General features: G+C 45.8%; 1 protein-coding gene and 3 pseudogenes across 2 annotated transcripts; 1 reads left to right on the forward strand and 3 right to left on the reverse strand.

Annotated features, from left to right (window-relative positions):
- Positions 1–474: 474 nt before the first annotated feature.
- On the forward strand, positions 475–24,455 carry LOC147963138 (uncharacterized; annotated as a pseudogene).
- An 840-nt stretch (positions 24,456–25,295) lies between these two features.
- LOC147963139 (uncharacterized) lies at positions 25,296–28,881 on the reverse strand (annotated as a pseudogene). Its single transcript, XR_015607853.1, has 4 exons — positions 28,728–28,881; positions 28,582–28,619; positions 27,182–28,394; positions 25,296–26,336 (listed from the first exon to the last, which is right to left on the reverse strand). The product of XR_015607853.1 is annotated as an uncharacterized LOC147963139 (transcript).
- A 6,560-nt stretch (positions 28,882–35,441) lies between these two features.
- Positions 35,442–51,127, reverse strand: LOC125540692 (uncharacterized; annotated as a pseudogene).
- A 63-nt stretch (positions 51,128–51,190) lies between these two features.
- LOC147963140 (uncharacterized) lies at positions 51,191–52,118 on the reverse strand. Its single transcript, XM_087527505.1, has 3 exons — positions 51,956–52,118; positions 51,689–51,862; positions 51,191–51,571 (listed from the first exon to the last, which is right to left on the reverse strand). The coding sequence occupies exons 1-3, from the start codon at positions 52,076–52,078 to the stop codon at positions 51,191–51,193; spliced, it is 678 nt and encodes a 225-aa protein (XP_087383631.1). The 5' UTR covers positions 52,079–52,118.
- Positions 52,119–72,089: the final 19,971 nt, after the last annotated feature.

Below are 72,089 nucleotides of genomic sequence, written 5' to 3' on the forward strand. Positions count from 1 at the left end.
CCGACCTACGACAATCCGAGAATCGTACAAGGGATTACTTCGACAACAAGCTCGACGAACACAAGCTCGAGAATGACGCAAGAATGGACGAGATTCGAGCTTTGTTGCGTCGTTCTTCTCCTTCGACTTCGTCAAGAAGGAGCTGCTCAAGTCGACACTCCGACGACACCATCTCCGGGTCAAGTACACCGACATCGAATACTCTTCATCGTGCCACGTGTCAAGATCATCAAGCTAACCGCAATCCTCTACACGACACCGACTCTCAAGAGCATCGACATCGCCAAAACCAAGCCGCTTTCGCACAAGCACAAGAACGACAACGTCAACGACAACAAGAACAAGAGCAGCGAGCGTGACAACATCAAGATGCACAAGACGCCGAGGCGGAACGCCAAGAACCACAACAACTCCGTGAAGCTCAAGCACTTGAGGTGCAATGTGCCCTTCGTGACTCAAGTCGTGCCGTAGCCAATGGTGGCCGACAAGCTCGACTACATCAAGAAGCACTTCGCGATGAAGCTCAAGAAAGGCTTTACCAAGCACGTGTGCATCGACAAGCTCCTCGTCAAGATAGACAAGCTTCCCCTCAAGCGAGACAAGAATGTCAAGTCCATCAAGAGCAAGAAGATAATGGACCCAATCCTCGCCAAGAGCAACATGAGGTCGACAATCCTCCTCGCCAAGAGCAACATGATATTGTCAATCCTCAACGACATGGGCGTCATCATCCACGACCCCAACACAATGAAGAGCAACGCTATGGCAAGCTAAAGTTCACCATGCCCAAGTTCAATGGAAGCAATGACCCCGAAGAATACATCTCATGGGCATTGAAGTTTGATAAAATTTTCCGCTTGCACAACTACGAAGAAGAGAAGAAGATCGCAATGGCATCCCTCGAATTCCAAGACTACGTCCTCATTTGGTGGGAACAAGTCATTGAGCGCCGAGCGGCAAGAGGTGAACCATCCATCACCACTTGGAGACAAATGAAAGATGTCATGAGAGCACGATTCGTGCCAAACTACTACAACCGAGACCTCTTGAAGAAACTTCAACAACTCAAACAAGGAACCAAGAGCGTTGAAGAGTACTACAAGGAAATGGATATTGCCATGATACGAGCCAACATCAAGGAAGATGATGAGCAAACTATGGCACGGTTCTTGAATGGACTAAATCATCCTATCAAGAAGATCGCCAACTTCCAACCATACTCGAACCTCATCGAGCTAGTGCATCAAGCTACCAAAGCGGTACGGCAAGTACAAGACGACTTCAAGTATGCCAAGTTCTCATCCAAGTCCTATGGCCTCTCCAACAATCAAGCTTCGACAACTCCAACGCCTTCTACCTCATCCAAGCCATCTACAAGCAACGGCGACAAGTCAAGTTACAAGAAAGCTTCGACAAGCTCAAGTCGTCCTCATCCTACAAGCACCTTCAAGAAAGCTTCATCATCATCTACTCCAACCGATGAGACCGTCAAAACATGTTCTATCAAATGTTTCACATGTGGAGGCCGAGGCCACAAATCCTTCGAGTGCACAAACAAGCGCACCATGATCCTCAACGACGATGGAACCTATGACTCCATGAGTGAAGGAGAAATGGGAGCTCTTGAGCAAGTGGCCATGCACCGACAAGTGAACAATGAAGATGAAGATGACCAAGTCTTTTGCGATGAAGATTCAAGTCCCGCTCTTGTTGTCTCCAAGGTCTTGACTCTTCAACATCAACAAGACGAAGATCAAAGATGCCATATCTTCCACACAAAGGCCGGCATCAATGGACGTTCCGTCAAGGTCATCATCGATGGAGGTAGTTGCCACAACTTAGCAAGTGAAGAACTTTGCTCTAAGCTCCAATTGGTCAAGATGAAGCACCCGCACCCCTACAAGGTTCAATGGCTAAGCGACACCGGCACCATACAAGTCGAGCATAGAGTACAAGTCTGTTTCAAGATCGGCGCCTATGAAGACACTTTGGAGTGTGATGTCCTTCCGATGACCGTTTGCCACCTCCTCCTTGGACGACCATGGCAATTTGACCGAGGTGTCATTCACAATGGGCGTACAAATCACTATAGCTTCAAGATGAAAGGGAAAGAGTTTGTGCTACGTCCTATGTCTCCAAGCCAAGTGCTCGCCGACAAGCAAGCCACCCATCGTGGAGAAAATAGTGAGAGAGCGAACCACCAAAAAGAAAGTGAGCGCCACAAGCCCAAATTGAGTGCCTCCACGATGTGCGACAAGCAAAACTTAGTTCTCTTTGCCACCAAACGTGAGATGAGAGAAGTGTGTGAGAACCCATCACGTGTCCTACACTATGTCCTATTGTGCAAGGACGAGGTCACAAAAGCTAACAACTCTCACGATCTACCTTTGGTGTTATCCTCTCTATTGCAGGAATTCCAAGATGTTTTCCCCGATGAGCTACCTCCGGGTTACCACCACTACGAGGCATTGAACACCGAATTGATCTCATCCCCGGAGCGCCGCTTCCCAACAAAGCACCATACCGCGTCAACCCCGAAGAAACCAAAGAAATACAAAGGCAAGTAAATCATCTCATAGACCATGGACATGTGCGTGAAAGTTTAAGTCCTTGTGCCGTACCGGTCATTCTTGTACCAAAACGTGACGGTACCTTTCGCATGTGCTCCGATTGTAGACCTATCAATGCTATTACCGTTAGATATAGGTACCCCATTCCACGCCTTGATGATATGCTTGATGAACTTAGCGGTGCCACTATCTTTTCTAAAATTGATCTTAAAAGTGGTTACTATCAAATCTGCATACAAGAGGGTGATGAATGGAAAACCGCTTTCAAAACAAAGTTTGGTCTATATGAGTGGTTAGTCATGCCTATGGGTTTATCGGAAGCACCCGGTACTTTCATGCGTCTCATGCATTACGTTGTTTCGCCCTTACATTGGTGAATTTGTTGTTGTCTACTTTGATGATATCCTTGTGTTTAGCAAATCTCTCAAAGAGCATGTCACCCACCTTCGCACCGTGCTGCAAACTCTTCGAAAAGAACAACTTTATGCTAATATGGAAAAAAGCCTATTTGGTGTTGACAAGCTTGTTTTCTTGGGTTTCGTAGTTTCTTCTAAGGGTGTTCATGTTGATGAATATAAGATCAATGCTATTAAAACTTGGCCCCAACCAACCAATTTGCAACAAGTGCGTAGTTTTCTTGGTTTAGCCGGTTTCTATCGTAGATTTGTGAAGGATTTTAGCACCATTGCTTCACCTTTGCATACTTTGAGTAAGAAAAATGCACCGTTTGTTTGGGGACCATCGCAAGATATTGCTTTCAATGAGCTTAAGAATTTGCTTACTCATGCTCCCGTGCTTGCATTACCCAACTTTGACAAACCTTTCGAAATTCATTGCGATGCTAGTGGTAATGGTATAGGAGGCGTGTTAACGCAAGAGAAGCGCCCCGTTGCATATTTTAGTGAGAAACTCTCCGGAGCGCAACTCAATTACCCCATCTATGACAAAGAGCTATATGCTTTAGTGCGATTTTTGCATGAATGGGAACATTACCTTCGACCTCATGAGTTCATCATCCATACCGACCATGAAACACTTAAATACCTTAAGGGTCAAACTAAGTTGAACAAGCGTCATGCTAAATGGAGTGAATTTATTGAGTCATTTCCTTATGTCATCAAGTACATTAAGGGTAAAGAAAATGTTGTGGCGGATGCGCTTTCCCGTATATGCATGCTTGTCACTACACTTGAGTTGAATGTCATTGGTTTTGAGCATATCAAAGAATTGTATGAACATGATCCTACATTTGCAATACCTTATACCAAGTGTTTGATGCATACTTCTTAGGATCTATACTATATCAAAGATGGATATCTTATGAGAGCTAACAAACTTTGCATCCCCGAGTCCTCTTTGCGTTTGTTGCTTTTGCAGGAATCTCATGGCGGTGGACTCATGGGACACTTTGGACGCGAAAAGACATTTGCTACGCTCTCCGAGAACTACTTTTGGCCCAAGATGCATCGCGACGTCAATCGCTTCACCAACCGGTGTTCTACATGTCGCAAAGCTAAGTCCAAAGCCCAATCTCATGGCCTCTATATGCCACTTCCAATTCCATATCAACCATGGGAAGATATTAGCATGGATTTTGTGCTTGGTTTGCCTAGAACTCGAAATGGCAAGGATTCCGTTTTTGTTGTTGTGGACTGTTTCTCTAAAATGGCTCATTTCATTCCTTGCAACAAGATAGACGATGCTTCACATATTGCAAATTTGTTCTGTAGGGAAATCTTGCGCCTTCATGGAGTGCCAAAGACGATTGTCTCGGACCGGGACATCAAGTTCTTGAGTTACTTTTGGAAGACCTTGTGCGCCAAGCTTGGAATCAAGCTCTTGTTCTCTTCGGCATACCATCCACAAACCGACGGCCAAACGGAGGTAACCAACCGTACGCTCTCCACCCTCCTACACGTGTTGATCAAGAAGAACATCAAGGAGTGCGAGAGTGCCTACCCATCGCCGAGTACGCCTACAACCGAGCAAGACATTCGACTACCGGCAAGTCCCCCTTCGAGGTCGTCTATGGCTTCAACCCATTGTCCCCATTGGACATTCTACCTCTACCGCTTCAAGAGCGCACTAACTTGGACGCAAGTGCACGAGCCAACTTCCTCAAGAAAATGCATGAAGATACAAGGAACACCATCGAGCGCCAATTACAACGACTCGCGACCAAGCTCAACGTCAACAAGCAACCCATGATGTTCCATGTTGGAGATCTTGTGTGGCTACACCTTCGCAAGGATCGCTTCCCCAATGAACGCAAGTCCAAGCTACTACCCCGAGCGGATGGACCCTTCAAGGTACTTGCACGCTACAACAACAATGCATACAAGATCGACATCCCACGCGACAAGTACTCCTTGAGCGACATCTTCAACATCAAAGATCTCTCCCCGTACCATGGTGATGAGGATTTCGATCCGAGGTCGGATCTTTCCCAAGGGAGGGGAGATGATGCGGAGCATCCCACGATCATCCCCATGGACCTACAACCGTCTCATCAAGAGCCAAGAGGACCCATGACACGAGCACGAGCTAGAGCCCTCGAGAACGAGGTGACTTCTTTCCTTAGTGATATCACATATGATCCACTCGAGACATGGCTACTACCTAAATCCGATATGCTATGCATGATTAGGTGTCAAGAGGAGCCCCCCGAAGATGCACGTGAAGACGGACAAGCCGCCAAGTCCACAAATGAAGAGAACCATCGGAAGGAGGCAAAGGAAGCTCCAGGGCCCGGACATCCGGCCCCAAGCCCCGGACATCCGGCTCCTCCGGAACCCCCGGACATCTGGCCCCCCAAGCCCGGATATCCGGCACCAGCGACAGAAGACACCCGTAGGTTGGCCACTTCGGCCCGGACATCCGGCCCGAGCCCCGGACATCTGGCCTCCCACGAAGCCCCGGACATCCGGGCCCCCAGCCCGGACATCCGGACCCCGCTATCCAGAGAGCTCCGAGACCGGCCACGCCGACCCGGACATTCGGCCCGTGCCCCGGACATCCGGCCTCCCGCGAACGCCCGGACATCCGGGCCCCAGCCCGGACATCCGGCGCCTGTCTGCGCACAGTGAATGGGCCAAGGGCCCATGTACCCCTCCAACTCGTCCCAACTTGTACTAGCACTATATATAGACCCCCACCTCCTCCTAGTTAGGGTTAGCGTTGGTTTAGCTCATATGTGAGATAGAGCTTCGCTCATCCATACCAATCTCCTCCTCGAGAGAGACTGCGGCCCCTCTTCGGAGAAGATCCTTGGATTCAAGACCCCCTCTTGGGTGGCACCATCAAGACCTCCTTCTAGGAGAAGAACCGGTTACTTTGTATCGTCCTTTGTTGACCTTGGATCATCATGTATCTTTTTGTGTTATTGGATCTAGCGCATGTGTGATCTATTTCTTGTTGGTTGAGTGATTTCTCTCGTGTTCCCCTCGTGTTTCCCCTCGTGTTCATCGCGTTCTTCGTAGGGATCCGCTCCTTTCGTGAAAGATCGGCCATCTAGGGTTCCACCCCACATCACATACTAGTGACACTCTGTTTGTCTATTTATTCACACATGTACCATGTTTCCGGTTAATACAATTCTAGCATGAATAATAAACATTTATCATGAAATAAGGAAATAAATAATAACTTTATTATTGCCTCTAGGGCATATTTCCTCCAGTCTCCCACTTGCACTAGAGTCAATAATCTAGATCACGTCGTCATGTGATTTAACATCAATAGTTCACATCTTTATGTGATTAGTTCACATCTCCATGTGACTAACACCCAAAGGGTTTACTAGAGTCAATAATATAGTTCAAATCGCTATGTGATTAACACCCAAAGAGTGATCATGTTTTGCTTGTGAGAGAAATTTAGTCAACGGATCTGCCAAATTCAGATCCGTATGTATTTTGCAAAATTCTATGTCTACAATTCTCTGCACGGAGCTACTCTAGCTAATAGCTCCCAGTTTCAATATGTATCTAGATCGAGACTTAGAGTCATCCAGATCGGTGTCAAATCTTGTGTCGACGTAACTCTTTACGACGAACCTTTTGTCACCTCCATAATCGAGAAACATATCCTTATTCCGCTAAGGATAATTTTGACCACTGTCCAGTGATCTACTCCTAGATCATTATTGTACTCCCTTGCCAAACACAGTGTAGGGTATACAATAGATCTGGTACACAACAACTTTATAGAACCTATGGCTGAGGCATAGGGAATGACTTTCATTCTCTTTCTATCTTCTGCCGTGGTCGGGCTTTGAGTCTTACTCAATTTCACACCTTGTAACTCAGTCAAGAACTCTTTCTTTGACTGTTCCATTTTGAACTACTTCAAAATCTTGTCAAGGTATGTACTCATTGAAAAAACTTATCAAGCGTCTTGATCTATCTCTATAGATCTTGATGCTCAATATGTAAGCAGCTTCACCGACGTCTTTCTTTGAAAAAACTCCTTTCAAACACTCCTTTATGCTTTGGAGAATAATTCTACATTATTTCCGATCAACAATATGTCATTCACATATATTTATCAGAAATGTTGTAGTGCTCCCACTCACTTTCTTGTAAATACAGACTTTACCGCAAGTCTGTATAAAACTATATGCTTTGATCAACTCAACAAGGCTTATATTCCAACTCCGAGATGCTTGCACCAGTCCATAGATGGATCGCTGTAGCTTGCATATTTAGTTAACACCTTTAGGATCGACAAAACCTTCTAGTTGCATCATATACAACTCTTCTTTAATAAATCCATTAAGGAATGCAGTTTTGTTTATCCATTTGCCAGATTTCATAAAATGCGACAATTGCTAACATGATTCGGACAGACTTAAGCATAGATACGAGTGAGAAACTCTCATCGTAGTCAACACCTTGAACTTGTCGAAAACCTTTTGCGACAATTCTAGCTTTGTAGATAGTAACACTACTATCAGCGTCTGTCTTCCTCTTGAAGATCCATTTATTTTCTATGGCTTGGCGATCATCGGGCAAATCCATCAAAGTCCATACTATGTTCTCATACGTGGATCATATCTCAGATTTCATGGCCTCAAACCATTTCGCGGAATCTGGGCTCATCATCGCTTCCTCATAGTTCGCAAGTTCGTCATGGTCTAGTAACATGACTTCCAGAACAGGATTACTGTACCACTCTGGTGCGGATCTCACTCTTTTACCTACGAGATTCGGTAGTAACTTGATATGAAGTTACATGATCATCATCATTAGCTTCCTCACTAATTGGTGTAGTAGTCACAAGAACAGATTTCTGTGATGAACTACTTTCCAATAAGGGAGAAGGTACAATTACCTTATCAAGTTTTCTACTTTCCTCCCACTCACTTCTTTCGAGAGAAACTCCTTCTCTGGAAAGGATCCATTCTTAGCAACGAATATCTTGCCTTCAGATCTGTGATAGAAGGTGTACCCAACTGTCTTCTTTGGGTATCCTATGAAGACACATTTCTCCGATTTGGGTTTGAGCTTATCAGGATGAAACTTTTTCTTATAAGCATTGCAACCCCAAACTTTAAGAAACGACAACTTTGGTTTCTTGCCAAACCACAGTTCATATTGTGTCGTCTCAACGGACTTAGATGGTGCCCCTTTTTAACGTGAATGCAGATGTCTCTAATACATAACCCCAAAACTATAGTGGTAAATCGGTAAGAAACATCATAGATTGCACTATATCCAATAAAGTACGGTTATGACGTTTGGACTGTTGGGGAACGTTGCAGAAAACAAAAATTTTCCTACTCGTTTCACCAAGATCCATCTAGGAGTTCATCTAGCAACGAGTCATCGGATGCATCTACATACCTTTGTAGATCGCGCACGGAAGCGTTCAAAGAACGGTGATGATGTAGTCGAACACGACGTGATCCAAATCACCGATGACCAAGCGCCGAACGGACGGCACCTCCGCGTTCAACACACGTACGGGACGGGATACGTCTCCTCCTTCTTGATCCAGCAAGGGGGAAGGAGAGGTTGACGAAGATCTAGCAGCACGACGGCGTGGTGGTGGATGCTGGGCGTCACAGTAGCAGGGCTTCGCCTATACTATGAGGGAGAGACGTAACGGGGAGAGAGGGAGGCGCCAGGGGCTGGGGTATGAAGTCCCTCCTCTCCCCCACTATATATAGGGGTGCTAGGGGGGCGCCGGCCCTAGTAGATGGAATCTACTAGGGGGGCGGCGGCCTAGGGTGGGGGGCTTGCCCCCCAAGCAAGGGGGCGCCCCCCTTTAGGGTTTCCCCTCAACCCTAGCCGCATGGGCCCTAGGGGGGTGGCGCCCCAGCCCACTATGGGCTGGGTTCCCTCCCACTTCAGCCCATGGGGCCCTCCGGGATAGGTGGCCCCACCGGGTGGACCCCCGGGACCCTTCCGGTGGTCCCGGTACAATACCGGTGACCCCGAAACTTGTCCCGATGGCCGAAACAGCACTTCCTATATATAATTCTTTACCTCCGGACCATTCCGGAACTCCTCGTGACGTCCGGGATCTCATCCGGGACTCCGAACAACATTCGGGTTACTGCATATACATATCTTCACAACCCTAGCGTCACCGAACCTTAAGTGTGTAGACCCTACGGGTTCGGGAGACAAGCAGACATGACCGAGACGACTCTCCGGTCAATAACCAAAAGCGGGGTCTGGATACCCATGTTGGCTCCCACATGCTCCACGATGATCTCATCGGATGAACCACGATGTCGAGGATTCAATCAACCCCGTATGCAATTCCCTTTGTCAATCGATATGCTACTTGCCCGAGATTCGATCGTCGATATCCCAATACCTCGTTCAATCTCGTTACCGGCAAGTCACTTTACTCGTACCGTAATGCATGATCCCGTGACCAGACACTTGGTCACTTTGAGATCATTATGATGATGCATTACCGAGTGGGCCCAATGATACCTCTCCGTCATACGGAGTGACAAATCCCAGTCTTGATCCATGTCAACCCAACAGACACTTTCGGAGATACCCGTAGTCTACCTTTATAGTCACCCAGTTACGTTGTGACGTTTGGTATACCCAAAGCACTCCTACGGTATCCGGGAGTTACACGATCTCATGGTCTAAGGAAAAGATACTCGACATTGGAAAACTCTAGCAAACGAACTATACGATCTTGTGCTATGTTTAGGATTGGGTCTTGTCCGTCACATCATTCTCCTAATGATGTGATCTCGTTATCAATGACATCCAATGTCCATAGTCAGGAAACCATGACTATCTGTTGATCAACGAGCTAGTCAACTAGAGGCTTACTAGGGACATGTTGGTGTCTGTTATTCACACATGTATTACGATTTCCGGATAACACAATTATAGCACGAATAAAGACAATTATCATGAATAAGGAAATATAATAATAATGCTTTTATTATTGCCTCTAGGGCATATTTCCAACAGTCTCCCACTTGCACTAGAGTCAATAATCTAGTTACATTGTGATGAATCGAACACCCATGGAATTCTGGTGTTGATCATGTTTTTCTCTAGGGAGAGGTTTAGTCAACGGATCTGCTACATTCAGGTCCGTATGTACTTTACAAATCTCTATGTCTCCATCTTGAACATTTTCACGAATGGAGTTGAAGCGACGCTTGATGTGCCTTGTCTTCTTGTGAAACCTAGGCTCCTTGGCAAGAGCAATAGCTCCAGTGTTGTCACAGAAGAGCTTGATCGGCCCCGACGCATTGGGTATGACTCCTAGGTCGGTGATGAACTCCTTCACCCATATTGCTTCATGTGCTGCCTCCGAGGCTGCCATGTACTCCGCTTCACATGTAGATCCCGCCACAACGCTCTGCTTGCAACTGCACCAGCTTACTGCCCCACCATTCAAAATATACACGTATCCGGTTTGTGAATTAGAGTCATCCAGATCTGTGTCGAAGCTAGCGTCGACGTAACCCTTTACGACGAGCTCTTCGTCACCTCCATAAACGAGAAACATTTCCTTAGTCCTTTTCAGGTACTTCAGGATATTCTTGACCGCTGTCCAGTGCTCCTTGCCGGGATTACTTTGGTACCTTCCTACCAAACTTACGGCAAGGTTTACATCAGGTCTGGTACACAGCATGGCATACATAATAGAACCTATGGCTGATGCATAGGGGATGACGCTCATCTCTTCTATATCTTCTGCCGTGGTCGGACATTGAGCTGAGCTCAATTTCATACCTTGTAACACAGGCAAGAACCCCTTCTTAGATTGATCCATATTGAACTTCTTCAATATCTTATCAAGGTATGTGCTTTGTGAAAGACCTATGAGGCATCTCGATCTATCCCTATAGATCTTGATGCCTAATATATAAGCAGCTTCTCCAAGGTCCTTCATTGAAAAACTCTTATTCAAGTAGGCCTTGATGCTGTCCAAGAGTTCTATATCATTTCCCATAAATAGTATGTCATCTACATATAATATGAGAAATGCTACAGAGCTCCCACTCACTTTCTTGTAAACGCAGGCTTCTCCATAAGTCTGCGTAAACCCAAACGCTTTGATCATCTCATCAAAGCGAATGTTCCAACTCCGAGATGCTTGCACCAGCCCATAAATCGAGCGTTGGAGCTTGCACACCTTGTCAGCATTCTTAGGATCGACAAAACCTTCCGGCTGCATCATATACAATTCTTCCTTAAGGAAACCATTAAGGAATGCCGTTTTGACGTCCATTTGCCATATTTCATAATTGTAGAATGCGGCAATTGCTAACATGATTCGGACGGACTTTAGCTTCGCTACCGGTGAGAAAGTCTCATCGTAGTCAACCCCTTGAACTTGTTGATAACCCTTAGCGACAAGTCGAGCTTTATAGATGGTCACATTACCATCCGCGTCTGTCTTCTTCTTAAAGATCCATTTATTTTCTATGGCTCGCCGTTCAACGGGCAAGTCAGTCAAAGTCCATACTTCGTTTTCATACATGGATCCTATCTCGGATTTCATGGCTTCTAGCCATTTTTCGGAATCCGGGCCTGCCATCGCTTCTTCATAGTTTGAAGGTTCACCGTTGTCTAACAACATGATTTCCAAGACAGGGTTGCCGTACCACTCTGGTGCGGAACGTGTCCTTGTGGACCTTCGAATTTCAGTAGGAGCTTGATCAGAAGTATCTTGATCATTATCATTAACTTCCTCTCTAGTCGGTGCAGGCACCTCAGGAACATTTTCTTGAGTTGCGCCATTTTCCGGTTCAAGAGGTAATACTTCATCAAGTTCTACTTTCCTTCCACTTACTTCTTTCGAGAGAAACTCTTTTTCCAGAAAGATTCCGTTCTTGGCAACAAAGATCTTGCCTTCGGATCTTAGGTAGAAGGTATACCCAATAGTTTCTTTAGGGTATCCTATGAAGACGCATTTTTCCGACTTGGGTTCGAGCTTCTCAGGTTGAAGTTTCTTGACATAAGCATCGCATCCCCAAACTTTTAGAAACGACAGCTTAGGTTTCTTCCCAAACCATAATTCATACGGTGTCGTCTCAACGGATTTCGACGGAGCCCTATTTAAAGTGAATGCGGCAGTCTCTAAAGCATAGCCCCAAAAAGATAGCGGTAAATCAGTAAGAGACATCATAGACCGCACCATATCCAATAGAGTGCGATTACGACGTTCGGACACACCGTTACGCTGAGGTGTTCCAGGCGGCGTGAGTTGTGAAACTATTCCACATTTTCTTAAGTGTGTACCAAATTCGTGACTCAAGTATTCTCCTCCACGATCTGATCGTAGAAACTTGATTTTCCTGTCACGTTGATTCTCAACCTCACTCTGAAATTCCTTGAACTTTTCAAAGGTTTCAGACTTGTGTTTCATTAAGTAGACATACCCATATCTACTCAAGTCATCAGTGAGGGTGAGAACATAACGATAGCCACCGCGAGCCTCAACACTCATTGGACCGCACACATCAGTATGTATGATTTCCAATAAGTTGGTTGCTCGCTCCATTGTTCCTGAGAACGGAGTCTTGGTCATTTTACCCATGAGGCATGGTTCGCACGTGTCAAATGATTCATAATCAAGAGACTCTAAAAGTTCATCTGCATGGAGCTTCTTCATGCGTTTGACACCTATGTGACCAAGGCGGCAGTGCCACAAGTATGTGGGACTATCATTATCAACCTTACATCTTTTGGTACTCACACTATGAATATGTGTAGCAATACGCTCGAGATTCATTAAGAATAAACCATTTACCATAGGAGCATGACCATAAAATATATCTCTCATATAAATGGAACAACCATTATTCTCAGATTTAAATGAGTAGCCATCTCGAATTAAACGAGATCCCCATACAATGTTCATGCTCAAAGCTGGCACTAAATAACAATTATTGAGGTTTAAAACTAATCCCGTAGGTAAATGTAGAGGCAGCGTGCCGACGGCGATCACATCGACCTTGGAACCATTCCCGACGCGCATTGTCACCTCGTCCTTCGCCAGTCTCCGCTTATTCCGCAGCTCCTGCTTTGAGTTACAAATGTGAGCAACTGCACCAGTATCAAATACCCAGGAGCTACTACGAGTGCTGGTCAGGTACACATCAATTACATGTATATCACATATACCTTTTGTTTTGCCGGCCTTCTTGTCTGCTAAGTATTTAGGGCAGTTCCGCTTCCAGTGACCGCTTCCCTTGCAATAAAAGCACTCAGTCTCGGGCTTGGGTCCATTCTTTGGCTTCTTCCCGGCAGCTTGCTTGCCGGGCACGGCAACCTCCTTGCCGTCCTTCTTGAAGTTCTTTTTACCCTTGCCTTTCTTGAACTTAGTGGTTTTATTGACCATCAACACTTGATGTTCCTTCTTGACTTCTACTTCCGCTGATTTCAGCATTGAGAACAACTCAGGAATGGTCTTTTGCATCCCCTGCATGTTGAAGTTCATCACAAAGCTCTTGTAGCTTGGTGGAAGCGACTGGAGGATTCTGTCAATGACCGCATCATCCGGGAGATTAACTCCCAGCTGAGACAAGCGGTTATGTAACCCAGACATAGTGACTATGTGCTCACTGACAGAACTATTTTCCTCCATCTTACAGCTGAAGAACTTATCGGAGACTTCATATCTCTCGATCCGGGCATGAGCTTGAAAAACCATTTTCAGCTCTTCGAACATCTCATATGCTCCATGTCTCTCAAAACGCTTTTGGAGCCCCGGTGCTAAGCTGTAAAGCATGCCGCACTGAACGAGGGAGTAGTCGTCAACACGTGTCTGCCAAGCGTTCATAACATCTTGGTTCTGTGGGACGGGAGCTTCACCTAGCGGTGGTTGTAGGACATAATCTTTCTTGGCAGCTATGAGGATGATCCTCAGGTTCCGGACCCAGTCCGTATAGTTGCTGCCATCGTCTTTCAGCTCGGTTTTCTCTAGGAACGCGTTGAAGTTGAGGACTACGTTGGCCATTTGATCTACAAGACATATTGCAAAGATTTTAGACTAAGTTCATGATAATTAAGTTCATCTAATCAAATTATTAATGAACTCCCACTTAGATTAGACATCCCTCTAGTCATCTAAGTATTACATGATCCGAGTTAACTAGACCGTGTCCGATCATCACGTGAGACGGACTAGTCAACGTCGGTGAACATCTTCATGTTGATCGTATCTTCTATACGACTCATGCTCGACCTTTCGGTCTTCTGTGTTCCGAGGCCATGTCTGTACATGCTAGGCTCGTCAAGTTAACCCTAAGTGTTTTGCATGTGTAAAACTGTCTTACACCCGTTGTATGTGAACGTAAGGATCTATCACACCCGATCATCACGGCGTGCTTCGAAATGACGAACTTTAGCAACGGTGCACAGTTAGGGGAGAACACTTCTTGAAATTGTTATGAGGGATCATCTTATTTACTACCGTCATTCTAAGTAAACAATATGCAAAACATGATAAACATCACATGTAATCAAATAATTAATGTGACATGATATGGCCAATATCACATAGCTCCTTTGATCTCCATCTTGGGGCTCCATGATCATCTTGTCACCGGCTTGACACCATGATCTCCATCATCATGATCTCCATCATCGTGTCTCCATGAAGTTTCTCGCCAACTATTACTTCTACTACTATGGCTAACGCGTTTAGCAATAAAGTAAAGTAATTTACATGGCGTTTCTCAATGACACGCAGGTCATATAAAAGAATAAAGACAACTCCTATGGCTCCTGCCGGTTGTCATACTCATCGACATGCAAGTCGTGATTTCTATTACAATAGCATGAACATCTCATACATCACATATAGATCATTCATCATTCATCACAACTTTGGCCATATCATATCACAAACCACTTGCTGCAAAAACAAGTTAGACGTCCTCTAATTGTTGTTGCAAGTTTTACGTGGCTGAATTAGGGTTCTAGCAAGAACGTCTTCTTACCTACGTTAAAGCCACAAGTGATTTGTCAACTTCTATTTACCCTTCATAAGGACCCTGTTCATCGAATCCGCTCCAACTAAAGTGGGAGAGATAGACACCCGCCAGCCACCTTATGCAACTAGTGCATGTTAGTCGGTGGAACCGGTCTCACGTAAGCGTACGTGTAAGGTTGGTCCGGGCCGCTTCATCCCACAATGCCGCTGAAGCAAGAAAAGACTAGTAGCGGCAAGAAAGTTGACAAATCTACGCCCACAACAAATTGTGTTCTACTCGCGCAAGAAGAACTACGCATAGACCTAGCTCATGATGCCACTATTGGGGAACGTTGCAGAAAACAAAAATTTTCCTACTCGTTTCACCAAGATCCATCTAGGAGTTCATCTAGCAACGAGTCATCGGATGCATCTACATACCTTTGTAGATCGCGCACGGAAGCGTTCAAAGAACGGTGATGATGTAGTCGAACACGACGTCATCCAAATCACTGATGACCAAGCGCCGAACGGACGGCACCTCCGCGTTCAACACACGTACGGGACGGGAGACGTCTCCTCCTTCTTGATCCAGCAAGGGGGAAGGAGAGGTTGACGAAGATCCAGCAGCACGACGGCGTGGTGGTGGATGCAGGGCGTCACAGTAGCAGGGCTTCGCCTATACTACGAGGGAGAGATGTAACGGGGAGAGAGGGAGGCGCCAGGGGCTGGGGTATGAAGTCCCTCCTCTCCCCCACTATATATAGGGGTTCTAGGGGGGCGCCGGCCCTAGTAGATGGAATCTACTAGGGGGGGCGGCGGCCTAGGGTGGGGGGCTTGCCCCCCAAGCAAGGGGGCGCCCGCCTTTAGGGTTTCCCCTCAACCCTAGCCGCATGGGCCCTAGGGGGGGTGGCGCCCCAGCCCACTATGGGCTGGGTTCCCTCCCACTTCAGCCCATGGGGCCCTCCGGGATAGGTGGCCCCACCCGGTGGACCCCCGGGACCCTTTCGGTGGTCCCGGTACAATACCGGTGACCCCGAAACTTGTCCCGATGGCCGAAACAACACTTCCTATATATAATTCTTTACCCCCGGACCATTCCGGCACTCCTCGTGACGTCCGGGCTCTCATCCGGGACTCTGAACAACATTCGGGTTACTGCATATACATATCTTCACAACCCTAGCGTCACCGAACCTTAAGTGTGTAGACCCTATGGGTTCGGGAGACAAGCAGACATGACCGAGACGACTCTCCGGTCAATAACCAACAGCGGGATCTGGATACCCATGTTGGCTCCCACATGCTCCACGATGATCTCATCGGATGAACCACGATGTCGAGGATTCAATCAACCCCGTATGCAATTCCCTTTGTCAATCGATATGCTACTTGCCCGAGATTCGATCGTCGATATCCCAATACCTCGTTCAATCTCGTTACCGGCAAGTCACTTTACTCGTACCGTAATGCATGATCCCGTGACCAGACACTTGGTCACTTTGAGCTCATTATGATGATGCATTACCGAGTGGGCCCAGTGATACCTCTCCGTCATACGGAGTGACAAATCCCAGTCTTGATCCATGTCAACCCAACAGACACTTTCGGAGATACCCGTAGTCTACCTTTATAGTCACCCAGTTACGTTGTGACGTTTGGTATACCCAAAGCACTCCTACGGTATCCGAGAGTTACACGATCTCATGGTCTAAGGAAAAGATACTCGACATTGGAAAACTCTAGCAAACGAACTATACGATCTTGTGCTATGTTTAGGATTGGGTCTTGTCCATCACATCATTCTCCTAATGATGTGATCTCGTTATCAATGACATCCAATGTCCATAGTCAGGAAACCATGACTATCTATTGATCAACGAGCTAGTCAACTAGAGGCTTACTAGGGACATGTTGGTGTCTGTTATTCACACATGTATTACGATTTCCGGATAACACAATTATAGCATGAATAAAGACAATTATCATAAATAAGGAAATATAATAATAATGCTTTTATTATTGCCTCTAGGGCATATTTCCAACACGGACACACCATTATACTGTGGTGTTCCAGGTGGCACGAATTTGTGAAACTATTCCACATTGGTTTAATTGAAGACCAAACTCGTAACTCAAATATTTATCTCCGCGATCAGATCGTAGAAACTTTATTTTCTAGTCACGATGATTTTCCACTTCACTCTGAAATTCTTTGAACTTTTCAAATGTTTTAGACTTATGTTTCATCAAGTAGATATACCCATATCTGCTCAAATCATCTGTGAAGGTCAGAAAATAACGATACCCGCCATGAGCCTCAACACACATCGGACTGCATACATTAGTATGTATTATTTCCAATAAGTCAGTTGCTCGCTCCATTGTTCCGGAGAACGGACTCTTAGTCATCTTGCCCATGAGGCATGGTTCGCAAGCATCAAGTGATTCATAATCAAGTGATTCCAAAATTCCATCAACATGGAGTTTCTTCATGCGCTTTACACCAATATGACCTAAACGGCAGTGCCACAAATAAGTTGCACTATCATTATTAACTTTGCATTTTTTGGCTTCAATATTATGAATATGTGTATCACTACGATCGAGATCCAATGAACTATTTTCATTAGGTGTGTAACCATATAAGGTTCTATTCATGTAAACAGAACAACAATTTATTCTTTTACTTAAATGAATAACCGTATTACAATAAACATGATCAAATCATATTCATGCTCAACGCAAACACCAAATAACACTTATTTAGGTTCAACACTAATCCCAAAAGTATAGGGAGTGTGTGATGATGATCATATCAATCTTGGAACCACTTCCAACATACATCGTCACTTCACCCTTAACTAGTCTCTGTTTATTTTGCAACTCCCGTTTCAAGTTACTAATCTTAGTAACTGAACTAGTATGAAATACTGAGGGGTTGCTATAAACACTAGTAAAGTACACATCAATAACATGTATATCAAATATACTTATGTTCACTTTGCCATCCTTCTTATCCGCCAATCACTTGGGGTAGTTCCACTTCCAGTGACTAGTCCCTTTGCAGTAGAAGCACTTAGTCTCAGGCTTAGGACCAGACTTGGTCTTCTTCACTTGAGCAGCAACTTGCTTGCTGTTTTTCTTGAAGTTCCCCTTTTTTCCTTTTGCCCTTTTCTTGAAACTAGTGATCTTGTCAACCATCAACACTTGATGCTCTTTCTTGATTTCTACCTTCATCGATTTCATCATCATGAAAAGCTCGGGAGTCGTTTTCGTCATCCCTTGCATACTATAGTTCATCACGAAGTTCTACTAACTTGGTGATGGTGACTAGAGAATTCTGTCAATCACTATCTTATCTGGAAGATTAACTCCCACTTGATTCAAGCGATTGTAGTATCCAGACAATCTGAGCACATGCTCACTAGTTGAGCGATTCTCCTCCATATTTTAGCTATAGAACTTGTTGGAGACTTCATATCTCTCAACTCGGGTATTTGCTTGAAATATTAACTTCAACTCCTGGAACATCTCATATGCTCCATGACGTTCAAAACGTCGTTGAAGTCCTGATTCTAAGACGTTAAGCATGGTGCACTAAACTATCAAGTAGTCATCATATTTAGCTAGCCAAACGTTCATAACGTCTGCATCTGCTCCTGCAATAGGTCTGTCACCTAGCGGTGCATCAAGGACATAATTCTTCTGTGCAGCAATGAAGATAAACCTCAGATCACGGATCCAATCCGCATCATTGCTACTAACATCTTTCAACACAATTTTCTATAGGAACATATCAAAATAAACACAGGGAAGCAACAACGCGAGCTATTGATCTACAACATAGATATGCCAATACTACCAGGACTAAGTTCATGATAAATTTAAGTTCAATTTAATCATATTACTTAAGAACTCCCACTTAGATAGACATCCCTCTAATCCTCTAAGTGATCACGTGATCCATATCAACTAAACCATGTCCGATCATCACGTGAGATTGAGTAGTTTCAATGGTGAACATCACTATGTTGATCATATCTACTATATGATTCATGCTCGACCTTTCGGTCTCCGTGTTCCGAGGCCATATCTGTTATATGTTAGGCTCGTCAAGTTTAACCTGAGTATTCTGCGTGTGCAACTGTTTTGCACCTGTTGTATTTGAACGTAGAGCCTATCACACCCGATCATCACGTGGTGTCTCAGCACGAAAAACTTTCGCAACAGTGCATACTCAGGGAGAACACTTTTACTATGATAATTTAGTGAGGAATCATCTTATAATGCTACCGTCAATCAAAGCAAGATAAGATGCATAAAAGATAAACATCACATGCAATCAATATAAGTGATATGATATGGCCATCATCATCTTGTGCTTGTGATCTCCATCTTCGAAGCACCGTCATGATCACCATCGTCACCGGCGCGACACCTTGATGTCCATCGTAGCATCGTTCTCGTCTCGCCAATCTTATGCTTCTACGACTATCGCTACCGCTTAGTGATAAAGTAAAGCATTACAGGGCGATTGCATTGCATACAATAAAGCGACAATCATATGGCTCCTGCCAGTTGCCGATAACTCAGTTACAAAACATGATCATCTCATACAATAAAATTAAGCATCATGTCTTGACCATATCACATCACAACATGCCCTGCAAAAACAAGTTAGATGTCCTCTACTTTGTTTGTTGCAAGTTTTACGTGGCTGCTACGGGCTTAAGCAAGAACCAATCTTACCTACGCATCAAAACCACAAGGATAGTTTGTCAAGTTGGTGTTGTTTTAACCTTCGCAAGGACCGGGCGTAGTCACACTCGGTTCAACTAAAGTTGGAGAAACTGACACCCGCCAGCCACCTGTGTGCAAAGCACGTCGGTAGAACCAGTCTCGTGTAAGCGTACGCGTAATGTCGGTCTGGGCCGCTTCATCCAACAATACTGCCGAACCAAAGTATGACATGCTGGTAAGCAGTATGACTTATATCGCCCACAACTCACTTGTGTTCTACTCGTGCAAATAACATCAACACATAAAACCTAGGCTCGGATGCCACTGTTGGGGAACGTAGTAATTTCAAAAAAATTCCTACGCACACGCAAGATCATGGTGATGCATAGCAACGAGAGGGGAGAGTGTTGTTCACGTACCCTCGTAGACCGAAAGCGGAAGCGTTATATCAACGCGGTTGATGTAGTCGTACGTCTCCACGATCCGACCGATCCAAGCACCGAAACTACGGCACCTCCAAGTTCTTGGCACATGTTCAGCTCGATGATGATCCCCGGACTCCGATCCAGCAAAGTGTCGGGGAAGAGTTCCGTCAGCACGACGGCGTGGTGACGATCTTGATGTTCTACCGCCGCAGGGCTTCTCCTAAGCACCGCTACAATATTATCGAGGATTATGGTGGAAGGGGGCACCGCACACGGCTAAGAGAACAATCACGAAGATCAACTTGTGTGTCTAGAGGTGCCCACCTGCCCCCGTATATAAAGGAGCAAGGGGGGGTGCAGCCGGCCCTAGGAGGAGGCGCGCCGGAGGAGTCCTACTCCCACCGGGAGTAGGACTACCCCTTTCCCTAGTTGGATTAGGACTTGGGGGGGAAGGAAGAGAGGGGGAAAGGAAAAAGGGGGGGGGGCGCCGCCCCCTCCTTGTCCAATTCGGACTTGGGGGGGGGGGGCAGCCCCTAGGCCTCCTCTCCTCTTCCTCCACTAGGCCCAATAAGGCCCATTAGGTTACCGGGGGGTTCCGGTAACCTCCTGGTACTCCGGTAAAATGCGGATTTCACCCGGAACACTTCCGATGTCCAAACATAGGCTTCCAATATATCAATCTTTATGTCTCGACCATTCCGAGACTCCTTGTCATGTCCGTGATCATATCCGGGACTCCGAACAACATTCGGTACATCAAAATACATAAACTCATAATGAAATTGTCATCGTATCATTAAGCGTGCGGACCCTACGGTTCGAGAACAATGTAGACATGACCGAGACATGTCTCCGGTCAATAACCAATAGCGGAACCTGGATGCTCATATTGGCTCCTACATATTCTACGAAGATCTTTATCGGTCAGACCGCATAACAACATACGTTGTTCCCTTTGTCATCGGTATGTTACTTGCCCGAGATTCGATCGTCGGTATCTCAATACCTAGTTCAATCTCGTTACCGGCAAGTCTCTTTACTCGTTCCGTAATACATCATCTCGCAACTAACTCATTAGTTGCAATGTTTGCAAGGCTTATGTGATGTGCATTACCGAGAGGGTCCAGAGATACCTCTCCGACAATCGGAGTGACAAATCCTAATCTCGAAATACGCCAACCCAACATGTACCTTTGGAGACACCTGTAGAGCTCCTTTATAATCACCCAGTTACGTTGTGACGTTTGGTAGCACACAAAGTGTTTCTCCGGTAAATGGGAGTTGCATAATCTCATAGTCATAGGAACATGTATAAGTCATGAAGAAAGCAATAGCAACATACCAAACGATCGTGTGCTAAGCTAACGGAATGGATCATGTCAATCACATCATTCTCCTAATGATGTGATCCTGTTAATCAAATAACAACTCTTTTTCATGGTTAGGAAACATAACCATCTTTATCATGTATTCAGACATTTATCATGTTTCCGGTTAATACAATTCTAGTATGAATAATAAACATTTATCATGAAATAAGGAAATAAATAATAACTTTATTATTGCCTCTAGGGCATATTTCCTTCAGCTAAGTGGCCGCCAAAGCTGCAAGTAACTAGACCATTTAAACAAAGCGTCAGTAGCGCGGCGAAGAAGGATACGCTGAATCACAAGCTTATTCCTAACGGTCTACAGCGTCCAGGCGAGAACACCAATAGTCAACCACCTAATGTGGCGAGACGAGAGTGGTAACGCCTGGAGTTCGGCGAAGAGGGTGGAGAATTTGTTGTGGACCCAGCTTCCACCCACTATTTCGCGGAAACAATTCCAGAGAAACTGCGCAGACACGTAGGTGAAGAAGATATGGTTCGAATCCTTTTCAGGCCCGCAGAACGGGCAGCACCCAACACCAGGGCCCGTTGCGTTTCCGGAACTCCAAAAACTGTTTTTTCTCCCAAAGAACTCGTTGCATCTAATGATTTAACAAACAAGTGCCAGAAAATGGTACGTCCGATACAGATTTCTAGAGTATATTTAACTTAGAATGAGAACTGGACTAGCGTATAGAAAACAACAAAACTTTCAATGGCAGGTCCAGAACTCAGAAAACAGTAGAACACTGTTTTGCACAGATGAGAAGATCAAAGTAATTACAGTTTCAGTAAATATGAATCGGTTCGAGCGGACAAATCTAAGTTTTTCGTTGGTTGTAAAGATATCACTCTGTTAGATGTGTAAAGATGTTATTTAGCACTATGGAAAGCAAGAAAGCAGCCTAATATGTTCTTTGCAGGAGACGTAACAGTAGAACTGTTCTTAACTTGCAACACTGGAAAAAACAATAGCACAATTTATCTTATTATATTGCAAAGTGTGATCTTGACGGCATTTTCAATTTTCAGTTAAGGAGTAGAAATTTCAAAAACATTAGTATAAGATTTTTCCAATGAAATTCTTTTGAACTAAAAACAAAGGTTTCAGCTAAGCATCAAGCACAGGCAAACCGGCATCAAGCAGCATACACAAACAAAGTTTTGTTTCAACCTGGAATGATCTAAAGGAAATGCATGGAACCGTGACAAGGAGTAAAGGACTCCTTGACTGGGGTTAGCGATTCAAGGATTTTTATCGGCCGACAAACTTTCTAAAAACTACTGCTAAAAAGCATAACCAAGATTCAGGATGTTACATCGACTAATTGTATCGTACTGTATTTTGTTGTGAAGCAGTTCTCTAGTTGAATGAGAGATTAATCCCCAAGCTACTGTCTTGGACGGCTGTCCGGCTTTCAGACATCAACTGCTGTACAAAATTTGGAGGTCGCAACTGTGTTACTGATGGCCTGCTCATTCAAGCTTTAGTGATTCAATCTACTACTGCACATTTCTCAATCATTTACCGAAAGCATGCATTGCTGTCCAGAATCCAAATGCATGCTTTGCCTTGTGTACTTTGCGGGCGTGCAGCGACACCTAAGTGAACTCTGCATTCTTAGCTTTCATTTGTCCTAAGATTACCAGCAAACCAAGCTACTCTTGTTATTTTATAGTGGCAAGCTACCACAAGCCTTCCATCTGATCTGCATAAGTAAGATCAACTCCAGCCGCGCCCCCAACAGGCTCTCCAGACGATTTTTTTTAGCGCAGACGCCTCAAAATCGGCCGAGACGCGCCCCGACTAGCCTGTTTTTCGCCGGTTTGGTCCGAAACTGGCGTCGGCGGACCCAGGCCGAACCGGGGGCGCCGGGCCAAGCGATTTTGGCGCGAACGAACTGCGGGCCCGTCGAGTCAGTGATACTCACCTCGTCGTCCTCACAACGCCTCAGTTTCCTGCGGGGAATCAATGGCAAGGCTGCCGCCGGTCAGCCTTCCATTGATTCCTCACGGGCGGCGCGGCGTCACCCCCCTCCCGCCACGCATACACACAGCGCCCACCCCCGGCCGCTATAAAGCAACTCCTCCCCCTCGCCTATGGCCACACCCGCCCATAGCCGCCATGCTCTGCCTTTCTCTCCCCGTGCGCAGCCGCCGCCGACGTTCCTCCCCTCTCTCCCCGAGCCCAGCCGCGACGATGGGCGAACGATTCCCCGGCGATGGGGCAGCGGCCAATGGCTTCGGCCGCCGCAAGATGCACGAGTGGGAAGCCCACTTGCTGTTCGAGGCCAACATCCCAGCGCCTCCCGACATGCGCGCAGGGCTGGGGGGTGGAGGCTCGGCGCCGGTTCGCGTCCCCCTCCCGCTACCCGACGTCACCGCATGCGCCGACTACTTCGCCGACGAGGTCGACCGCGTGCGGGCGTCGCTGACGGAGGAGCAGCGAGCCCTCCCGCGGTACGCCGCCGGCAACCATAAGGCGTGGGCGCTGTACTTCCAGCACCGGCAGGCGCAGCGGCTGGCCTCCACCAACGGGGCGCCGGTGGTGCGGGGCACCAAGAACAGCGGGGGGCGCCCCCGGCCGCACGCTCCACGCCGTTTTCCGGCACCTCGAGGGCGGCAACGACCCGCCGATGAGGTACCCTACCGCTGCCACCCAGTCCCTCGCCGAAGCGCCGGCCAATGGATGCCCAGGAGGTTCGACTCCTCTTTTTCCTCCTCCCGCTCCTCCGCCCACTCCTCCTACCACTCCTCCGCCGCCTTGCCGGTGGTGATCGGCGTCAAGGCCGAGCCCGCAGCAGAGACGCCACTCGGCCGGCGCAGCCGCAACGCCGGCATCGTCATCAACGAGGGCGGCGGGCGCGCCTCCTCCTCAGCTCCTCCCCGCTTTGTCAAGCCGGAGACGGAGACGGAGCCGGGGCTCGCCGCCGTGAAGACGGAGCCAGGGCTAGCCGGCATGAAGGAGGAGCCAGGGCTCGACGACGCGGCGACCTTGAAGTGGGCGCGCGAAGACTGGGCGCGTACGGAGCTGGAGCTCCAGCGCTGCGCCTTTGAGCAGTTTGCCGCTCGGCGCCATGGCCGCGACGAGGGAGGCATCGTCGTCCTCGACGACAACAGCGACGATGACGCGCCGCCACCGGTCCGTCAGGGCGACCCCGGGCAGAGGTCCAGCAGGGGCGGCTGCGCGAAGAAGGAGAAGGACGACGAGCACAACGGCGGCGGCGGCGACTTTGCCTCTCTCCGCGCGTTATTTGGTCTGTAGTCGCGACTGTTTTGTATTTTTTCTAAGTATTTTATCTATGTAATAAAAACTATTTCAGTTCGCCAAAATAATCTACTATTTCGCTGAATATTTGTCCAGTTCGCCGAATTTTCGCCGAATATTTGTTCAAAAAAAATTCAAAACAGGCGTCGGCTGAGAACCCGATCGCCCCCAGGCCGATTTTTAGCGCCGGTTCTCCCCCAGGCGGTGATTTTTCGAGTCGCCTGGGGGACCAACGGCTGGAGATGCTCTAATGGTTCCTCAACATATACAGGTGGAAAGAATAATGATTCATTGACACCAATGGCCTATACTAGTCCAATAGAGGATAACTATCTTGTGACCCACTTGAAACTGACAACAAAATGCAAGTTAGTCCTTGGTTTTGAACAAAGACGAGAGAATATGAGGTGCAATTCAAGAGATAAAGCGACAAATTCCTTCAAGGAATACATCTTATTTCCTTCATTGATTCAGAAAATAGATGCCTTAGTATACATGACACGGCATATTTCCATTTACATTTGGTGTCCATATATGCATAACTAATAACAGAACTTATAGCTGGATATCGGCTTAGTATTCTGAAGAACAAAGTTGAACGAAAAGCGTTGAGAGTGTATACAGTGTCAACCTTTACAATCAGCCAGAGAAAACAAAATGAAATTAACATTCCTAGGAGACTTTAAAGCAAATAGACTATCTTGTTTATCAGGCATTAACATATCAGAAGTCTACTCAGGAGCCTATCTGACCCTTGCTGCGCCATACTCTACTCCAGGCCCATAACGAGGTTTCAAATAACAGCAGGTCCAATAAGCATACATTTTTACCCAGCAGCACCATAGAGTCTTGTGAAATCTATGGATATCCCTAGGACTAAAAAGGAGATTCAAATTTATGTTTACCATTTAATTAACGCAGCTTCAAATAGGAAATTATGATATAGTAAGAAACTGGGCATATAAAATGGCATGAGATAAACTCATACCCAAAGCACATGGTTACGGAACTGTTGTCTAAAAAGGCAAGCCCAAACTCTTGTTCCGTTAACAGAGTCATTCTTAATAGATCAGTTTCCATGCTACAAGCTTACATATATAAAATACTAAACCACCCTTGATTAAATATAAGAAACAACAGTAGCATAAAGGAATTAAGTTACATATATGTGTAAGACTAACAAAATGCCAGCAGTTCCCTAATAAAAAAATGATCACCACAATAGTTTTTGTCTATGATATGTGGAAGACAGTTTTAACTGTACACTTTGCAGTCCACTGGTCACAATCCCACTTGCAGTTTCCTTAATTCAGCCTAACTACTAGAATTAGAAATGATTAGTTCATCAACACCTCATGCCCTTAGTAAGCCTACCATAGACATTGGATTACCTGCTCGAGTTAATAGCATCCTAATTAATCGATTATGAGTTATAACAAAGACGGTCAGAACAGCGACGAAGGAAATGCATCTCTCTGCTCCTCATTCGTGACGCCCTTATCACTGACCATTCAAAAGCTTCCTTGATATCCGCCTTCACTTGGCATTTCTGGTTAAAGAGAGCAGAGGAAGGATCATGATAGAGTGCATGTAATTCAGCTTCAAGAGTATTCAATGTTATGTGCACTCGGAAATCAAAAGAATTAACTTCGTACATCGACATAGTTGTTTTAAATCAAAAGCTACCGCCAGTACAGCTTAAGTACCCTCATATTGCAGACTGACATGGTCCTATTTACTAGTTTAGATTTGAGTAAAAAAAATCTGACCATACAAGACTGAGTGCCTGTACCACAAGTACAAATTACCCACTGTTAGCTTGGACTAGCTACTTGTCATATAAAAGGAAAAACATTCATGGTTGATATGTGTGAATCACAAACCATGCATAAACTCAAGCATACGTGGCTGTGTATAATTTATAATCGATTTGTGCTCGAGAAAGAACTACAGAAAGCAGCATTACAAAACTCACGTAGCCAAAAGTTCAAAGGGGGGAATTTACACCATGATTTAATAAATGGGAAGCTAAAAGAACAGGGTTGATCGATCAGTTTTTGATAATATTTCAGGACAAGGAAGTACAGTGGTCCACATGATAACAAGGCTATGCTCTTTCAGCTCTAATACAAGTTCTATACTTTTGTAGGGGGAAAGGTATATTTTTCGTCCCTCAACTCGTTTGTAGGTCGTAAACACCATCTAATATTACCCCAACACAAAAATGATATAAAATATCTTAAGGCAGCATTATCTAAAATGCCCTAAAGAATCAATAGTATACTAAAACCATCGCACAACGATACCAAACAGTGTGATGCACAGTGCACATTGAAAAAATATGTAACCTCAACAAAAGCAATATACAGATCATCTAAAGACCAAAAGGCAAACCTTGGAGGATCATCCTTGAGCAGAGGGAATCTGGGTGGCCAAATCATCATAAAAGGATGGATTTCACCGAAGCATTGTTCTGTCTCTGTCATGTCATACAATTTACGCAGTTTCTTGTACTTGATATCTAAGTAGAGTGCGCATCCACCCATCTCCAAGATAAAAAACTCAGCATAGTCCCCCACATGGTGCATCCGGAGAGGGGCAGTGGGCTCATCCTCAATCTTGCAACTAGGCATTCTCAAATTAGCAACCATGTCACGCAAGCAAATGGTGTCCGTCAGCAACCAGTTGCCCGCCTTGTGAAGCCAGATGCGAAGCTGAAGCTCCTTGGCATGGACAAGATACAAACCAGAAGCATCATCAGCCCGTGCTAACTTGGTGTCCCCGTTGCAATACTCCACCCCTTGTGGGAGCTGACTCCTGGAGATGATCGAGGTCATCAAATCCAAGATAAAAATATCGTTTGGAGCGCTCGGTATATAGATTTTATCATCGGCGAGGACAGCTTTTGGTTCCCATCGCGGAACAATGAGCTGGTCTGTGGCCAAGGTAAGATGCTTGCGCCACACCACATCACCATTTCCCAATGTATTTCACCATAGATTTTGTTCTCTCCTTGTTAGACCCCACCGACAATTCAATGTAGGACAAGCTGTCACCTTCCTCCTTGGCAAGGAGCTGCATCTAAGAAAAGGAATAGCAGTCCACAGAATTCATTGGCGGGGAAGGCGGGATGACAGCCAAGCCTCTCTCAGGGTGCAATGGGCTGTGCACTCCAGCTGTAAAATTGCTACTATCAGAACTCACGAGGACGCTGCCATTCAGGCAGCCAATAATTTCAGTCACAATGCTCAGGTCGAGGGTGTCTAGGCTGAAGCTCGCACGGCTGCAGATGGCGTCGAGCTCCGTTGGCTGAGGCAGTCGTGGAACCGCGGTTGGATCGGTCCAAATATCGACATAGAAGCCGAGGAGGCAAGGCGGGTGACGCTCACGGAAACGGTCGAGGAACTGGCGGTCTGAGGCATGGTGGTACCAGTGCTTGCAGGTGAGGGCGGCACAGACGAGGGTGGGGAAGCCGACACGGACAAGGATCTCCCTGAGAAGGTCGTCGTCGTCGAGCACCTTGGATACAGCTACCAACATCGATGTTGGCGAGTGCTGATGTGCCCAGGCAGCCATAGGCGCACATGGTATCTGCTCGATATCGAATCTGGGGAAACCAAATTAATCGGTGAGCAAAAGATGCAAGCCGATGTAAATGCAATGGAAAAATTGCTTGAAACAATAACTCTGCTTGCAAAATTTCTAACACTTAGCAGCCATCCAATACAGATTACGAGACAAACGAAATAGGGACTGAGGGAAAGAGATGTGGAGATTGATTTGATGGATCTTACCTATGGTGGGGAACGTCCTCAGCAGCAGCATCCATCATCTATTGCAGGGCAGGGTTTAGTTTGGGGAGAAAACTACATCTAGGGTTTGATCCCGAGACAAGAGAGACGGAAAGAAAAGAAAATGCGAAGGATGGAGAAGAACTCACATTAGTAAAGCGACGAGATGGAGAACAAAGGCCGGCCGCCGGACGGGACGGGCGGCTGCTGAGGTCGCCGGCGCTTCCGGGCGGGTGCTGCGGTGGAGGAGATCGAGAGGCAGAGCAGATTTGACAGAGAGGAGGACGAGTCCAGCCAACATGGTCCCATCAGTTAAGGCCCATCTATGTTGCAGAGCAGCCCATATCTCTTCCGGCCCGCACATTACTTTTTTCTTTTTTACATACAAGAACACGTTTGCTCAAAAGGAAAAAAAACAAAAACACGTTGTGGAGAAACAGGGATAAACACGCATTCAATTCAAGTATGCCGGCCTGTTAGAGATTTTCAAATAAGCCAGACTCTTTCATAACAGGTACAATGTGAAGGAATCAAATAGGCTTCCTGATATTTTTTAAAAAATAGGCTTCCTGATGAGATGTATTCTTCATCATATAGCAAATGTATTTACATACTCCTGAAGGGAGACTTACCGGCCTGCTAGTAGTCCACCAGCCTCAACATTGGCCATGTCACCAGGCTCTGGTCACCAGCACCGCTCCCCTTGCCGGACAGTTTTTTTTTTTCGAAAAGGGGCGCTTTATTACTTAAAAGATTTAAGCATTACACCCGGCCTCTGCATGACTAAGATGCACACAGCCAAATAAGATCCTCTCACACAAAATAAAAATAGAAAGGCGAATTACAACGAAACATGTAGAGTCCGTATAACGCCTAATATGGAGGGGGGCCAATCCTTAGATCATGTTGCCACCCATGTTGGGTAAAAGTATCCCTCGCCGTAGCCTCCAATCGTGTACACACCTCCGTAAACAGGTCTCGATTCTCCACGCGTTGTAGAGAGGACCATAAACGAAGAGTCCCGGTAAATCTGTAGATAACCTGCAACAGAGAAGTACTTTTATCGTTAAAAACCTTATCATTTCTACATAGCCAAAGCGACCAAATAATGGCAAGTACTCCCACCCTGAGAAGAGTTCTAAACCTGTGATCAATCCCATGTAACCAGTTACCAAATACATTAGCAACACTACAGGGAGGATACAAGCCAGAAGCTATTTGGATGACTGACCATATAGAACGAGCCAATTTGCATTGAAAGAATAAATGTTTTATTGTCTCCTCATGGTGACAAAATACACATTGCGGGCTTCCATGCCAATTCCTCTTAATAAGGTTATCTTTAGTAAAAATGACTCCGCGACGAAGATACCATGCAAAGATTTTATTCTTAAGAGGTATCTTCATCTTTCAGATCTTCTTGTTATTAACAACTGGCACATCGGACTGAATTAACGCTCTATACATAGAAGCCACTGAGAATTGTCCATTCCCATGGAGGTTCCATCGGAATACATCAGACCCATATGACAATTGCACCGTGGACAACCGTTGGAGCAGGATATTCCACGATTGGAGTCTGGGTCCAATTAAGTCTCTTCTAAACGTCACATTTGGTGGAAATGATTCCATTACCGTGGCGATAGTATCACCTTTGTGGCGTACAATGTTGTATAGAGCCGGATATTGTTCCCGGAGTGTGGCATTTCCTAGCCACTTGTCCTCCCAGAATCTAATTTCCGAGCCGTCCTTAATTGAGAAGGATCCATAGCAGAAGAAATATTTCTTCGTAGCCATTAGACTTGCCCAAAAGTGGGAATCCCCAGGCTTCCAATATACTTGGGATATCGCCTTGGAACCCACATATTTCCTCCTTGGGAGGGTTTGCCATACACCATCTTCGGTTAGTAATTTAAACAACCATTTGTCGAGGAGGGCCCTATTCTTAACCTCAAGGTCATGAATGCCCAACCCGCCTTGGTCTTTGGGACGGCAAACCACACTCCATTTAGCCAGTCGATATTTCTTACTCTCGCTATCTCCTTGCCAAAAGAATCTTGATCGGAAATAATCCAATCTATGTAAAACTCCTTTCGGTAACTGGAAGAAGGAAATCATATATAGTATCATATTACTAACTACTGAATTTATGAGTACCAATCTTCCACCCAGAGACAGCAGTTTACCTTTCCAACTGCTAAGTCTTTTTTGCAGTCTCTCCTCGACGTGTTTTCATTCAGCATTTGTGAGTCTCCGATAATGTATCGGTATCCCCAAATATGTGATGAGAAACTGACCCAACCCGCATCCGAACAGTTGAGCGTACAGGTGGGCCTCGTCTTGGGCCTCGCCAAAGCAAAACAATTCACTTTTATGAAAATTGATCTTTAGACCCGAGAGTTGCTCGAATGCTGATAAAATTAGTTTCAGATTTCTCGCTTTCTCGAGGTCATCATCCATGAAGAGAATCGTATCATCGGCATATTGAAGTATAGAGAGACCACCATCAACTAGATGATTTACTACCCCATCAATTTGGCCATCAACCTTGGCACGCTCAATCATGACCGCTAGCATATCCGCCACTATATTAAATAGTATGGGCGATACCGAGTCACCTTGTCGCAATCCCTTCTTCATTTGGAAATAGTGTCCAACATCATCGTTGACCTTAATGGCAACACTACCTCCAGAAACGAAGCTATGAATCATAGCGTGCCACTCTTCAGAAAATCCTTTCATTCTGAGAGTCTGTTGAAGAAAAGGCCACTTGACTTTGTCATAAGCCTTTTCAAAGTCTATTTTGAGTACCACCCCATTTAACTTTTTCCGGTGTAATTCATGGACTGTTTCATGAAGGATAACAACTCCATCTAGGATGTGTCTGCCTTGCATAAAAGCTGTCTGTGAAGGCCGAACCACATGTTCAGCAACCGAATTTAGCCTAGTAGTCGCAACCTTTGTGAATATTTTAAAACTAACATTAAGGAGGCAAATAGGTCTATATTGTTGTATCCGTTCAGCCTCATTAACCTTAGGTAATAAAATAATCTCACCGAAGTTTAAGCGGAACAATTCTAGTTGGCCAGCATGTAGGTCGGTAAACAAAAGTAGGAGATCCGGTTTGATGACTTCCCAGAATTTCTGATAGAACTCAGCAGGAAAACCATCCGGACCCGGGGCTTTGTTATGCTCCATTAGGAAAACTGCCTTTCTAACTTCCTCCTCAGAGTATGGGGCTGTTAGAAGGTTGTTTTCCTCATCAGAGACCTGAGGGATGTCATCTGTTCGGGTCTCACCCATCGAGATGTTTCCTTCCTCTGGGGCTCCGAACAGATTATGTGCTCGAAGACTACCATGCCGAAGCTGAACACGTTCCGACTTGAGTGATGCCGTGTCAATGGTGGTGTACCCCATTGCGAAGTACCTGAACGTAACCAATATCCGTGCAGGCGAGCTCATGGGCTTCTTCCCCTATTGCTCCTCAAGTCCAGGCACTGCCTCAGGTTTCCATTGGTCATGCGCTTGAACACTCGTAGCCTCTCCGAGCAGTATCACAGCGATGGCACCATGTGACAGTAGTTCAGTCATGACATGAACTTGATTGCTTAATTTTCTTGTTTGTCCTTGTTGGAAGTTGAAGATGCCAATTATTGGTAATGGATCATGGATGTGTTCTACATGAGAATTCAGGCTTCACAAAGTAACAGAGCTGCATGATTTGCAACTGTTTGCATACCTCAGAGAGGAACTCTTAGTCTTCATCCGCACCTCCAAGGGGCGGAATCTTCTTCATGGTGATGAATTTGCCATCGCTGAGCTGACCTCGGTATATACCTTGATCCTCCCTCCGATGCCAATGAGGTGTTCGCCAGATAATCACCCGGTTGCTTGCTCCAACTCCATGTAGATGAACCGGAGAACAATGCAAGGGAATGGAACGCCATTGCTCCAGCAAACTAGTGGATAGCCACACAAGAACCCTTCCGTGGATAGAAAACAAGAGTCGACACACTGTTGTAAATAAATCTTTGAACCAATCCATTCAGGTAAAAGACGTCTGTCGTGCCTTTGATGACACTGAACCCCGGTTTCGGTTGCAGTTGGGGAAGAGGGGAAGATCAGTGGCTGACGATGTTCGATCTGTTGCTAAATCTAGCAGACTTGTCGAAGGAGGGCATCTGCATTTGAAATGCATGGCGAAGATAAGCATACCACAGGATGTCATGCACCAAAACAAGTTTTCGCACGGGACACCACAAATCTTGGACAGACATACTGTCTGATTAGAAAGCACACGGGACACCACCAATGTTGAACACTACTAGTCTGATTACAAAGCACACGAAAATAAAAGCAACGGAACCCAAGGTAGCAGCACATACATGCCCTGACTTTTATTTTATTGGGACATTTGGTACGAGTGGCATTCAACAATGTAACGGAAGCCAAGGGAGCAGCACACACATACCCCGACTCTGAATTTTATTTTGACGTACCATACTCAGTCTGAATCTAAAAAGAACAGGCAGAGACGGTAATCCACTTTTGAGCCTAGGCTCAGCTGCACCCATCCTTACGAAAAAATAAAAACAAATATTAGAAAAATTCAAAAAAATAATAATTTTTGTGTGTGTGGCAGAGAGAGCTAATCAAGGGGTTGGCCATGGGGGCCATGGCCCCCTCATACAATTTAGAAATTCTATTTTACTATTGTAATGTTTGTCCATCATACTAATTTTGGTGTAGTGTAGTGTATATTTTTTCTAGACATAAAAATGTTGTATCACACCACTTGTAGTGTAGTGTATATTCTATCCGCCGCTGTCATCTCGTCCTTTAGAGCGTTCTTCCACTTGTCCCCTTGATACTTCTCCTGGAAGTATCACACCAGATAGGCCATGCCACAGCCGGAATGTAAAGGCCATGCCCTCCTCCCCCATACCGTGGGGCCACTTTTCTTAAAGAGCTTGTTAATACTTGTCGGGACAATCCCCACCCCATGTTAATCGGGGGTGTGTGTGTGGGGGGGGGGGGCAATATCCTTAGATATTAGCAGGAAAAAAAATTAACCGGTTTGACACTAGCTGGCCTTTCCTCTTCAATGCTGTTATTGACGGCCTGGACGTGCAGGAGCTCACTTTGTATGGTCGTCAGTACACCCGGACCAATAACCGATCAATCCCTACTTATGAAAAACTTGATTGAGAGTTGCTGACCACCGACTGGAAATATAAATATCCCCATGCATTGGTACACGCACTAGAAGAATCGAGGCCTTCTCGGCAGGACTGCTTCTCGGATCATGCTCCTTAGCTCACCGGTTCTGGACAGACAAATCCATGCTCTAACACTACAAGAAACCTATTAATACGTGACGGTCCTAAGCCGTCACAGATCAGCCAAAAACTATCATGCGTGCCCATCCATAATGGATTTGAAATCCATCATGTATATCGCGTCATAATTTGACATCGTACCTTCCATGACGGTTCTTGGTCGTCATGGATTTGTCTCAAGCCCGACCAAGCCCAAACTAGGCCATGACAGAACAAACCGTCATGGACCAATGCCACGTAGGATTTTAAATAGACCAACTGGAATGACATGGCTACCTACGTGGACACTATTTTTCGTCACAGAAACCGTTATGGTTTTAGGATCAATTTAAATTTGGTCCCATCCATTTCTTTCAGCCCAATTTTAATCCAATACAATTCTAGCATAATGAGTTCCGCAAATCATAATGCCCATTTTGGACAAGGAAAATATTTCTAAAGTGTCATACGTTACACAAATCACTCAATATGTAGCCATCCATAGGTATCTACAACCTAGCAGTTTATAATATCCTCCATGAAATGATAATATACAACATATATTGACAAAATATACCACACGACAATGATAGGAACCAGTACAATCCAATTTAAATCAATAAAACATATAAACTACTTAGGTTGCCACTCATGTTCTTGCCGTCGACCATCCTGATGGCAACTATATATCATGGCAGATTCTAATGGAGAACACCATGTAGCTTGCCACCCAATCATACCTACCATATTTACAACAACATTAGAAGAACAAACTTAAAATAAATATATTACACACTTTCCAAAATCCTTACATTTTATTGTGCGTACAAATGAGAATAACAAGGCATCTATCTACTATAAAACAACAATAATAGCAGCAGCAGTTGAGGCCATAGAAATGAGAATAACAAAGTACATTGCTGAAAGAACATACATTGCAGAAGCCAAGTTACTATAGCAGCAACTGTTGAGGCCATATAAATCCACCAAAAATGGCATCACTAACAAACAATATCCATGACACAGAGCCACTGCTCGTCAACCTGGCTGACGTATGCTTCAAATGTTCATGTCTCAACAAGTTTACACATGAAACTAAATATTTATCAAGGCACCGACAATAGTGGACAACACTTGCTTGCCAAGTGAACTCTAAATGGCATGCGAAATAACGAAGAGCCATGGCCAAATCTATAGAAGTGGCAACTGGTTCTGTTAAGAGATACTGAGATAGTGGTTAGGATGTATATGATTACTTTAATTGGAGTGCATGAGATGATAAATTTAGCCACCAAGATCCATGTGGCACAAACAAATTAGTTGAAAATAACACCCTGGTGAAAATGCACAACTCTGTACTAGATCAACTAAATAGGTCTAGTTCAGTAGCAGTTGAGCTGGGCAATAAAAATAGCGGAGAAATCATGTGAGTGGCAGTGGAGAACTAACCCTTGGTTGATCGCGGTTCAGATCCGAACGGCCACCTTGGTTGCCCTATCAAGCTCTATTGTGCGCCATGCAGTGGGACGACTATTACGGAGCTACCTAGACCTGCATCCCAAAAACAAGAAATCATAGTCAGATAATTAGAGTGTTAAGTGATCGAAATAAAAAGAGAGGAATAACATGAAGAAAAAAGATTTAGGATCACTTGTCACAAGCACTATTCAGGTGGGCGACCTAGTGATGGAGCAAAGGAGTTGAAGAAACAATGCGTTGTGTCACCGTGCTGGCAAGTGTAGCTCGGTGTGTGCCTCAAGGTTGAGAGAGAGTGAGCGAACACGCTGCCTTGGTACTAGTAGGTGCACAACTAAAAGTAGTACTACTACTCTAAATTGACTTACTAATACATGGTCACAAATTAACACTGTTTGAACTCTCATTGAACGAAAGAACAGAACTCTCATGGAAATGATGAGAACAATGCTCAGTGAGTATAAAACTCCCATTCATTTCTGGGCTGATGCTATTAACACTGTTTTTCTTGTTATAATCGTGTTTATCTTCACAAGTTCCTTAAGAAAACTTCATATGAGCTTATCACTGGCAAGAAACTGAATGTTTCTTATCTGCGTGTTTTTGGTGCACCTTATTACATTCTTGATATGAATCATTCTTCCAAGTTTGCACCTAAGGCACATGAAGGATTTCATCTTGGTTATGGCTCAAACTCGCATACATATCGTGTATATTATGTTCTCCTCAATTACTATTGGCGGAGGACGACATGTGGGACATGGCTGGATGGAGCTGTAGTACGTGCACGAGAAGCCAGGAACTCAGCATATATGGATGCTGTGTGAAATGTATTGCTGCAGGACTTCTTCCACTCCATCTTACCTCCCTCCTAGTACCTAGTACATTCGCCTTGCACCATCTTAAACTCTACATTCTACCTTTTGTTCGTTCGTCTTCCTGTAGTGCATGCTAGTCCCAATTGAGATATCCTTCTGTGAACTGTGATACCATCCATCTTCCACTAGGCATGAGAGGCACTGGGAAATAAGCTGTGACTTGTGGTGTAGGACCTTCCACGAAGGGCATCCGTAGGGGCGCATGGATCTGGTCTTTCTCGCATTTGCATTAAGATAAGTTTGGATTGAGAGGAAGATTAGGAGTTGCACGCATGTCATCCAATCTATGCTCAACCGTAGCCTGCTGCATGCATGACGCTAGATGACAAGGCCGCACCTTTTGTGGCTCAAACAAAATGCCCTCTCGGCTCTATATCAGCCAGTTGTTTTGAAGATGAGGATGGCCACGTGAAAGCTCCAAGTATAGCTTCTCAGACTTATCGGCGTCAGAGCCTCAAATACAGCAAGCTGATCTTAAGGGTAAACACCCAGGAACACGATTAAGCTAGGTTGACATAGGCACTTGACTTGACAATTGACATGCCTAGTTCAATTCTTTTTCACGGGGTGATTAAAGAACAGGGTACAGATGTGCATATACTAAGGCTAAGCTAGCCTATCGGATGCATGACCAAGTTGGTACTTGAACACTAATACCTCCTAGCCGGATGCTACAGCCACAGTCGGTTGTGTCTTGTAATAATGAGCTGATAAATATACTGCAGACCATCACTTCTGACGCAGAGTGATGAAGAAACCACATTTTGTCTACGCCGCACACTCTTTAAGACTAATGTATAGAATTACATTTTGTACCAAAAGTCCAAAACGAGAAAAAATATGTATAGTACATCATTAAACAATGCAACATGACAAAAACAATAAAAGGCAAAAAAAAAAGGGATAGGTTACCGTATCAATCATAAAAGGACAAGTGGTAACTGAATATATGTGAATATAAATTCATTGGTTTTTCTCTTTTGGCTTTCTCACAGACTACAAAATATACGGGACTCTTTAATAGTCAACACAACTTTAGTACCACAATACAATTTTTCCTAAGAATTTTATGTAATAAAATGGGAATATATGAAATGAGAGTGTGGGGGTCAATTGAAAACCAATCTTAAGAAATCCAGTGTATACTACGACTTGACCAACAAGCAAGATGACTCCGGTTCTTTGAAAGAACCTCTCGCCTGATCAATGTAGGTTTTCCTTTGCCTTGGGAAATGATATTGATAGTTTGGCACCAACCTCCAGTTCGAACGAGGTTTGGCAGCCTCCGACACCAAACATCAAGCCAAAAACATGAATTCATGTTGTTGCACTACGCATAAATTTACCGTGTTGACTCTCTTGATTCTATGCATGTATGTGATGTGGGGGAGAGGATAGAAGAGACAATTTTCATTCTTTAGTAACAATCATTACGATGTGAAATATTTGGAAGCATCACAATCGAATGATTTCTCTCTACGAAGTTGAGGCTCTGCCTAAGGCGGTTAAGTGGTTTTCTAATCACATTATGCTATTGTCCAGTAGATGCACATAGGAAACTAAAAAAATCAACTAGACTATGGAGTTAGCTTTTCCATCTAGTTTCATCTTTGTAGTCATCTCCTTCCATTATGTATACCTCTATTGGTCCCGTCAAAGTACAATAGGAAAGTTTCGAGTGTAGGAACTCATGGATTGATGGCAGCAAACTACAAAGAATAAAAGAACACAATAGGCCATTGCATGCAGCACATTTGATTGATGTTGGTTGACAATGACAGGTGGGACTTCGTTCGATTGAGTTGTACCACGTGCATGTGTTAAATCTGCAACACATCACGAGCCCCCTCCTTCTACTACCAGAAATACCCCTCACACCTTACTAAGCGATGCATTCTACCTAGCTTTCTTCTTATCTCTTCTTTGAGTCAATTTGCATGCTGGTTTTTTGTTGAGACATCCTCCTATGATATACCTTGCTTCTATCTCTCTCCACTAAAATTCATAACCATCTCCTGCTTGTCTACTACTTACCTCATCTTTCATGATGACATAAGTGGGTGAGGAAAAGTAAATAGATGAGGGAATGTGAGGGAGCATGGTCACGCGGTTGGCCATGAGGTGTTAAGCACCCTCCTCTCCAAGATGAGGACAAGCTCTTTGAGAAGTGATGTATAAAGAGGAGCGTGAATAAAGACATTGATGTCCGTAGGGATGTGCCCATGCTTCGCTTCAAGCAACTTGGCATGGTAGGATAGGGAACAATAAATCCAATTGCGTCACAGACTCTTCCACATTCATTTTTTTTTAAGATTTACCTATTAGTGTATTGTTCCACCATTAGTAATACCGGGGGAGGATAGGAATATCATATTTAGATTGGATCATATGAGACACAGATACCCAGCTTCAGATCCTCATAGAGAGGTAATATACCCTACGTGCTGCCTTTGGGGATTATATTTCTCACATGAAGGGTGTTTCTTGTGTTGTGTCAGAGCATATTAAAACTCAGAAGACCCGGGGGATCCTTAACCCACCTTTTATAGTGGACTCGCGCTTGGGTTACAAAGACTCCAGATCGATTTACAGGATAGCAACTAGATGGTTACCACAAGCTCTAATAAATCGGGTATATACATGTCTTATACTCCTAGTTGATGATGCACGCCTGTATTGTAGGAAGACTTTTGAGTCGTTGGCCCAGCCCACCCTATGGTTAGGGGGGTGGATTTATCCTTTTTTACTATACCTGGGTGCTATGTTATCGTTACTAGCCGCCGGGCTGTTCACGATCTGGTTGTTGCTTGTCTTGACGACGTCTCCGCCTAAACAGAATGCTCTAGCCTCCTCCGTTTAGAATGTCTCTTGAGTGGTACTAGCCTGAGTGCGTCGTCATTTTTTTCGATAAAGGACGCTTTTATTACCTCAAAATGTAGCATCAAAGTGATACAAAGCATTAAGAGTATCACCCGGCCTTTGCATAACTAGGATGCACACAGCCAAACACCAGTAGTCTGATAAACAGAAAGATAAAAGACCGACAATTCGGCAACAGTAGAGTCCATAGACCGACACTATGCCTATGTCGAAAGAGATGGTGGACCGAGCCGGAGATTATGCTGCCATCCATGTTGGGTAAAAACCTCCGTAGCCACCTGCTCCAACAGCGTACACACCGCCTTGAATAGCGGTTGGTACTCCGCTCGTTGCAGCGTACACCACGTACGAAGCGAGTGCGTACAACGGAAAATAACCTGCAAAGGAGAAACGGTTTTGTCATTAAAAACAATATCATTTCTACATAGCCAAAGCGACCATAGTAAGGCATACGCTCCCACCCTTATTAGCGTTTTGTATGCATTTGAAATACCGTCCAGCCAATGACCAAAAATATTGGCAACACATGTGGGCGGATACAAATTCGACGCTATTTGAATGGCTGACCACGTAGAACGCGCAAACTTACAGTGAAAAAAGAGGTGTTTAATTGTCTCGTCATGAGTACAAAAACAACACTTCTTACTGCCCGACCAGTTGCGTCGTGCGAGGTTGTCTTTTGTTAGCACAACTCCCCTACGGAGATACCACATGAATATTTTGACTTTAAGTGGTACCTTCGCTTTCCAACTTTTTTGTTATTACTCACCGGTACCTCAGAATGCGTGAGTGCATGATACATAGAGTCTATTGTGAAAGACCCCGATCTAGTAAGGTTCCAGCGAAACACATCACGACCTTGTGTCAGGATAATCGAATACAGACGGGACAATAGATTATTCCATGACATAAGTCGGGTGCCAATCAAATCCCGCCTGAACGAAATATTGGGCGGGGATGAGCTGAGCACTTGCGCAATAGTATTATTCTTATCGCGTGCAATGTTGTATAAGGCTGAGTATTGTTCTCGGAGGCTAGTATTGCCTAGCCAGATGTCTTCCTAAAAACGAATCTCCGACCCGTCCTTTATCACGAAAGACCCAAAGCGAAAGAGATGTTTCTTTGCCGCCATTAGGCCGGCCCAAAAGTGTGACTCTCCAGGTTTCCAATATACCTGAGACACTGCCTTTTGGCCTATATACTTATTGCGCAGCATGGTTTGCCAAACACCATCCTCAGTAAGAAGTTTGAACAACCATTTACTAAGTAGGGCCTCATTCTTGACCTGCAGATCATGAATACTGAGGCCGCCCTGGTCTTTCGGCCTACAAACCACACTCCATTTGGCCAGCCTATATTTTTTCTTTTCACCATCTCCTTGCCAAAAGAACCTGGACCTAAAATAATCCAATCTTTGCAAGACCCCCTTTGGGAGCTGGAAGAACGAAAGCATATAGAGGACCATATTTGTGAGGACAGAGTTTATTAAAACCAATCGTCCTCGAACCGAGAGCAACTTGCCTTTCCAGCTGCTCAAGCGTTTCTCTAGTCGCTCCTCTACATGCTTTCACTCGGCAATGGTGAGACGCCGATAATGAATTGGTATTCCCAAATATTTAATTGGGAATTGTCCATGTGCACAACCAAAAAGGTCGGCATAATCGGCCGCTACATCAACGACTTCTCAAAAGCAGAACAATTCACTTTTATGGAAGTTAATCTTAAGACCCGACATTTGCTCAGACGCTGACAGCAAAAGTTTCAGGTTTCTAGCCTTGTCTAGGTCATGTTCCATAAAGAGAATTATGTCATCGACATATTGCAGAATAGAGAGACCACCATCCACTAGATGTGGCACTACTCCTGTAATCTGTCCGTCCTGCTTGGCGCGCTCAATCAGAATAGCCAACATGTCAGCCACAATGTTAAATAGCATTGGGGATATGGCATCACCCTGTCGTAGTCCTTTTTTTGTCTGAAAGTAATGGCCAACATCATCATTGACTTTGATGGCCACACTACCGCTAGTTACAAAATTTTGGATCCACTTGCACCATTTATCGGAGAAGCCTTTCATCCTTAGGGCCTGTTGGAGGAAAGACCATTTGACCTTATCATAGGCTTTTTCGAAGTCTATTTTGAATACTACTCCACTCATGTTTTTTCGGTGCATCTCATGGATGGTCTCATGCAGGATTATACGCCATCAAGTATGTTCCTTCCTTGCATGAAAGCTGTTTGAGATGGCCGGACAACATGGTCAGCTACCGAGTTTAATCTATTTGTCGCCACTTTGGTGAAAATCTTGAAGCTGACATTAAGGAGGCATATGGGTCTGAACTGTTGAATCCGTTTGGCCTCCTTAATCTTCGGCAATAAGACAATCTCGCCAAAATTAAGTCTGAATAGGTCAAGTCGGCCGGCATGAAAACAATTGAACAACTCTAAAAGGTCAGACTTGATGATATCCCAGAAATTCTGATAGAATTCCGCGGGGAAACCATCAGGGCCTGGAGCTTTGTTATGTTCCATTTGGAACACCGCAGCTCGCACCTCCTCTTCTGAGAATGGTGCCGTTAGGATATCGTTTTCTTCTGCCGTGACATGTGGAATATCATCTGTTCGGGTCTCATCAAGGGTGAAATTCCCTTCAGTCGGCGCTCCGAAAAGAGATCTGTAGTATTTGGTGATATAATTTTTGAGCTCCTCCCGACCTTCGATCCTCCCCTCATCTTGTTGGAGACTATAAATACATTTCTTCCTATGCCGCCCATTGGCGACCAATTGGAAGTATCTTGTATTACTATCACCCATTAAAATGAAGTCAGCTTTGGATCTCTGGTAGTATTTGATCTCATCTTCTCGCAGTAGACGGGCAACCATCTCATTAGATTGATTTTTCAATTCAAGCTCTTGCCGAGATAATGTGTGCGTCTCTGCAATTTTGTCGAGGTCATCAATGATGGTACAGAGCCTTTGTTTTTCCTTTTTATAAATTCCATTGGTGTGTTTTGCCCATCCAGAGAGGTGTCGCCTCATGGCTCTTATTTTAAAGACCCATCGCTGAATAGGTGTACGACCAACAGCGGGCCTCTCCCAAACATTCTTGATCATGTCTACGAATCCGTCCCTATGCAGCCATCCCAATTCAAATTTGAAAGGGAGCCGGGTGGCTGGGTTCGTAGAGTTAGAATCCAGAATGATGGGTGCATGATCCGATAAGGCCTGGATACGCTCTACGGCTCGCACGGTTACCAGAGGAAATTTTAGTTCCCATTCGGTATCCATTAGTACCCTATCGAGCTTCTCGTATGTCGGCACAGATCGGTTGTTTGCCCAAGTGAACTGACGACCCGACATACTGGTCTCCCGAAGATCCAAACTGTCTATCACAGCATTGAATAGGAATGGCCAATGAGTGTTCGTCACAGAACTCATGTGGAATAAAAATAATATGTCGAGTAGTATTAACCCAAAGAGCAGGAATAGCAAGGCTTGTGAGCTAATAACGGGCAAACTCTGGTAGTATCCAGTCATTTTGAGTAGATGGAGACTGGCTAGTGACCCAATGTGGGGGCATACCATTAATCCTGACTAAATTTTATAATCATATAGGGTTTTTTGAGTGAATCTGGTTCAATCAATGTTGCTCTAGGGAAATACTCTCCGAATCCGTGAAAAAATAGTACGGAGGGTTATGGGAAATATGGGATTTCATAGGCTAAGATGGTCGAGACGTGGTGCCATGGGGCCCAGATGACCTCCCCAAGTGGGTGGGCCCTTGGCCGCATGGGTGGCCCCGTGGCGTCTTCCCGTGCTTTCTGGATTCCTCTACTTCTGAAATACTATTTGTCAAAAATCCCCGTGGTATCTTGAGCTCCATAAATATTGATTTTTTATAAAACAAAAAATTCAGGACAAGGCACTGGCTCTGGACACTTAATTATTACGTTGGTCTACAAAAATAATACTCCCTCTCTTCCATAATGCACTGCATTTTTTTAAAGATTTGACAAAGGTTTTGGATTTACATCTAGAATGTGAAACATAAATTATTACATTCATTCATTAGTAGGGAAAACCCTAGTAGTAGCGCTTATTTTATATCTAGTAGTAGCGCTGGTACCAGCACTACCACTAAGGCGCTACAACTAACTAGTAGCAGTAGCGCTGGAAAGGGAGCGCTACTGCTATACATAGTTAGCAGTAGCGCTTTCCTTTGGACAGTGCTAAGTAGCAGTAGCGCTTGTTCTAAAAAGCGCTGCTGCTAAATTTTCCTGTATTTTAAAAAATATAGCTTATTTTCTTTGTGTGGTTCTATATACAGTACTTTCATCATATGATTTTATGACCATGATTACTTATTATATATAATAGTGGGTGAAATGATCGTGGAGTAGATTCAAGTGGAGGCAACATGTGGTGCATGTCGAAAGTACTACTCTAATCCAAACTTGATCTAGTTTGCATTAGTAGTACTTTCGATGTGCACCACATGTTGGCTCCTCTTGAATCTAATCCAGATTCATTTCATCGACTGATATATATATAATAACTCATCATGCTCATGTAACAACTTAGGATCATGCATCATCGATCATAATAACAAATAACTCATCATTGGTATCATAATAACAAGTCATACTCATCATCATCGATCATACAACTTCTACTCGATACCACATCATCATCATAGTCATCTAACCAATCCTGCTTAGTTGTTCTTAGCACATGAGCATGAGTATTATTAACTAGGACCTACTACCTTCTCTTAGGTAAAATAGCATAAAACAAGATAGACCCTGACTCTCCATTATGGAGAATGGAGATTATCCTGTCTTCAATTCTTGCCTTTCACACAATGTTGCTTCAAAGTACCTCCTTACGACTGTCCATATATTTTTCCATTCATTGATTTTCATGTCTCCACTTCTTTTATAAATCCGATATGGACAGGTGAGATTCGTAGGATGACCTGGCTGTATGTTGAAAACATCAAGGCGACCATTCTGATACATCAGATGAGGCACACAATCATTCAGGATTTTCTATTGAAAAATATAGTAATAACTTCATAGTTAGCAATGTAGTTAAGTTCTAAAAGAATTTATGCAAAAGATGCACGGATGTCGTAATAGTAAAAAATCTTACCATGGCATCTCCATGGATGTTACCGTAGTTCAACACGTGCACTAGTGGCACGTGTTGACCATAATGTGGAGGAATTTTATAATAGATATTGTAATTCTCAAGATCAGTACAAAATGCGACCAGATGATTTTTGCCCTGATAAGTTAACTTAGAGCCATCGGTGTAGTAGGTTCTGTCTACCATGTTCCAAAATAAGCTATCAACTATTTTGAAATGAACAATATAAATTAGTTAATAACTATGTTTGAGAAACTCACATAGCGGTAGAATTAGAAGCGTATCACCAAGGACCCAAATGTCCATATTGTCTTGGTCGATGTCAGGATCACCAAGATCCATGGTGACAAGCATACCCTCATAAAAATCATACATCTTGCAAAGTGCTTCCCAATTTTTGCAACCAAAATGGGTTACGCCCTCAGAATTATACAGATTTACTTCAAAATCCATATCATGATGAGTCCTTGGGTGAATTTTCTTTGTTTCAAAATTTCATGGTATTCAAAATCCATCCTCTCCAATACATAGCGTCTTGCATGGCATGGATAAGCTACTCGAATTGTAAAAGATGAAAATTACATGTTGAAATAGTTGAAGTCATGCTTAATTACGAAAAAAAACACTTTTCGTTGTTGCGTACCGTTTCAACATCGAAGGTCTCCTGGATCTTAATGTTGAAGCGCCGATCTTCGTCCAGGTGAGGCCTATCGTACAGACCTCGGTCGTCATTGCACCAGCTGCACTCCTCCGGGAGACTTTCGTCGCCCGATGACGACATTTCCTACGTTCATAATTCAAAGATTAAACTTGTACAATTCAATATATGTACTATAAAAATTAAATTAGATCATTATTATTCATCATGGGTTGACTATCGGTCTGCCGAGTCTATATGGTGGAGACTCTCCCTCACTGATTCCTCTCTGACATTTGCGACCGTCGGTGATGGTCGTTACTCCTCCTTCCCCTAGTGCATAACAAAGGTCTAGCACAAGGAGAAGGACAAACGACCCCCACGACAATGGTCGGGATTCTTCGTCCTTTCTCATATATGGTGGATATAGTCCCTCATAGATTTTTCGACCGTCGGTGATGGTTGTTATTCCTCCTTACCCTAGTGCATAACAAAGGACCAGACAAGGAGAAGAAGGAAAAACGACCCCCACGACAACAGTCGGGCTTCTTCGTCCTCTCTCATATATGGTGGATACACTCCCTCACTGTTTTTTTGACCTTCGGTGATGGAGCCTCGATAGACTTAAAGTCAACCCGAAATGTCGTTTAATTATTTTTCGAGAAAATCCAGGTCACTCGATATTTCCTACATATTCTAGCACAAGTCATGCCAGAATTCACGTAAAAATCCGGCATGACCTTCGCTAAAAAAGGACATATCGAGCGCCTGAAATTTGCCGGAATGGAAATTAATCAACACTCCGGCAAAACATAGGCCACTATAGGAGGTGTAACCTGCAAACATGGCCAGCCACTTGGGCAAGCACATATCCTATTTGAGCAACACAGGATATACATGTTTATATCTACATCATATGAGCATTCAAACTTGATGGAGTAGTTTTCCAATTTGAGCATTCAATAAGCAAAACCAAATTGTAAAATAAATTAGCATTCATTCAATAAGCAAAACTAAACCATCTCTTTCGTCCATACATCGTCGAATATTATCACTAATAGATCTCGAATAGTATCATACATATAACATCACTAATACAGTTAAAACCGTAGCGAACGAAGGGTATCGGCGCAGGCGGTGGATACCCAAAGAGAAGGAACCATCACAGGATCATAGCTCCAGTGAGATCCCTGAAGAACCTCCCCGGTATTGGAGAACCTGCCCTCCAACGGAACCATGTAGCGACGGACGTGCTCGTCCTCCTCGCTGACACGGTGACGTACCACCTCCGCGGGGTCCTCAATCCACCGCACCATCACTGGCCCATCGGACCGCCATCAAAGAAGGTTCGGGTCAACGACGGGCTGGCTCCTCACCAAGCTACGCCCCGCGGAAGATAGCACCTCCTAGTACCAGCCCGACGGAACCCAGTCCCGAACATGTCTCCGCACCAAGCCCAGGCCTCCTCCGCCGAGTCGACGACGAGGATGCAGGATAGGCATCGTCGACGTCGATGTGGGAATAATTGGTTTAACTAAAAAAATAAACTAGTTCTATTAATTTTCTTACTAAAAATAAACTAGTTCTATAGTAAAATTTTAATTAGATCATCAAATCTCATATACGTAAATTTTCTTACTAAAAATAAACTAGTTTTATTAATTCAACTAGTTCAACTAAGCACTTACTATAAATAAAATACACTAGTACTTACTAAAAATAAACTAGTTTAACTAGTTCTATTAATTTTCTAACTAATTATATTAAACACTTACTAAAAAATAGTAAAAAAACTATATTGAATTTTTTCTATAAACTAAACACCACTGCCCTAAATTAGCATCTACTTAATTAGTTACCTAACTTACTTCCCTAACTAAAAAACATCTAAGTTAGTTAACTAAATTCACCTAAGTTAATTAACTAAATTCACCTAAGTTGCCTAACCTAATGAACTAAATGGAGGGAGGAGGAGTACCTCACGGTGGTGGAGGAGGCCGGCGGGGGAAGAGGCCGGCGCAGGGAGGAGACCGACGGGGGAGCAGAGCTGGTGCGGGTGAGGGTGGCCGGCGGGGGAGGAGGCCGGCGCGGGGGAGGGTGGCCGGCGGGGGAGCAGAGCCGGCACGGGCGAGGGTGGCTGGCGGGAGAGCTCCGGCGCGGGGGAGGACAACGGCGACAACGGCGGAGAGAGGCGAGTGAGTGTGTGAGGGCTGGGGAGTGAGAGAGAAGTCAAGCGCTGGCCGTTGGGCTGGATAAAGAGCCCGTAGTAGTAGCGCTTATTTGTAGAAAGCGGTAGCAGTAGCGCTTCATACATAAAAGTGCTACTACTATGCCTGGCCCGCTGGCAACGGCCTGGCAATTGTAGTAATAGTGTTTTTTTACTAAAACAACGCTATTGATAAGTGCATAGTAGTAGCGCTTTTTATAAAAAGCGCTACTGATAAGTAGCAGCAGCGCTTTGTTATAAAAAGCGCTACTACTATGCTACTGTTTATAAGCATTTCCCTAGTAGTGATTATTAGAAGTAATTTAACATTATATGATATTTTAGATATAAATAGTTTTCTCTATAAATTTCGTCAAAGTTTGCGATGTTTGTCTTTGTAAAAAACCTATCAGCTCTACATTGTGGAACAGAGGGAGTATAAATTGCTATAAAAAGTATCTAAAAGTGGTAACATAATAGTAGAAGGATTTTTTTGGAAAAAGTATCTAATAGTGGTAACATAATAACATATTTTGGAACGCTATTATTTCCAGATTTTTGTCAAAAATTCCAAACATTTTCAAAATTAACAAAGATTTTAAATTTACATGAATATATTTTAAAATTTTGTAAGCATTTTTGAATTCACAAACATATTTTAAATTCATGTTAAGAACATGTTTTGTACAGCAACAACATCCATATGGTAACAAGCAAGACGAGCCAATAAAAGTCCATCACTCAAAGCACATAAAAAATGTATATTACTCAAGACGTTTCTGACTTCCTCGTCTTTCCTCGAATAAACTACTCCCTCCATACAGAAATATAAGAGTGTTTGGATCACTTCTTTACAGTGAGAATAACTAGCAATGTACTGGCGTGCTCTGCACGCAGGGGCGGCGTCACCGTAGTGCAGGTATGGGCAGCCGTCCCGGGTAGCTGGAATGTGTGCGTAGAGTACCCCTTACAACTTGAATGCCCTCATATTGCAGACCCACTTGTTTCCATGTCATAGTTTGTATTTCAGTAAAAGAAAACTAATCATACAAGTACAAGTGCATCACACATAAGCAGACTACTCACTGTTAGCTTGGACTAGCCACTAGTTGTTTAAAAGGAAAAAAATTCATGGTCTCAACAAGAACAATATACAGATGATCATCATAAAGGGCAAACCTTGCAGGATCATACTTGAGCACAGGGAATATGGGCGGCCAAATCATCATAAAAGGCTTGTCATAACTGAATTGCTGATCGTTTTATGTGTCCTCATGCACTTTACGCAGTGTCTTGCTCGAGACGTCCAGATAGAGTGTGCATCCACGCAATCCTCAAGAAAACAAACTCAGCATTGTTTCCAACCTGGCTTATCTGGATATTTGCCTTATGCTCATCCTCAAGCGTGTGAAATAACATCCTCAAATAAATGGTATCGACCAGCAACCAATTGTCCCCCTTTGACAGCCAGAGGCGAAGTTGAAATCCATCGACATGGATAAGATATACACCGGAAGCATCATTGGCAGGTGGCAACATGGTCCTAAAATAGTTATAGACCACTCCTTGTGGGAGTTCAATTGTGGAGAAATTTGAGGCCGACAAATCCAAGACAATGATGCCGTTATTATTGCCGGCCAGGATATCGATTTTGTTCTCGACGAGCATAGCTTTTTGGTCAATATGCCTAACACAGGTCTGGCACGTGGCTGAGGTATGAAGGCACCAAACACCATATTGCAACACATACACACGCACCAGGAACATCCTTGAGTCCTTCGTACCCAACACATACAGGTAGGACAAGCCACTGTCGCAACCTTCGTTGGAGAGCATTGCACTGAACCATTGGAGATTGTGTTCCACGCACGGGAATGGAGTGATGATGGGCTATCACATGGCACAAAGGGCGGTGCACTACAAGTGTCACTTCTGTCCATTTTTGTCAAGCCGGTGAAGACAGCGCTGTTTTGGCAGTGCTTGGTCAGTATAGTGCCATCATGGATACCGAACATATAGTCAGCAAGGTGAAGGATGACAGTGGCAAGCTCTGGCGGCTGAGGGAGCATCAGGACAAAGCGTGGAGCAGAAAACTTGCTGTGATGGGCTCAGGGCCAAAAAAACTCTAGGGGCGTGGGCCGAGGCAACATTATGTGAAAGGGTGGACCACCTAGATTCTGCAATGAGACCGACCACTCGAAGAAGTAGTAGCCTATGAGGCAGGGTAGGGGGAGCTTGCAAAAACGGCAGAGGAAGGCAGGTTCTGTCGCATGCCCGACCTAGCGCTTGCACACGAGGGCGGCATGAACAAGGGTGGTGGGGAAGCCGACGTGGACAATGATCTCCCTGAGGAGCTTTTCTTCGTCGAGAACCTTGCATACGGCTCCGCTGCAAGCTTTGTCCCGGCATCCACGCATCGCTCGACCTTGGAAAATGGGTCGCAGCCAAAAACACAAGTGCAGATGGGCATCAATGCGATGGACAAAGACAAATGCAGATGGGCATCAACCAACAATTTTGGCACACAGCAGCATTGGTTCATCCATCCACCCATCAAGCATAACAGCCACAAACTGAGTGCAAGAACTGAGAAATAGATGGGAGATAGGGAATCTCCCCAGTAGCAGCATCCATCTTCTATCCTCCTTGCCTTCCCCTCAGTTGAACACTGCCGACAAAAGTAATTTTAGGTAGAGTGTTTAGGGGGAAATATGTAGGTAGGTAAGACAACTAAGGTTTGATCCCCACAAGAGAAGAGAAGAGAAGAAAGAAGAATATATCGGGGAAGGGGAATGACTAACCTTTGATCTGGAGAGGAGACGAAGGCACCAGCAGCAACCGCCGTGGATGTGCTCAGGTTGCCGGCGAAATCCCTGCGCCCTTCACTTCTTCCGAACGCTGCGTTGGATTGTGGCTGCCTAAAGCGAGTGAAAGTGAGAAGGAGAGGAGGCAGGGGACGGCCTCGTTGGCCAGCTCCATCATTTCAACGTCCATATTTTTCTATATTTTTTGTGCGGGGTCTTATTTTTGTGTATATAATATATATATATGCGTAATCAAACTTAGAAAAATTGACTTTTTTTACTTTATATGCCATTTATTAGGCGATGAAGGGAGTAGCTTTTGTTTTGGAACAACATGAAGGGAGTAGTTTGTTGTGTTCGCTCCTGTTCTAGCATACTCTCTGAGTAGGACGATGCTATACACTACCACAATCGCACCCTATGCCGACGACCCAGGCCGTCGGCATAGCCTTGATTCCCGTCGGCATAGATTGTGTTTGATTTTATTTATTTTTTTATTTGTTTTCAGATCAATTCAATTCAAATATACAACAGATATATATGATGGAAATAGACATATAGAACACATCTAAGTATCATCCGGCACCGTCACAACAATATATGCATAAGCATCATCACAATCAACATAAACATAAGCATAAGCATATAAAGAAGCACACAAGTCATCTAAAGGATCATCAAAGACCACAAGTTTATCATCACCATCACCACACACAAGTCATCTAAAGAAACATAAGCAAAAGGATTAAGCGCCAAGACGTCGAGCACCGCGGAGGTCGACACCGCCAAGACCGCTGAAGCCCAGGTCGTCACTGCTAGCAGCAGCGCTACCGCCAAGACTACCTCCGCCTCCGCCTCCGTGGATCGGAGTGGTCGGGGTAAGTGACTCGGGGGTGTTGCGAAGACCACTGCCAACGGTTGATCCACCGGTTCCTGGATGTTGAAAAGACATATTAACGAGATATATGACTGTGTTGAAAGGTATGATATGCTTTGGGTGAATAGATTGGGGATGAACTAGCCGGCGAGGGGCCAGCGTTCTGTGCCACAAAATCCTCAAAGGTCAGTAGCCTTGGTTGTGCTGGAGGACCTTGTGCTGGTTGCAATTGAGGACACCTGTCGGCCGCCATTTCCTGAAAAGCGTGCTGCATCTGGCGATCCCTCTGCTCATGGTATGCATAAAGGCTCTCGTGCCATGCCATGGTCTACTGGCGTGTGTACTCCAGGTAGGCCTACGGTATGACATGACGGAACTCATAAAACTACTAAATGCAGAAAATAAAGTGAGCAATGAAGATAAGAGGGAAAATACTTACAGATTGTCGCTCCTGAAAGAGGGACTGTGACTGTCCACTGGTCATTGGCGTGCTCGTGCGCTGGCTCAGCCTCGGGTCGATCCGACGGAGCTGTGTGTAGGATATAGTAGGAGTGATCATAGCATCGAGAACCGCCTCCCGACCGTGCTCCTTGGGCCCCATGCCCACCACCACCCTATCGTCCAGATCCGCCGCAATGGGGTCAGGTGTGTCAGGATGTAACTTCAGATACACATCGGAGTAGGCCTTCTTCCTCTGCGCGGTCTTCTTACCATAGTACTTGGGCTCGCCTGGCTTGGAGTCCTTCCGCGTATGGGCGATCTCCCACGCCTGCATGTGTGAGAGCGGCCGCTTCAGTTTCTCCTCCTGCACCACCAAACAGAGGTTAGTCATACATAAGAAAGTGATGGTAAATAGAAGAAGAATGTTTAATGGGGTTAGTCATACATTAATTGCCTTGTGGAGATAGTGGTTTCGGTTTCCCTGAGCATGTGCTCCCTCCTTCCCTCGGTTAGCCTTGTTTTTGATTCTCGTAGCCGCCCAGGCTCCAGCCTCATCACACCAAAGATCCGCCAATGCCGCCCTGGACTCGTCTTTTCCATAACACCAATTTGGACACACCTACATAATGAAAGCATAATGGCATGTCAACACGAAACGGTGAAATGTACCACAAGGTAATGAAAGCATAATGAAAAATCTTTTTATACTTACCGCCAAGTACTCGTGCCTTTCCAAGGTAATGCCCATCCTCCGCGCTTCTTCCTTGGTCATCTTCACACCAAGATAGTCGTGATAGTATGTCGAGATGGCCACATAGCGCACCTCGTACTGCATCTGGCGGGCCTTCTTCTTGCATTGGCGGAGCACGATCTGGTCCGCTCTGGCCTTGTTCTCTGGAAGAACTCGATAGAATTTCTACAATCATGCATGAAACAAGAATGGAAGAAGCCATGAGTTAAATCATTCATGAAACTAGAATGGACTTGTGCTTCTGAAGAGAACTCACCCAGAAAGTAGTGATCACGGCCTTGGCATGGGTCTCATGGTCCGCGTGGAGGGCTGCTTCCCAGTAGTCCCGGCTCGTGGCCAAAACCCGACGGTTCGGGTGCCTGACTGGATCCGGAGAGTACAACCCCGACCAGTATAACTTCAGCAAGACGGTGATGAGGCCATTGGGAATACGGACCCCTTTAGAATATATCCAGTTGCTGCAAAAGAATGAACTATCAGCATGTGACAGGCAAAATAAATAACATCCAGAATGAGCATGTGACAAGCAAAATAATGAAATTATTATAAAGTGGCACTTACTCTTTCCCCGTGGGCTCAATGAGCCACTTCTGCTCCCCAGTAGCAGGAACCTGCTTTGGTAGCTTCGCGTTACCACACAGCCACCCCTTGTTGTCAAGCCCCTTCCCGCCACCACCATCATCCCCGCCACCACCATCATCCTCGCCTGCCTCTCCCTCCCCAACCTCCTCCTCCTCCTCCTCCTCCTCGCCTGCCTCCTCCTCCACCTCCTCCTCGGCCCCATCCCGAACCTCCTCCTCCTCCTCCTCCTCGCTAGAGGATACCTCACTATAGGAGGGTACCTCACTAGAGGAGGGCCTCGAAGACAACACCCCTAAGTCGGTGAGGGTGCGCTCTTTCTGGCCGCGACCCCCTGTAGTGGCTCTCCCCCCACCACCTCGCCCTCTAGGGGCTCTCCCCCCGCCCCCTCCTCCTCTAGGGGCACCTCTCCCTTGACCTCCCTGTGAGGAGTCATCGTCAAGTTGCCGGGGGGAGGATTACGTGCTCGACCACTCCGACTAGGTAGGCCGATGACCTTGCGTAGGAAACCCACGCCGTCGGCCTTCCCCTTGCCCATGTTCCACGAACCTGCATTGAAAAAATAAGCAATTAGTAAGTTAATGACATGAAGGAAAAGGAATGATAATAAGGAATAATAAACACATTAATAAAAATGCATAAAAAGGCGTATTCCTAAACTATAGAAAAAAAGACTTGAAACGTACATCTGCTAGAACCCATATGAATCATCACTGTTGTAACCTCTTTCTCGGTCTGTCTCATCATCACTATCAATCATATAATCTTCATTGTCTGAAGGAGGTGGAGTCTCTTCCTCGTCGTCAGCGTCTTCGTTTAACTTTTCTAGCATAAGTATGTCATTTTCACTGACAATGGTCTCACCATCATTCCGTGCATCATCATCGTTTGGATCCACATCATCATCACCCAATGGTCTAGCGTCATCGTTTCTAACCACATCATCATCATCAGGTTGCTCTTGATAGAACACTCCCTCGTATGTCATGGGGTTAATGTTGTAGTAATCATCTTCATTCGGGTCCGGTAGCTTACCATGTGGCAACACCTTGAACACAACTTCCCAACCCTTTAGGTACTCTTTCTGGCATGGGTAAGGCAGATAATATACTTGTGTAGCTTGGGTAGCCGCAATGAAGAGATCGGCTCCAGCATAGACTGTTGATGGTTTAATTTCGACCAAACCAATGGAAGGCGTATGTTTTACCCCCTCCCGTGGATCGAACCATCGGCATTTGAACACAAGCAGACTTAGGGTCTCGCGCCCCTGGCGGAATTTAATCTCGTATATATTTTGTACCCTTACGTAGTAGTCTACTGAATTTTGACCAGGGGTATACACACCGGTATTTATAGTTTTGGGATCGGGCCGGCTGTACTGGTGCTCCTCTGTATGGAAGCGATACCCATTCACATCATACTTTTTACATGTCATGACGGCAGGGTCAAAACCCATGGAAACCCATCTCAACTCATCATCCATAGATATGTTCGGATCTTTTCCCTACAAGTATAATTGAAATTGCTGCGTGCATTAGTTCGGTTAACTAATAAATGTTGAACTAGGTATTTAATAGGGGAGTCTGGAAAATTACTTTCTCCATGAACCAAGCAACAAAATTTTTACGTCCAGGGTTTCCATGATGGAGAAGAGTAAGTGCCTCCGCCTCAGTAGGAGGATTCATTCCCGTCGATTCCTCTTGAACGAAATCACTAAAAAAAGAAAAGCGGTGTTAGACCGGGACTAAGTGAACATAGAACATGATGATGTGGAAGACATAAAGGAATGGTGTAGTGGTATTACCTCATCCACACTTCCTCAACTTCCTTGATGTTGTGCAAGATATAGAACATGAGGTCCTCCCACTCTTGCCGTGGCATGTTATAAGATTTCGAGGCCCCAGCCCTCCCACCTTGCGCGTTGAATAGATGGCGCCTGGGTTGTTACTTGGGCTCTTCTATATTGTATCGAGGCACCTTGTTATGCAGATGGGGAATGTGGTCTCAACAGTATGCTGTCCTGAGGTCTGACACCTCCTCTAGGATAACTGCCTCAGCTATGGAAGCTTCAATCTTAGCTTTGTTTCCAGATTTCCGTTGGAGATGCTTATTTTGTCTCTCAGGGCCGTACTGCCAGCGATTCTGCATAGCCCCCCCCCCAACAATACCTCGTTCGCGAGGTGCAGAATGAAATGTGTCATCAGAGTAAAGAAGCCTGGCGGAAAGATCTTCTCTAGCTTGACTATCAACTCCGGTGCATTCTTATGCAATTTTTCAATCACGTCTTTACTTACTTCTTTAGCACAGAGCGTGCGGAAGAAATGGCTTAGCTCGGCAAGCACTCGCCAGACATGCTCGGGGACATAGCCTCGAACCATCACCAGCATTATCCGCTCAATCCATACATGGTAGTCATGACTCTTCAGGCCCGTCACTTTGTCCGTTGAAAGATAGACTCCCTAACTTATATTCGATGCATAACCATCGGCGAACTTCAAAATTTGTTTCAGCCAGATAAGTGAAGGAAATATGCCCTAGAGGCAATAATAAAGTTATTATTTATGTCCTTATATCATGATAAATGTTTATTATTCATGCTAGAATTGTATTAACCGGAAACATAATACATGTGTGAATACATAGACAAACAGAGTGTCACTAGTATGCCTCTACTTGACTAGCTCGTTAATCGAAGATGGTTATGTTTCCTAACCATAAACAAAAGAGTTGTTATTTGATTAACGGGATCACATCATTAGGAGAATGATGTGATTGACATGACCCATTCCATTAGCTTAGCACCCGATCATTTAGTATGTTGCTATTGCTTTCTTCATGACTTATACATGTTCCTATGACTATGAGATTATGCAACTCCCGTTTGCCGGAGGAACACTTTGTGTGCTACCAAACGTCACAACGTAACTGGGTGATTATAAAGGAGCTCTACAGGTGTCTCCAAAGGTACATGTTGGGTTGGCGTATTTCGAGATTAGGATTTGTCACTCCGATTATCGGAGAGGTATCTCTGGGCCCTCTCGGTAATGCACATCACATAAGCCTTGCAAGCATTGCAACTAATGAGTTAGTTGTGAGATGATGTATTACGGAACGAGTAAAGAGACTTGCCGGTAACGAGATTGAACTAGGTATTGAGATACCGACGATCGAATCTCGGGCAAGTAACATACCGATGACAAAGGGAACAACGTATGTTGTTATGCGGTCCGACCGATAAAGATCTTCGTAGAATATGTAGGAGCCAATATGGGCATCCAGGTCCCGCTATTGGTTATTGACCGGAGACGTGTCTCGGTCATGTCTACATTGTTCTCGAACCGTTGGGTCCGCACGCTTAAGGTTTCAATGACAGTTATATTATGAGTTTATGAGTTTTGATGTACCGAAGGAGTTCGGAGTCCCGGATGAGATCGGGGACATGATGAGGAGTCTCGAAATGGTCGAGATGTAAAGATCGATATATTGGATGACTATATTCAGACATCGGAAAGGTTCCGAGTGATTCGGGTATTTTTCGGAGTACCGGAGAGTTACGGGAATTCGCCGGGGAGTATACGGGCCTTATTGGGCCATACGGGAATAGAGGAGAGAGGCCAAAGGAAGGAGGCCTGCGCCCCCCCTCTGGTCCGAATTGGACAAGGGGCGCAGCCCCCTTTTCCTTCTTCCTCTCCCCCTCTTTCCCCTTCTCCTACTCCAACAAGGAAGGAAGGAGTCCTACTCCCGGTGGGAGTACGACTCCCCTTGGCGCGCCCCCTCCTAGGACGGCCGCCCCCTCCCCCTTGCTCCTTTATATACGGGGGCAGGGGGGCACCTCTAGACACACAAGTTGATCTTCGTGATCGTTCCTTAGCCGTGTGCGGTGCCCCCCTCCACCATATTCCACCTCGGTCATATTGTAGCGGTGCTTAGGCGAAGCCCTGCGACGGTAGAACATCAAGATCGTCACCACGCCGTCGTGCTGATGGAACTCCTCCCCGACGCTTTGCTGGATCGAAGCCCAGGGATCGTCATCGAGCTGAACGTGTGCCAAGAACTCGAAGGTGCCGGAGTAACGGTGCTTGGATCGGTCGGATCGTGAAGACGTACGACAACATCAACCGCGTTGTCACAACGCTTCCGCTGTCGGTCTACAAGGGTACGTAGATCACACTCTCCCCTCTCATTGCTATGCATCACCATGATCTTGCGTGTGCGTAGGAATTTTTTTGAAATTACTACGTTCCCCAATAGTGGCATCCGAGCCTAGGTTTTATATGTTGATGTTATATGCACGAGTAGAACATAAGTGAGTTGTGGGCGATATAAGTCATACTGCTTACCAACATGTCATACTTTGGTTCGGCGGTATTGTTGGACGAAGCGGCCCGGACCGACATTACGCGTACGCTTGCCCGAGACCGGTTCTCCCGACCTACTTTGCACATAGGTGGCTTGCGGGTGACAGTTTCTCCAACTTTAGTTGAACCGAGTGTGGCTATGCCCGGTCCTTGTGAAGGTTAAAACAACATCAACTTGACAAACTATCATTGTGGTTTTGATGCGTAGGTAAGATTGGTTCTTGCTTAAGCCCGTAGCAGCCACGTAAAACATGCAACAACAAAGTAGAGGACGTCTAACTTGTTTCTGCAGGGCATGTTGTGATGTGATATGGTCAAGACATGATGCTAAATTTTATTGTATGAGATGATCATGTTTTGTAACCGAGTTATCGGCAACTAGCAGGAGCCATATGGTTGTCGCTTTATTGTATGCAATGCAATCGCGCTATAATGCTTTACTTTATCACTAAGTGGTAGCGATAGTCGTGGAAGCATAAGATTGGCGAGACGACAACGATGCTATGATGGAGATCAAGGTGTCGCGCCAGTGACGATGGTGATCATGACGGTGCTTCGGAGATGGAGATCACAAGCACAAGATGATGATGGCCATATCATATCACTTATATTGATTGCATGTGATGTTTATCTTTTATGCATCTTATCTTGCTTTGATTGACGGTAGCATTATAAGATGATCTCTCACTAATTATCAAGAAGTGTTCTCCCTGAGTATGCACCGTTGCGAAAGTTCTTCGTGCTGAGACACCACGTGATGATCGGGTGTGATAGGCTCTACGTTCAAATACAACGGGTGCAAAACAGTTGCACACACGGAATACTCAGGTTATACTTGACGAGCCAAGCATATACAGATATGGCCTCGGAACACGGAGACCGAAAGGTCGAGCGTGAATCATATAGTAAATATGATCAACATAGTGATGTTCACCAATGAAACTACTCCATCTCACGTGATGATCGGACATGGTTTAGTTGATTTGGATCACGTAATCACTTAGAGGATTAGAGGGATGTCTATCTAAGTGGGAGTTCTTAAGTAATATGATTAATTGAACTTAAATTTATCATGAACTTAGTCCTAGTAGTATTTTGCAAATTATGTTGTAGATCAATAGCTCGCGTTGTTGCTTCCCTGTGTTTATTTTGGTATGTTCCTAGAGAAAATTGTGTTGAAAGATGTTAGTAGCAATGATGCGGATTGGATCCGTGATCTGAGGTTTATCCTCATTGCTGCACAGAAGAATTATGTCCTTGATGCACTGCTAGGTGACGGACCTATTGCAGGAGCAGATGCAAACGTTATGAACGTTTGGCTAGCTCAATATGATGACTACTTGATAGTTTAGTGCACCATGCTTCATGGCTTAGAATCGGGACTTCAAAGACGTTTTGAAGTCATGGAGCATATGAGATGTTCCAGGAGTTGAAGTTAATATTTCAAGCAAATACCCGAGTTGAGAGATATGAAGTCTCCAACAAGTTCTATAGCTAAAAGATGGAGGAGAATCGCTTAACTAGTGAGCATGTGCCCAGATTGTCTGAGTACTACAATCTCTTGAATCAAGTGGGAGTTAATCTTCCAGATAAGATAGTGATTGACAGAATTCTCTAGTCACCATCACCAAGTTAGTAGAACTTCGTGATGAACTATGATATGCAAGGGATAACGGAAACGATTCCCAAGCTCTTCGTAATGCGGAAATTGACGAAGGTTGAAATCGAGAGAACATCAAGTGTTGATGGTACACAGGACCACTAGTTTCAAGAAAAGGGCAGAGGGAAGAAGGGGAACTTCAAGAAGAACAACAAGCAAGTTGCTGCTCAAGTGAAGAAGCCCAAGTCTGGTCCTAAGCCTGAGACTAAGTGCTTCTACTGCAAAGGGACCGGTCACTGAAAGCGGAACTACCCCAAGTGATTGGCGGATAAGAAGGATGGCAAAGTGAACATAAGTATATTTGATATACATGTTATTGATGTTTACTTTACTAGTGTTTATAGCAACCCCTCAGTATTTGATACTAGTTCAGTTGCTAAGATTAGTAACTCGAAATGGGAGTTGCAGAATAAACAGAGACTAGTTAAGGGTGAAGTGACGATGTGTGTTGGAAGTGGTTCCAAGATTGATATGATCATCATCGCACACTCTCTATACTTTCGGGATTAGTGTTGAACCTGAATAAGTGTTATTTGGTGTTTGCGTTGAGCATGAATATGATTTGATCATGTTTATTGTAATACGGTTATTCATTTAAGTAAGAGAATAAATTGTTGTTCTGTTTACATGAATAAAACCTTATATGGTTACACACCCAATGAAAATAGTTCGTTGGATCTCGATCGTAGTGATACACATAATCATAAATTTGAAACCAAAAGATGCAAAGTTAATAATGATAGTGCAACTTATTTGTAGCACTGCCGTTTAGGTCATATTGGTGTAAAGCGCATGAAGAAACTCCATGCTGATGGGATTTTGGAATCACTTGATTATGAATCACTTGATGCTTGCGAACCATGCCTCATGGGCAGGATGACTAAGACTCCGTTCTCCGGAGCGAGCAACTGACTTATTGGAAATAATATATACTGATGTATGCGGTCTAATGAGTGTTAAGGCTCACGGCAAGTATCGTTATTTTCTGAACTTCACAGATGATTTGAGCAGATATGGGTATATCTACTTGATGAAACATAAGTCTGAAACATTTGAAAAGTTCAAAGAATTTCAGAGTGAAGTGGAAAAATATCGTGACAAGAAAATAAAGTTTCGACGATCTGATCGCGGAGACAAATATTTGAGTTACGAGTTTGGTCTTCAATTAAAACAATGTGGAATAGTTTCACAAACTCATGCCACATGGAACACCACAGCATAATGGTGTGTCCGAACGTCATAACCGTACTTTATTGGATATAGTGCAATCTATGATGTCTCTTACCGATCTACCACTATCGTTTTGGGGTTATGCATTAGAGACAACTGCATTCATGTTAAAAGGGCACCATCTAAATCTGTTGAGACGACACCGTATGAACTGTGGTTTGGCAAGAAACCAAAGTTGTCGTTTCTTAAAGTTTGGGGTTGCAATGCTTATGTGAAAAAGTTTCATCCTGATAAGCTCAAACCCAAATCGGAAAAGTGTGTCTTCATAGGATACCCAAAAAGTTACTGTTGGGTACACCTTCTATCACAGATCCAAAGGCAAGACATTCATTGCTAAGAATGGATCATTTCTAGAGGAGGTTCTCTCGAAAGAAGTGAGTGGGAGGAAAGTAGAACTTGATAAGGTAATTGTACCTTCTCCCTTATTGGAATGTAGTTCATCACAGAAATCTGTTCCTGTGACTACTACACCAATTAGTGAGGAAGCTAATGATGATGATCATGTAACTTTAGATCAAGTTACTACCGAATCTCGTAGGTAAACCAGAGTGAGATCCGCACCAGAGTGGTACGGTAATCCTGTTCTGGAGGTCATGCTACTTGACCATGACGAACCTACGAACTATGAAGAAGCGATGGTGAGCCCAGATTCCGCAAAATGGCTTGAGGCCATGAAATCTGAGATGGGATCCATGTATGAGAACAAAGTATGGACTTTGGTTGACTTGCCCGATGATCGGCAAGCCATTGATAATAAATGGATCTTCAAGAGGAAGACGGACACTGATAGTAGTGTTACTATCTACAAAGCTAGAATTGTCGCAAAAGTTTTCGACAAGTTCAAAGTGTTGACTACGATGGGAGTTTCTCAATCGTATTTATGCTTAAGTCTGTCCGAATCATGTTAGCAATTGCCGCACTTTATGAAATCTGGCAAATGGATAAACAAAACTGCATGCCATAATAGATTTATTAAAGAAGAGTTGTGTATGATACAACCAGAAGGTTTTGTCAATCCTAAAGGTGCTAACAAAATATGCAAGCTCCAGCGATCCATCTATGGACTGGTGCAAGCATCTCGGAGTTGGAATATACGATTTGATAAGTTGATCAAAGCATATAGTTTTATACAGACTTGTGGTGAAGCCTGTATTTACAAGAAAGTGAGTGGGAGCACTACAACATTTCTGATAAGTATATGTGAATGACATATTGTTGATCGGAAATAATGTAGAATTATTCTGCAAAGCATAAAGGAGTGTTTGAAAGGAATTTTCCAAAGAAAGACCTCGGTGAAGCTGCTGACATATTGAATATCAAGATCTATAGAGATAGATCAAGACGCTTGATAAGTTTTTTTTTCAATGAGTACATACCTTGACAAGATTTTGAAGTAGTTCAAAATAGAACAGTCAAAGAAAGAGTTCTTGTCTGTGTTACAAGGTGTGAAATTGAGTAAGACTCAAAACCCGACCACGACAGAAGATAGAAAGAGAATGAAAGTCATTCCCTAGGCCTCAGCCATAGGTTCTATAAAGTATGCCATGCTATATACCAGATCTATTGTATACCCTACACTGATTTTGGCAAGGTAGTACAATAGTGATCTAGGAGTAGATCACTGGACAGCTGTCAAAATTATCCTTAGTGGAATAAGGATATGTTTCTCGATTATGGAGGTGACAAAAAGGTTCGTCGTAAAGGGTTACGTCGATGCAAGTTTTGACACTAATCCAGATGACTCTAAGTCTCAATCTGGATACATATTGAAAGTGGGAGCAATTAGCTAGAGTAGCTCTGTGCAGAGCATTGTTGACATAGAAATTTGCAAAATACATACGGATCTGAATGTGGCAGACCCGTTGACTAAACTTCTCTCACAAGCAAAACATGATCACTTTTTGGGTCTTAATCACATAGCGATGTGAACTAGATTATTGAATCTAGTAAACCCTTTGGGTGTTAGTCACATGGAGATGTGAACCAACCACATAAAGATGTGAACTATTGATGTTAAATCACATGGCGATGTGATCTAGATTATTGACTCTAGTGCAAGTGGGAGACTGAAGGAAATATGCCCTAGAGGCAATAATAAAGTTATTATTTATTTCCTTATATCATGATAAATGTTTATTATTCATGCTAGAATTGTATTAACCGGAACATAATACATGTGTGAATACATAGACAAACAGAGTGTCACTAGTATGCCTCTACTTGACTAGCTCGTTAATCGAACATGGTTATGTTTCCTAACCATAAACAAAAGAGTTGTTATTTGATTAACGGGATCACATCATTAGGAGAATGATGTGATTGACATGACCCATTCCATTAGCTTAGCACCCGATCGTTTAGTATGTTGCTATTGCTTTCTTCATGACTTATACATGTTCCTATGACTATGAGATAATGCAACTCCCGTTTGCCGGAGGAACACTTTGTGTGCTACCAAACGTCACAACGTAACTGGGTGATTATAAAGGAGCTCTACAGGTGTCTCCAAAGGTACATGTTGGGTTGGCGTATTTCGAGATTACGATTTGTCACTCCGATTGTCGGAGAGGTATCTCTGGGCCCTCTCGGTAATGCACATCACATAAGCCTTGCAAGCATTGCAACTAATGAGTTAGTTGTGAGATGATGTATTACGGAACGAGTAAAGAGACTTGCCGGTAACGAGATTGAACTAGGTATTGAGATACCGACGATCGAATCTCGGGCAAGTAACATACCGATGACAAAGGGAACAACGTATGTTGTTATGCGGTCTGACCGATAAAGATCTTCGTAGAATATGTAGGAGCCAATATGGGCATCCAGGTCCCGCTATTGGTTATTGACCGGAGACGTGTCTCAGTCATGTCTACATTGTTCTCGAACCGTAGGGTCCGCACGCTTAAGGTTTCGATGACAGTTATATTATGAGTTTATGAGTTTTGATGTACCGAAGGAGTTCGGAGTCCTGGATGAGATCGGGGACATGACGAGGAGTCTCGAAATGGTCGAGATGTAAAGATCGATATATTGGATGACTATATTCGGACATCGGAAAGGTTCCGAGTGATTCGGGTATTTTTCGGAGTACCGGAGAGTTACGGGAATTCGCCGGGGAGTATATGGGCCTTATTGGGCCATACGGGAATAGAGGAGAGAGGCCAAAAGGAAGGAGGCCTGCGCCCCCCCCCTCTGGTCCGAATTGGACAAGGGGCGCAGCCCCCTTTTCCTTCTTCCTCTCCCCCTCTTTCCCTTCTCCTACTCCAACAAGGAAGGAAGGAGTCCTACTCCCGGTGGGAGTGGGACTCCCCTTGGCGCGCCCCCTCCTAGGCCGGCCGCCCCCTCCCCCTTGCTCCTTTATATACGGGGGCAGGGGCACCTCTAGACACACAAGTTGATCTTCGTGATCGTTCCTTAGCCATGTGCGGTGCCCCCCTCCAACATATTCCACCTCGGTCATATTGTAGCGGTGCTTAGGCGAAGCCCTGCGACGGTAGAACATCAAGATCGTCACCACGCCGTCGTGCTGACGGAACTCCTCCCCGACGCTTTGCTGGATCGGAGCCCGGGGATCGTCATCGAGCTAAACGTGTGCCAAGAACTCGGAGGTGCCGGAGTAACGATGCTTGGATCGGTCGGATCGTGAAGACGTACGACTACATCAACCGCATTGTCACAACGCTTCTGCTGTCGGTCTACAAGGGTACGTAGATCACACTCTCCCCTCTCGTTGCTATGCATCACCATGATCTTGCGTGTGCGTAGGAAATTTTTTGAAATTACTACGTTCCCAACAATAAGTCCTTCCTTTTTTCTGGCAGTTTAAGGACAAAGTCAGCATCTGGCTTGAACCAATTTTTTCGACCGCCTGTGGGAGGCTTCACAAATTCTCTGTTGATCGGCTCTAGCTTTAACGTTATCCTTCGTCTTATCAGGAATGTTGAGGATCGTGTGGAAAAGGGACTCTGCCACATTCTTTTCGGTGTGCATCACATCGATATTGTAAGGAAGTTTGAGGTCCTTGAAATAGGGAAGCTGCAAGAAGGGGGTAATGTGAGTCCAGTTGTGCCTCTCACCATATCCCTCGAAGCCTTTGGCTTTGGCTTTGCCTTTGCCTTTGACTTTAAGCTTGAGAGCTTTTAGTTGAGCAAGAACATCTGCCCCCGAAAATGTTGGAATCTTGGTTACTTCATGAACAACCCGGCCTTTCATGAAGTTCTTCTTGTCTTCCCTGTCCGGATGGTCTGGAGGGAGGAATTGTCGATGCAGGTCAAAGGCTACATACTTGCCACCCTTACTCAGCCAAATCATTCGCAGAGCCTGCATGCACACTGGGCATGGCATCTTCCCACTTGTACACCATCCGCAGAATAGAGCATAGCCAGGAAAGTCATGCATGCAATAGTGCAACCAAACTTTCATCAAGAAATTTCTCTGCAGATCCCGGTCGTATGTCAACCTCGAAAAGTACCAAGAATGGTGCAAAGCATCCACCTGCGGCTGCATAAACACACCCAATTGCTTCCGAAATGATGAGCGACAAGAACATGGTCTTCCGTTGCATTAGGGTACCGGGAGGAAGATTGAGCAGAATTACAAACTCGGGCCAGCAGCTGTATGGATTGGACAACATACCATATGGATTCAACCCATCACCTGATATGGCTATTCTGACATTCCCAGCCTCAGCTGCTTCCTCGGGGTATTCTTCATCGAACGACTTCCATGCTTCCCCTTCCGATGGATGTACGATTTTTTATGGATTGTACCTTATACCTTCCTTGTGCCACTTCATCATTTTGGCAGACTCCTTCGTGATGAAAAGGCGCTGCAGTCTTTTTATAAAATCAAGATACCGAAGAACCTTATCGGGGATGGTTAGCCGCTTTTTCTCACCATCCTCACTGACCACCTCAATGTACCGAGACGAACCACACTTCCTACAGTACTTGTCATCCGCATACTCGTGCCTAAACAAAAGGCAATTCTTCGGGCAAACATCTATTTTCTCATAATCCATAGAGAGTGCCTTCATGATTTTCTTTGTATCGTACATGCGTTTCGGCAGTTCATGACCCTCAGGGAGGCTGTTAGCCCATACTCCCAGGAATGCTTCGAAGCATTTCTGGCTACAGTCGTTCTCAGCCTTGACTGCAATCAGTTACGAGATGGCATCCAGCTGAGATATTTTCGCACCCACATAAAGAGGCTTCTTCGACGAGGCCAAGACCTCCGATAAGGCCTTTGTGGTTGCCTCCGGCTCCTCCGGTTCATTCTCTGAAGGTGTCGCATTTGGCGTTTCTACAACAATGACATCATCTAGCATGTCCCTGACCCCGTCGTCCTGCATCACCTCCTCTCTACCACGGTCCTGCTCGGCTATGTTTATCAGCGGCATGTCAAAGTTTGGCATATATCCGTTCGTGCGAAGGTGCTCACTCATGTCCGTCTGATTTCTGCGGTGACGTCTGGCACATCTCGCACATGGGCATGGTGGGATAATTCTCACTGGACGACGGAATATCTCCTTCAAATACACATCGGTTTTCGTGATCCACTCTGATGTTACTCGATTCCGACGGATAAAACCACTGTACATCCACTGATTATCTGCCATCCTTTGCTTTTTACAAGCCACACAACATAATTAAGGATTCACTTAAATTAATCACATCAAATTTTCAGTTTCTACCGCGTTGAATCCACCTACATCTCTGATAGGTAAAGATGGGTCCTAATCCCACCCGAGGATGTGTAGATTGAGTACGTTCTCCATTCTACCCCGTTCCGAGACAAAATTTTGGCAGCACCTCCCCGCTGTTCTCCAGATACACGTCTCGGCAAATAGCCGAGAGAATGTGCTCAATGGGGAGGCGTTGCCGAAATCCTGTCTCGGAACGGGGTAGAACATGGAGAACATACCCAATCTACACATCCTCGGGCTGTCCATGGAAAACGCTGGACAATCCGAAAGAGCTGCGGTGATAAATATGCAATTGCATGCATATTTATCGATGCAATCCTTTCGGACGGGAGACGCCTAGGTTACGCCAGTTGACTTGAGAATGAAATCTAGTGACATGATTCGTAGCTCACCCTCGGCTCTAGAGGAAGTACTCGAATAGCAGACGGACGACCGGGCTCCAACAGCTCCTACGACGATCACTCCACCGAGATGGAACACCACAGAACCTGCACCGTGACAATAATTAAGTACATCACAATATATTCATCATCATCATCTAACAATCATCGAATAAAAAAAATCAGCATCCTATATCATCTCTTCCACAAAAAAATCATCATCTATCAACAACATCATCATCTATCATCATCAACATCATCATCTATCATGTAACAATCATCATACATTTGCAACTATCATCAAAAAATCTATTATCTAACATCATGCCCCTTGTTAAAAAATTGCATTTCTTGCATTTCTCACATTTGTAATTATCATCAAATCATCTATCATCTAACTATGCATCCATCCATCTAGTTACATAACTATGAACAACAACAAAATTAACAAAAAAAATCTACAGAGAGGGAGGGAGGGAGCTCACCGTGGGGGAGGGCCGGCTCGGGGGGAGGGGCAGGCACGGACGACGGGCCAGAGCAGGCGATGGAGGGCCGCTGCGGCGGTGGCCTGGCGGGGGGAAGGGCCGGCCGCGTGCGGGGCAGAGGCGAGGGCGGCCTGGTCGGGGACGGGGTGGCCGACACGAGGACGGGGTGGCCGAGGTGGGGGCGGTGTGGCCGGAAAGGGGTCGGCGAAGGTCGGGGCGGGGACGAAGTGGCCGCTGGGGCGGGGTCGACGGAGGTTGGGGCGGGGACGGAGGTCGGGGGAGGGAGGACCGACCGCGCGGGGGATGTGTCGAGAGAGGCCGGGGCGGGCGGATTGAGCGGCGGCGCGGGCTGATCCGTGCGGAGATGACGTCGGCGTGGGCGGATCCAGGCGGCGGCGCGGTGCGGGTCGACGTGCGGGCGGGGAGGGGAAGGGGTCATTTTGTGAGGAAGAATGAGTGGAGGGGGTGGGGCGCGGCTATGGATAAGGTGAGCTTATGCCAACGGCTTAGCCGTCGACATAGATGGACATGCCACGTGTCAATCTATGCCGACAGCTAAGCCGTCGGCATAGATACTTTGCATTTTTTTTATTTTTTTATTACGGCTTATGTGTGACTCTCAGCAAATTGTAAAAAATAGTCCCACCTCGCCCAAAGACAAGCAACATGACCTGTTTAAATAGTTGGCTAATCCATACGACGTGAGCTCCGGTATTCATTAGACTTCTGTTAAGAAAATGGACAATTACGGTGAAACGTTTAGTTACCGGCCCGGTGCCCGGGTCTGAAGGTTTCACCGTAATAGTCCATTTTCCATGATGGATGCCGTTGTTTTTTATAAATCCAATTATTACTATTTTTCAGTTTGTCGTGTGTAAGCTGTGGTGGCCGTTTCCCCCATCCGAGACATGGCGGCAGCGACGCCCGTGAGGGGGCACACCCTGGAGCCGCGTGTCGGGTGCCTGAGCATGCCACCACGCTTCCACTAGCGTAGGAGGGCCCACCGCAACACCTGGCGGCATTGCTACCCCCCTCCGGTACCCCATCCCGTCTAACCTTGACACAAACGACCGCCGGATCTAGCTCTTTGAATTCCACCGGACTGGGTCTAACCGGTGGACCTTTTCACATGGTTGTCGTAGCCCAGCCCATAGCTGCACCCCCCAACACCATCCCGGTCCAACCCACCCAAAGATTCCCTCCGTGTCGGCCCGACGTGGCAGTTTCCCCCCTTCGGGACACGGCGGCAGCCATGCCCGTGAGGTCTACACGGTGGGACGGGGGCCCTGGGAGGGGTAGAAATGCCACCAGAGCGTTTCACTGGGCCCTCAGACATGCCGTACGGTGTTGTGGCATGTCCGGAGAGGCGACACGCATCTCCGGGGTGTGCCCCCCTCACGGACGGTGATGACACAGTAGTAGACGTTCTGCGGTAACGATGCAGCGTGAATATTATTAAATACTCGGAGCGCGATAAAATCATGAGTTTTTTACACTACGTGGGCACATGTGCTATAGGACTGATGGCAATTTTTCATAATTTTGGGTGATGGAGATGTATCTGAACACTTCCCTCTATGCGGATTGCTCTTCGCGTGTCTACGACTGTGGCCGGCGGCCTCCAGGAGCTAGCATGCCACCAAATCTTTCATAGGCGGCCTCTCACAAGTCTGGAACTATTGTGGCGGTTGCAAACGCCCAGCACGTGTCTCTGGGGTGTGGCCCCCCTCACGGATGGCGTCGGCTCCGGCACCTGGAGGGGGGAAACGGACGCGTCGGGTCTACACGGAGGGGATCTTGCTGTGGCTTTGGCCCGGATGTTGCTCCAAAGTGTTCCTATGGGCTGACCTAACAGAACCGGGTGGAGAGTTCCACTGGTCAAAGCCCATCCATGCAAAGTCAAAGGGCTAGATCTTGTGGGTAAACGCTACAGGGTTAGGCCGGACGGGGGCCCTGGGGGGTAGCAACGCCACCGGAGCGTCGCACCGGGACCTCATACATGCCGTACGGTGTGGTGGCATGTCCTAAGAGGCGGCACGTGTCTCCGGGGTGTGCCCCCCTCAGGGACGGCGCTGCCGCCGGCACCTGGAGGGGGGAAACGGACGCGTCGGGTCTACACGGAGGGGATCTTGCTGTGGGTCTGGCCCGAATGTTGCTCCAAAGTGTTCCTATGGGCTGCCCTAACACAACCGGGTGGATAGGTCCACTGGTCAAAGCCCGTCCGTGCAAAGTCAAAGGGCTAGATCCCGCCGTCAAACGCTACAGGGTTAGGCGGGAGGGGGGCCCTGGGGGGTAGCAATGCCACCAGAGCGTCGCATCGGGCCCTCATACATGCCGTACGGTGTGGTGGCATGTCCGAAGAGGCGGCACACGCCTCCGAGGTGTGTCCCCCCCTCATGGACGGCGATGACACGCTAGTAGACGTTCTGCGGTAACGATGCGGCGTGAATATTATTAAATACTCGGAGCGCGATACAATCATGAGTTTTTTACACGGCGTGGGCGCATGTGCTGTAGGACTGATGGTAATTTTTCATAATTTTTGGTGATGGAGAAGTATCTGAACACTTCCCTCTACGCGGATTGCTCTTCGCGTGTCTACGACTGTGGCCGGCGGCCTCCAGGGGCTAGCATGCTGCCAAATCTTGTGTAGGCGGCCTCTCACAAGTCTGGAAGTGTTGTGCCAGTTGCAAACGCCTGGCACGCGTCTCCGGGGTGTGGCCTCCCTCACGGACGGTGCAGCCGCCGGCACCTGGAGGGGGAAACGGACGCGTCGGGTCTACACGGATGGGATCTTGTTGTTGCTTTGGCCCGGATGTTGCTCCAAAGTGTTCCTATGGGCTGACCTAACATAACCGGGTGGAGAGTTCCAATGGTCAAAGCCCGCCCATGCAAAGTCAAAGGGCTAGATCCTGTGGTGAAAAGCTACAGGGTTAGGCGGGACGGGGGCCCTGGGAGGGTATCAATGCCACTGGAGCATCGCATCGGGACTACATGCCATACGGTGTGGTCGCATGTCCTAAGAGGCGGCACGCGTCTCCGAGGTGTGCCCCCCTCACGGACGGCGGCGCCGCCGGCACCTGGAGGGGGGAAACGGACGTGTCGGGTCTACACGGAGGGGATCTTGCTGTGGGTCTGGCCCGAATGTTGCTCCAAAGTGTTCCTATGGGCTGACCTAACACAACCGGGTGGATAGGTCCACTGTTCAAAGCCCGTCCGTGCAAAGTCAAAGGGCAAGTTCCTGTGGTCAAACGCTACAGGGTTAGGCGGGACGGGGGCCCTTGGGGGGGGGGGTTAGCTATGCCACCAGAGTGTCGCACCGGGCCCTCATACATGTTGTACGGTGTGGTGGCATGTCTGAAGAAGCGGCACACGTCTCCGGGGTATGCCCCCCCTCACGGACGGCGATGACACGGTAGTAGACGTTCTGCGGCAACAATGCGGCGTGAATATTATTAAATACTCGAAGCATGAAAAAATCATGAGTTTTTTACATGACGTGGGCATATGTGCTATAGGACTGATGGTAATTTTTCATAATTTTGGGTGATGGAGAAGTATCTGAACACTTCCCTCTACGCGGATTGCTTTTCGCGTGTCTACGACTGTGGCCGGCCGCCTCCAGGAGCTAGCATGCCGCCAAATCATGCGTAGGCGGCCTCTCACAAGTCTGGAAGTGTTGTGGTGGTTGCGAACGCCCAGCACGCGTCTCCGAGGTGTGCCCCCCCTCACGGACGGCGCCACCGCCGGCACCTGGAGGGGGGAGACAGACGCGTCGGGTCTACCCAGAGGGGATCTTGCTGTGGCTTTGGCCCGGATGTTGCTCCAAAGTGTTCCTATGGGCTGACCTAACACAACCGGGTGGAGAGTTCCACTAGTCAAAGCCCGTCCGTGCAAAGTCAAAGGGCTAGATCCCGTGGTCAAACGCTACAGGGTTAGGCGGGACGGGCGCCCTAGGGGGTAGCAATGCCACCGGAGCGTCGCATCGGGCCCTCATACATGCCGTACGATGTGGTGGCATGTCCGAAGAGGCGGCACGCGTCTTCGGGGTGTGGCCCCCTCCAAGTGATGGCGCTGCCGCCGGCACCTGGAGGGGGGAAATGGACGCGTCGGGTCTACACGGAGGGTTCTTACTGTGGGTCTGGCCCGGATGTTGCTCCAAAGTGTTCATATGGGCTGACCTAACACAACCGGGTGGAGAGGTCCACTGGTCAAAGCCCGTCCCTGTAAAGTCAAAGGGCTAGATCTCGTGGTCAAATGCTACAGGGTTAGGCGGGACGGGGGCCCTGTGGGGGTAGTAATGCCACCGGAGCGTCGCACCGGGCCCTCATACATGCGGGGTGCTGTGGTGGCGTGTCCGAAGAGGCGGCACGCGTCTCCGGGGTTTGGCCCCCTGCAAGTGACGGCGGCACTGCCTTGCATGGAGGGGGGGCCACACCGCGGAGCCCCAAGACGGGCGTCTACGCATGCCTGATCACTTTCACATATGCATCGGGACCCGTGCGATGTTTCGGTGACATAGCTACACCCCGAATCCCCCACTAAGCAGATTCCCTCCGTGTCGACCGTTTCCCCCCTCTGTGACATGGCGACAGCGACGTTCGTAACGGGGGGCAATCGATATACCATCAGGGTATGTTTTTTTAGATAAGGCATAATTATTTTATGGAAAAACAAAAAATAATATAAAGTAAAAATTAAAAATTAGAAATAAAATAATGTATGCCCATAGCAAGGCCGTCGGCATAGCTGCGCACACGGAGGTATAGTCCCACGGATCGATGATGTGGCATCGCACAGAGATCGATGATGTGGCAGAGGGGCATGGGCCAGGCCTATGCCGTAGGCATATCTCTGCCACACAATGCCCCCCCTCGCTCGGATCCATGTTGTGTCGACGACGCGGATCGGTGATGTCAGCAACTATATGCCGATGGCATAGCCGTCGGCATAGATGTGCCGACGGCCGCCGTTACCTCCCGTCGGCGTAGTTTCAACGCCGTCAAACGGTCAGCGCTGACCGGGTAGGTTGGCCTGTGCTATGCCGACGGGCACCGTAGGCGTATCTAGAGCGGTCCCGACGGCCTCATCTATGCCGACGGCCCCGTCGGCATAGATAGATGTATGCCGACGGCTTTTCTACGCCTACGGCCTGTCCTAGGCCGTCGGGATAGGTCTATCTATGCCGACGGGGGCCGTCGGCATAGATGAGGCCGTCGGCCTAAGCTGCTTTTCTGGTAGTGATATCTGTCAATACGCATATTCTGCGTGCTAGCTAGTCCGGCACGTACAGCATGTGGCCTTCCAGCTGGTTGTTGTGGTAGTCTAGTTTATGCTGAATAAATTGGTTATGTTGCATTTCTTTATTCCAGATGTACAGCAGTGCTTAAAACTAACGGGCCAGGCCTAAATTGGATAGCTTGAAAGAAAATGTCCACGAATGACTAACACACACATTTGTTCTGTTGATTAGTGTTCACGATTCACGCACGACTGAACAATATGACCAAAGAGGCTGCACCTTGACCAGCGGCAAGACGGCAATATCTTGCAATTTCTCAATTACACAATAAATCTCTCTGTGTTTCTCATATTTTGGCAAACTCTACTGCATATCGATGTGGTATGGATTGTGTACGCTCAAGCTCCATCTCTGCATGCATGATATGGTACTGTGTACATGATTTGAGTCGCGTCCT

The sequence above is a fragment of the Triticum urartu genome, chromosome 6A (assembly GCF_056163025.1).
Source record: "Triticum urartu cultivar PI428250 chromosome 6A, HENAU_Tu73, whole genome shotgun sequence".
Taxonomy (NCBI): Eukaryota; Viridiplantae; Streptophyta; class Magnoliopsida; order Poales; family Poaceae; genus Triticum; species Triticum urartu.

Bases quoted from the DNA above. Each gene is read 5' to 3' on its own strand.
- LOC147963140 (XM_087527505.1), bottom strand. From the start codon at position 52,078: ATGCAGTACGAGGTGCGCTATGTGGCCATCTCGACATACTATCACGAC. The intron at 51,863-51,955 runs GTAAGTATAAAA...TTCATTATGTAG, and splicing joins AAAGGCACGAGTACTTGGCG to GTGTGTCCAAATTGGTGTTA. The intron at 51,572-51,688 runs GTATGACTAACC...TCACACATGCAG, and splicing joins ATCTCCACAAGGCAATTAAT to GCGTGGGAGATCGCCCATAC.